Source organism: Dermacentor variabilis, chromosome 11, assembly GCF_050947875.1.
Source record: "Dermacentor variabilis isolate Ectoservices chromosome 11, ASM5094787v1, whole genome shotgun sequence".
NCBI classification, from domain to species: domain Eukaryota; kingdom Metazoa; phylum Arthropoda; class Arachnida; order Ixodida; family Ixodidae; genus Dermacentor; species Dermacentor variabilis.
In genome coordinates, this window is record NC_134578.1 from 117088107 (window position 1) to 117160195 (window position 72089).

The following is a 72089-nucleotide window of genomic DNA, read 5'->3' on the forward strand; positions in this document are numbered from 1 at the left end:
TCCAGAAGTCGTTCAGACGCGCTCGAACGGGCCCCGAATTCGACCCTTACAAAAATTTTTAATGTGTTTTTTTAGAAAGTCTTTTGAATGTTCTCTATAGAACTCTATTGTGTTTATTTTGATTGCCTATAGAATTTTCCTATAGAGTTTCAAAAGTTATTTGGCCACCGCATTCTTATAGGAACTCTAAAGACGCATTTCTATAGAACACTTCTATCGAGTTGCTTTAAAGATGCTAAAGACAAATTTCTATAGAATATTTCTATCGAGTTTTTTTAGAGATGCTAAAGACAAATTTCTATAGAATATTTCTATCGAGTTTCTTTAAAGATGCTAAAGACAAATTTCTATAGAATATTTCTATCGAGTTTTTTAGAGATGCTAAAGGCAAATTTCTATAGGATATTTCTATCGAGTTGCGTTAGAGATGCTAAAGGCAAATTTCTATAGAATATTTCTATCGAGTTGCTTTAGAGACGCTAAAGACAAAATTCTATAGAATATTTCTATGCAGTTGCTTTCGAGTACCTACAAGCAAATGCCTATAAAAGCTAGGCCGATACGTGTAAAGAACTTGCAATTTACCAAAGTTCTACTGTAGGCAATAAGGACTACAGTAAATGCAGTGGCAAAATAGTTGGTGCTACAACCACAAAGTATTCAGTTTGAAATGTTTATTGCACTTCAGACTAGATACATACTTCATATATGTGACATACACGCTTCAGACTAGAACTTGCAACACACAAACTGTAGCTGCCAACATGCTTCTCAGGTCAAGCTGGTGGTGCAAACACGCGAAACATGAGGTAAAAGAATCAGTGGCAGACTTGATTACAGTTGACACCTGGCAATAACAGGCTTGACTAGGACAAGAAACCATACCATTAAAACTGCAAAAGGAGTGCCTGTTCCAGCAGTGCACATTGAACGGTTGGATACTAAAGCCTGAAAATAGACTGATATGAATGTGCACTGCAATGTTGTGTCAGCCTGACGAAGCGCCACAGCATTTTAGTTTGTTTAAGTGCAAAAATAACACTGGCAGTCGCTGCGAAAATGTGGCAAATAATGGCTTTCACAGATAAGTACACCATATACCGAAACCATACAGCATATTAGTCTATGTTTATGTGTAAAATTAGCACTAGCAGGCCCTGCAAAAATGTGGCAAACAGTGGTTTTCATAGAGCAGTACAGCATATATCGTACAAAGTTTAAAAGCTTGTATTTCGTTGTAAGGGAAACAATTTTGAGATCAGAGCCAATATTCTAATTAGGGTGAGAAATACAAACCAGACCGACACACGCAATGACTAAAAAAGATTTAGCTCAGGAGCTCCTATGTAATGCACATAAACAGTAAGAGAGTTTTTCTCGGCAACTATGGAATCAAATTTGATGAGGTTTGATACATTTAAAAATGTTTAAATCATAGTTTTAGATTAAAACCATCAGTATTTATTAAAATTTGCTGAAAATAGCAACACTTCAAGGAAAAGGACTGAGTTTGCAACGGTAAAAAAATAAAGAACAACTAGCACAAGTTCGTTATTTCTGTAAATTTTCCTACTCAAATACATCCAAAATACAGAAATACTTTTGAGACAACCACAGCACTAATTTGAAGTTTGTGGCATTTGAGAATTCAACTTGTTGCAGGAAGAACTATTTGGCAGGTTTAAGAAAAATAACACCACGAAGCTTACTAATCCCCGTCTCTGTGCCAGAAAGAGATATCACAGTTCTGCAGACTCCATCTGCTATGTCTAAAGTCAACAAACTTTATATATGAATTTACAGCTTACATGAAATTGTTGCAATGTTTGAGAGTTTCGCACATCTAATCATAAATTAGTGATTGTATATTAGAGCAGCATATGGTATCTCTAATTTGCCAGATTAAATTATGGTATTAGGTCCAACAGAAATGTGATCTCATTTTTTAGTTATGAGTAAGATTTCTTAACCTTACTGCTCTGTTTCTTCAAAATTTGCAGTTTTCATGAATTCATATCAAAAGCAGACTAGTTGTCTGAAAATGTTTTATCATGGTACTGTGCTACGTGAATTATGCTTTTTCAAATAACATGTTTACTTTGACGCAATGATATTTCTTAATTTTATCTGATTCCTTGCTGAAAAACTGCACAGTATTCACGAGATATGAATAAATAAATATTAAGTGAATAACTAAACAAATAAATATTGCGGTTTGTCTTATCATTCCACCACCACCATGACCTGTATGGAGCTTTGGCTACTGCTCACATGTTGCAAGTTCATTCTTACATGATCACCTGCTATTTCACTTCCCAGGAAAGGAGCGTGGAAAGGCTAGTTTTTGGCCTAATTTGGTCCGTCTAGTAACGGCGACGCTGGAGCCTGGAAAATACAATTGAAATTAATTTTCAAAAGGTGTAATGAACATTCAGCCATAATGTATTAGCAGGCACAAACATGCCACAAGTATCTATATAGTTGTAGCATTATGCTAAGTTTCATTTCAGTATTTCAGAAAAAAATTATAACAGAAAAGTGGCAGAACACCCCACCTCCCCACCACTCTGCCAAACAGTGGCAGTTCTTTTGAGAATCATTTTTGACAATATCTTTACTTTCCCAAGATACTGTGACACCAGCACTGGGCCAATGTGCCTGGCAGTAGAATATCATTGCTGATGACAAAAAGCATCTCCAAACGACAACAGCCTAGTCACACATTAATCTCATCTTGCAATGACAACACATTGCCCATTTATAAGATAAGCAAGCAGTAACACCCATGAGCTAAGAGTCCTATACAGACGTCACACTGTGCATAGGAAACAATTTTTTTGAAAAGAAGGGAATGACCTACTGGCTTCTATTGCTGAGCGGTAGACAAAATTAATATTCCATCCGCTGTTAGCCATAGTTGGTATGTACTATGCTTAATATGCCAATAATAAATTTCTCACATGGAGCTTGAGCAATCATGATGATGCATGTAAGTATCCATTGTATGCGGAACAATAATGTTTTAAGTTGTTTTCGCAAATTATGATGGATAACTGCGAATTAGTGGTATTTGGAACACAGTCGCAGTGTCACTGTCAGATACAATGGACACAGTATATTCGTGCTTTTTGAGTTATTGAAACAATTAGTTTCTAATCTAGTACAGGTATGTACACTGATATGTATCCTAAACGCAATGATAAGACTTCCCAATTGCAATTGAAAAGTTAATTCAGTTTTAATTAAAAAGGGTCCTTCTCGCAACATGGCATGTGAAAAACAGAAAACAAAAATTATACTAATCATGTCTCTTTGAAAATTGATTGCATAACTGTTCTGTAGGTCAAGCAGAAAATTTAACAAGAAATAACGTGCCTAAAACTAGTTGCAACAAACAAATTTGTTCCTACGAAGGTTGCAGACAATTCAGTAAACAGATTGTGACCCAGTCTTTTTATGTGGCATTCCTCAGCGAATTTGTTGGTCAATTGGTTGCCGCAGCTGAACAAAACAGATGAACAGTCTAAATCTGGCGTGCAGCCACAGTCCCATCGGTGCATGGTCAACTGGGATGAACATACTGATCCGGGGAGTGAATTATGGTGCTGTCTTAGGCACATGTTGAGGCACCAGCCAATCTGCTGCATGTACATTTGACCAAATATACACATGATCACAAGAATAGACTACACTACCTCTGACAGACACAAGACAAATTTAGTGGTATCTAAGCAAGCCTTTCTTGTCGGGGTGCCTATATGCACAGCAGTGTGCAAGAGAATTGAGAAAGGCAAGCAGGCACGGGAGGCTTGCTCGGTGAAAGATACCACCAAAATTGGCGTGTGTGTCACAGGCAGCGTACTGTGTCCCTTTCACATGTGGTCAAGTGTACATAGGGCAAACTGGCCGGTATCGTATGTGTATAAGAGACCACCATATTTCATTCAAAAGACCAGTATGGTCATCCAACTTGGCCGTACATTTCCACAACGGGGCTTCATGTTGGATTACAATCGTTCATCTGTTTTCATCCACTGTAAAAATTGACAAGTGAAATCGATGAGGCATACCACATATATAGTAAGACATGTGGGTGAGCCGCCATTTTTAATGCAACAAACAAAAAAGGCATCCTGTGTAGGTCACAAGGTATCCATATCAGTCTGTGCCTATGTACTACTGAAGTAAATGCAGCATAGTAAATACTGACCATCATATTAATTTTCAAGAAATTAAAGCTCACCAAATGTGTATTTCGAGGTGGCTGTTACTAAGGGAACAGAGAAGTAACTGTAAAGATATCAATGATAAACAAAGGTGTGCACACTACGTGCTTAGACCTGTCACATATTTAGTCCAGTACACTTCGAATTCCTACATGCACAGAAAACTGCACGAGATTGTAGCACAAACAGAAAAAAAATTTTGCAAATAAGGGGTACAGCATAGGAAATAGTTTTCAAAGAATAAAACCACAATAAAAAGTCAAATACACTACTTACAAAGCAAAAATTATATTTAACTTGCAGGTAAGCAACTTACGCAAAAGAAATACTAAACATCAGGAAAGGTTAGGTATAGTTTTATACAGAACAGAATAATGTGGGCATAATGGCTATGCACACAAATAGGTAGCAAGTTCAATAAGGTTGCATAAATATTTAGTCTCTTTAGTAAGCTGCAGTATGGAATGTGTTGACAAAATTCACCATGAATGACACCAAGCCCCCTTTTTGGAACACATACATTTCATACAGACCTGGCATGACCTTCCAGATGACACGCCATGCTGCTGCAGCCATATATCCACAGGGTCTGCATTTCTGGGGGCTCCTCGATCTTGTAGTTTATGTTGTGGGTCACGGCCTCGCCACTACAAAATGAGGTCTATGTAGCTTATAGCAGTGGCACAATAAAGCTGTGATATCGTGAAAACATGCAATCAGCACCTAAAAGGGTCATGAAAACAATGTCTGGACTAATGTGGAAAGAGAGCAAATGCTTGAAATCATCGAATGTCACGACAATAGGGACCTCTACATCAAATAATGTTTTGGACGCGCCGCAGCAGCAGATTACAATCTAATCTTAATGTTTTTTCCATTACTTAGTATAGGCAACGTTCCCCTGTCATGTTTAGTTAAGTCAGTTATGTCAACACATTTTGTCTTGGAAATAAAGCTGTACTAGTAGCAAGCTGTGACTGGCTTACATTTTTTCCCTAGAACTGTTCGTTAGCCAAAAACCTCGTAAGCAGAGATTGTGCACAACGTCGAAGCATTTATAAGTGAGGAAACGTCATTGAAGAAAGAATCGATGAAGAGGTAGACGGGTCGTTACTGTGCAACTTTAGCAGACAGGCGGGAGCTCACGCACAGCTGCACAAGGTGAACACGATTTCCGAAACTTTTCTCAGCGGAAGCAAACGCTTATCAGGATTATCAATTCCGCACTGTGGCAATAGAGTTGCGTACACAATTTTTACAACCAGCGCGTAGCAAGTATCAGCACAGCGTTCACTGTTGACGTGGGTGTTCCGCTTGCTACGTTCGCAAGGCACTTTATACACACACGGGAAGCACACACAACACGGATGAACGCACGTGTAGTTGGCGAGCACGATTGCTTACCGTTTCAACAGTACGACGAGGTCGAAAGGCGCTCTCCAAGTTTCCAGTGATGCGTCTGCGATGTTACTTGCAGCAAACAAGCCGCTGGGTAGTGGACGAGCTGAGGCACGCTAATAATACGCATTACTTCTTTGCGCCGTCCACCAAGCTTTCCACGACAACCAGCGGAGACAAAGGGAACGCACTCCACGGCATGAAAATCGTTGGTCCACATTTAGCTGGCGCGCCACGCATACGGCGTGCTTACAGCGAGACTCAAGCCATCTTCTGGCACTTTCGTGCTCGCGAACTACGTCTCATTTCATTACAGCAAACCTAATAACACACGATCAAACAAACACATCGATGCAGCTCGCACAACAACCGTTGAAGACGGAGCAATTACAACACGCCGTATCTTCGTATTCTACCTGTCGCGTTGAATACGAAAATACCGGCGCTGCCAGCGCCGTCTGTATAATAGTGCGGCTGTTGTGGCCTCCGTGATTCCTACAATAATACCCACTACAGCAGGTTTTGTGCCGTTTTGGGCCGAACTACATACATATGTTGCTAGACAAGAAGAAACATTGACATGGTCATATTATGTGTTATAGTTTAGGACAGAAATAAATTACATGCAGTATTCTTGCTTTTGAATCGCTTATGCCACATGTAGTCAGCAAAAAGCATGGCCTTCAAGATCCGGACAATTTACCCGGCGTAAGCTATTGCTGGGGTGTGATTTCAACGATTTCAACCTCGGTCACTGGCCTTAAAACCCTAACTGACTTTATGCGCAGCCGTTACCTGCACTACATGCGCCCTCACTTCGTTTCTCATTGAAGTAACTTCCTGCTGTCGTTAAAATGTAGCCCAGAAATTGTCCACACAACCTCGGAGGTACACATGTGCAGTGTGTGATGTTTCCGTGCGCTTGTGTCCGTCGCACAGCAACATAATTTATATACGATGATTTTTAATTTTACCCGTGAGGCACAGGTTACGCTTATGTGTTCCCTATCTTGCTTTCGTGGCGATGTGCTTATCATGCGCGGATCGCGCTCATGTGGTCCGTGACTTTTCAAGATTCCTTGAAAAAAAAAATCGTTTCTGCAGCGTGCATTTGCCGCATTTGAGTGGTGTGTGCCAGAAATGTGCGGCGGCGTTCGATGTGTTTCCGCCCCAAGTGCTGCAGTCACTGCATGCCAGCAAATAGATATGACGCGATTGCTAAGGCGCAGTTTTGCTTAGTGTTTCTTGGTATACATCTTTGTGATTTACCTGCATATGCGATATAAACCACAATGCGCGCTTCCGTTATATTTCTTTGGTTTTCCTAATTTCGATTAGTGTGATGTTTGCCTTCGTCAATGAGTGTCTTTTTAACGATGCTCTTACTTCATAGTAAAAAACCTCGGAAATGCCGATTGCAAGAACCAGCGTCTTCCAGTGCCTTCCAGTGTGAAATCAGCGCGTTGTTATTTTTTTTAAGCACTGGATCGCACTGGGTACGCTGGCGCTCGCTGGGACTCACTCGAGAACAGTGAGAACGCTGGAGAAGAGCTGGGCAATGCTGGGTCACACTGGAAGAGACGGTCGCATTGGAAACTGCGCTGGTTGTGTTTGTGCCGCGCTGGCTCCGGTACGCAAGGACAAGCGCTGCTGAATATTAAATGCTTTATACAATTTCATCACTTCATACTAGTCTCTTGTCCTAAATAACGCTATATCTTAGGGTCATAGAACTATTTCGTGTCGCAGCATGGAATAAAGGTGCGTGAGCTGCCTTGTTTAATCCTGCACATGTGACAATGAAAATCACTTTCGTTTTTTGCATTTTGCCTTTTGACAAGGCGGATAGCTAAATTCTTGAACGAAACCATGCAAACGCAGAGGACGCCGCTTTTTTAGTAGTTCGCACGTAACGTATGATAGGGAGTTATCGCCATTGTCGCAGTGTTGTGGAGTGGACATGAAATCCAGAAGTCGTTCAGACGCGCTCGAACGGGCCCCGAATTCGACCCTTACAAAAATTTTTAATGTGTTTTTTTAGAAAGTCTTTTGAATGTTCTCTATAGAACTCTATTGTGTTTATTTTGATTGCCTATAGAATTTTCCTATAGAGTTTCAAAAGTTATTTGGCCACCGCATTCTTATAGGAACTCTAAAGACGCATTTCTATAGAACACTTCTATCGAGTTGCTTTAAAGATGCTAAAGACAAATTTCTATAGAATATTTCTATCGAGTTTTTTTAGAGATGCTAAAGACAAATTTCTATAGAATATTTCTATCGAGTTTCTTTAAAGATGCTAAAGACAAATTTCTATAGAATATTTCTATCGAGTTTTTAGAGATGCTAAAGGCAAATTTCTATAGAATATTTCTATCGAGTTGCGTTAGAGATGCTAAAGGCAAATTTCTATAGAATATTTCTATCGAGTTGCTTTAGAGACGCTAAAGACAAAATTCTATAGAATATTTCTATGCAGTTGCTTTCGAGTACCTACAAGCAAATGCCTATAAAAGCTAGGCCGATACGTGTAAAGAACTTGCAATTTACCAAAGTTCTACTGTAGGCAATAAGGACTACAGTAAATGCAGTGGCAAAATAGTTGGTGCTACAACCACAAAGTATTCAGTTTGAAATGTTTATTGCACTTCAGACTAGATACATACTTCATATATGTGACATACACGCTTCAGACTAGAACTTGCAACACACAAACTGTAGCTGCCAACATGCTTCTCAGGTCAAGCTGGTGGTGCAAACACGCGAAACATGAGGTAAAAGAATCAGTGGCAGACTTGATTACAGTTGACACCTGGCAATAACAGGCTTGACTAGGACAAGAAACCATACCATTAAAACTGCAAAAGGAGTGCCTGTTCCAGCAGTGCACATTGAACGGTTGGATACTAAAGCCTGAAAATAGACTGATATGAATGTGCACTGCAATGTTGTGTCAGCCTGACGAAACGCCACAGCATTTTAGTTTGTTTAAGTGCAAAAATAACACTGGCAGTCGCTGCGAAAATGTGGCAAATAATGGCTTTCACAGATAAGTACACCATATACCGAAACCATACAGCATATTAGTCTATGTTTATGTGTAAAATTAGCACTAGCAGGCCCTGCAAAAATGTGGCAAACAGTGGTTTTCATAGAGCAGTACAGCATATATCGTACAAAGTTTAAAAGCTTGTATTTCGTTGTAAGGGAAACAATTTTGAGATCAGAGCCAATATTCTAATTAGGGTGAGAAATACAAACCAGACCGACACACGCAATGACTAAAAAAGATTTAGCTCAGGAGCTCCTATGTAATGCACATAAACAGTAAAAGAGTTTTTCTCGGCAACTATGGAATCAAATTTGATGAGGTTTGATACATTTAAAAATGTTTAAATCAAAGTTTTAGATTAAAACCATCAGTATTTATTAAAATTTGCTGAAAATAGCAACACTTCAAGGAAAAGGACTGAGTTTGCAACGGTAAAAAAATAAAGAACAACTAGCACAAGTTTGTTATTTCTGTAAATTTTCCTACTCAAATACATCCAAAATACAGAAATACTTTTGAGACAACCACAGCTCTAATTTGAAGTTTGTGGCATTTGAGAATTCAACTTGTTGCAGGAAGAACTATTTGGCAGGTTTAAGAAAAATAACACCAGGAAGCTTACTAATCCCCGTCTCTGTGCCAGAAAGAGATATCACAGTTCTGCAGACTCCATCTGCTATGTCTAAAGTCAACAAACTTTATATATGAATTTACAGCTTACATGAAATTGTTGCAATGTTTGAGAGTTTCGCACATCTAATCATAAATTAGTGATTGTATATTAGAGCAGCATATGGTATCTCTAATTTGCCAGATTAAATTATGGTATTAGGTCCAACAGAAATGTGATCTCATTTTTTAGTTATGAGTAAGATTTCTTAACCTTACGGCTCTGTTTCTTCAAAATTTGCAGTTTTCATGAATTCATATCAAAAGCAGACTAGTTGTCTGAAAATGTTTTATCATGGTACTGTGCTACGTGAATTATGCTTTTTCAAATAACATGTTTACTTTGACGCAATGATATTTCTTAATTTTATCTGATTCCTTGCTGAAAAACTACACAGTATTCACGAGATATGAATAAATAAATATTAAGTGAATAACTAAACAAATAAATATTGCGGTTTGTCTTATCATTCCACCACCACCATGACCTGTATGGAGCTTTGGCTACTGCTCACATGTTGCAAGTTCATTCTTACATGATCACCTGCTATTTCACTTCCCAGGAAAGGAGCGAGGAAAGGCTAGTTTTTGGCCTAATTTGGTCCGTCTAGTAACGGCGACGCTGGAGCCTGGAAAATACAATTGAAATTAATTTTCAAAAGGTGTAATGAACATTCAGCCATAATGTATTAGCAGGCACAAACATGCCACAAGTATCTATATAGTTGTAGCATTATGCTAAGTTTCATTTCAGTATTTCAGAAAAAAATTATAACAGAAAAGTGGCAGAACACCCCACCTCCCCACCACTCTGCCAAACAGTGGCAGTTCTTTTGAGAATCATTTTTGACAATATCTTTACTTTCCCAAGATACTGTGACATCAGCACTGGGCCAATGTGCCTGGCAGTAGAATATCATTGCTGATGACAAAAAGCATCTCCAAACGACAACAGCCTAGTCACACATTAATCTCATCTTGCAATGACAACACATTGCCCATTTATAAGATAAGCAAGCAGTAACACCCATGAGCTAAGAGTCCTATACAGACGTCACACTGTGCATAGGAAACAATTTTTTTGAAAAGAAGGGAATGACCTACTGGCTTCTATTGCTGAGCGGTAGACAAAATTAATATTCCATCCGCTGTTAGCCATAGTTGGTATGTACTATGCTTAATATGCCAATAATAAATTTCTCACATGGAGCTTGAGCAATCATGATGATGCATGTAAGTATCCATTGTATGGGGAACAATAATGTTTTAAGTTGTTTTCGCAAATTATGATGGATAACTGCGAATTAGTGGTATTTGGAACACAGTCGCAGTGTCACTGTCAGATACAATGGACAAAGTATATTCGTGCTTTTTGAGTTATTGAAACAATTAGTTTCTAATCTAGTACAGGTATGTACACTGATATGTATCCTAAACGCAATGATAAGACTTCCCAATTGCAATTGAAAAGTTAATTCAGTTTTAATTAAAAAGGGTCCTTCTCGCAACATGGCATGTGAAAAACAGAAAACAAAAATTATACTAATCATGTCTCTTTGAAAATTGATTGCATAACTGTTCTGTAGGTCAAGCAGAAAATTTAACAAGAAATAACGTGCCTAAAACTAGTTGCAACAAACAAATTTGTTCCTACGAAGGTTGCAGACAATTCAGTAAACAGATTGTGACCCAGTCTTTTTATGTGGCATTCCTCAGCGAATTTGTTGGTCAATTGGTTGCCGCAGCTGAACAAAACAGATGAACAGTCTAAATCTGGCGTGCAGCCACAGTCCCATCGGTGCATGGTCAACTGGGATGAACATACTGATCCGGGGAGTGAATTATGGTGCTGTCTTAGGCACATGTTGAGGCACCAGCCAATCTGCTGCATGTACATTTGACCAAATATACACATGATCACAAGAATAGACTACACTACCTCTGACAGACACAAGACAAATTTAGTGGTATCTAAGCAAGCCTTTCTTGTCGGGGTGCCTATATGCACAGCAGTGTGCAAGAGAATTGAGAAAGGCAAGCAGGCAAGGGAGGCTTGCTCGGTGAAAGATACCACCAAAATTGGCGTGTGTGTCACAGGCAGCGTACTGTGTCCCTTTCACATGTGGTCAAGTGTACATAGGGCAAACTGGCCGGTATCGTATGTGTATAAGAGACCACCATATTTCATTCAAAAGACCAGTATGGTCATCCAACTTGGCCGTACATTTCCACAACGGGGCTTCATGTTGGATTACAATCGTTCATCTGTTTTCATCCACTGTAAAAATTGACAAGTGAAATCGATGAGGCATACCACATATATAGTAAGACATGTGGGTGAGCCGCCATTTTTAATGCAACAAACAAAAAAGGCATCCTGTGTAGGTCACAAGGTATCCATATCAGTCTGTGCCTATGTACTACTGAAGTAAATGCAGCATAGTAAATACTGACCATCATATTAATTTTCAAGAAATTAAAGCTCACCAAATGTGTATTTCGAGGTGGCTGTTACTAAGGGAACAGAGAAGTAACTGTAAAGATATCAATGATAAACAAAGGTGTGCACACTACGTGCTTAGACCTGTCACATATTTAGTCCAGTACACTTCGAATTCCTACATGCACAGAAAACTGCACGAGATTGTAGCACAAACAGAAAAAAATTTTGCAAATAAGGGGTACAGCATAGGAAATAGTTTTCAAAGAATAAAACCACAATAAAAAGTCAAATACACTACGTACAAAGCAAAAATTATATTTAACTTGCAGGTAAGCAACTTACGCAAAAGAAATACTAAACATCAGGAAAGGTTAGGTATAGTTTTATACAGAACAGAATAATGTGGGCATAATGGCTATGCACACAAATAGGTAGCAAGTTCAATAAGGTTGCATAAATATTTAGTCTCTTTAGTAAGCTGCAGTATGGAATGTGTTGACAAAATTCACCATGACTGACACCAAGCCCCCTTTTTGGAACACATACATTTCATACACACCTGGCATGACCATCCAGATGACACGCCATGCTGCTGCAGCCATATATCCACAGGGTCTGCATTTCTGGGGGCTCCTCGATCTTGTAGTTTATGTTGTGGGTCACGGCCTCGCCACTACAAAATGAGGTCTATGTAGCTTATAGCAGTGGCACAATAAAGCTGTGATATCGTGAAAACATGCAATCAGCACCTAAAAGGGTCATGAAAACAATGTCTGGACTAATGTGGAAAGAGAGCAAATGCTTGAAATCATCGAATGTCACGACAATAGGGACCTCTACATCAAATAATGTTTTGGACGCGCCGCAGCAGCAGATTACAATCTAATCTTAATGTTTTTTCCATTACTTAGTATAGGCAACGTTCCCCTGTCATGTTTAGTTAAGTCAGTTATGTCAACACATCTTGTGTTGGAAATAAAGCTGTACTAGTAGCAAGCTGTGACTGGCTTACATTTTTTCCCTAGAACTGTTCGTTAGCCAAAAACCTCGTAAGCAGAGATTGTGCACAACGTCGAAGCATTTATAAGTGAGGAAACGTCATTGAAGAAAGAATCGATGAAGAGGTAGACGGGTCGTTACTGTGCAACTTTAGCAGACAGGCGGGAGCTCACGCACAGCTGCACAAGGTGAACACGATTTCCGAAACTTTTCTCAGCGGAAGCAAACGCTTATCAGGATTATCAATTCCGCACTGTGGCAATAGAGTTGCGTACACAATTTTTACAACCAGCGCGTAGCAAGTATCAGCACAGCGTTCACTGTTGACGTGGGTGTTCCGCTTGCTACGTTCGCAAGGCACTTTATACACACACGGGAAGCACACACAACACGGATGAACGCACGTGTAGTTGGCGAGCACGATTGCTTACCGTTTCAACAGTACGACGAGGTCGAAAGGCGCTCTCCAAGTTTCCAGTGATGCGTCTGCGATGTTACTTGCAGCAAACAAGCCGCTGGGTAGTGGACGAGCTGAGGCACGCTAATAATACGCATTACTTCTTTGCGCCGTCCACCAAGCTTTTCACGACAACCAGCGGAGACAAAGGGAACGCACTCCACGGCATGAAAATCGTTGGTCCACATTTAGCTGGCGCGCCACGCATACGGCGTGCTTACAGCGAGACTCAAGCCATCTTCTGGCACTTTCGTGCTCGCGAACTACGTCTCATTTCATTACAGCAAACCTAATAACACACGATCAAACAAACACATCGATGCAGCTCGCACAACAACCGTTGAAGACGGAGCAATTACAACACGCCGTATCTTCGTATTCTACCTGTCGCGTTGAATACGAAAATACCGGCGCTGCCAGCGCCGTCTGTATAATAGTGCGGCTGTTGTGGCCTCCGTGATTCCTACAATAATACCCACTACAGCAGGTTTTGTGCCGTTTTGGGCCGAACTACATACATATGTTGCTAGACAAGAAGAAACATTGACATGGTCATATTATGTGTTATAGTTTAGGACAGAAATAAATTACATGCAGTATTCTTGCTTTTGAATCGCTTATGCCACATGTAGTCAGCAAAAAGCATGGCCTTCAAGATCCGGACAATTTACCCGGCGTAAGCTATTGCTGGGGTGTGATTTCAACGATTTCAACCTCGGTCACTGGCCTTAAAACCCTAACTGACTTTATGCGCAGCCGTTACCTGCACTACATGCGCCCTCACTTCGGTTCTCATTGAAGTAACTTCCTGCTGTCGTTTAAATGTAGCCCAGAAATTGTCCACACAACCTCGGAGGTACACATGTGCAGTGTGTGATGTTTCCGTGCGCTTGTGTCCGTCGCACAGCAACATAATTTATATACGATGATTTTTAATTTTACCCGTGAGGCACAGGTTACGCTTATGTGTTCCCTATCTTGCTTTCGTGGCGATGTGCTTATCATGCGCGGATCGCGCTCATGTGGTCCGTGACTTTTCAAGATTCCTTGAAAAAAAAAATCGTTTCTGCAGGGTGCATTTGTCGCATTTGAGTGGTGTGTGCCAGAAATGTGCGGCGGCGTTCGATGTGTTTCCGCCCCAAGTGCTGCAGTCACTGCATGCCAGCAAATAGATATGACGCGATTGCTAAGGCGCAGTTTTGCTTAGTGTTTCTTGGTATACATCTTTGTGATTTACCTGCATATGCGATATAAACCACAATGCGCGCTTCCGTTATATTTCTTTGGTTTTCCTAATTTACATTAGTGTGATGTTTGCCTTCGTCAATGAGTGTCTTTTTAACGATGCTCTTCATAGTAAAAAACCTCGGAAATGCCGATTGCAAGAACCAGCGTCTTCCAGTGCCTTCCAGTGTGAAATCAGCGCGTTGTTATTTTTTTTTTTAAGCACTGAATCGCACTGGGTACGCTGGCGCTCGCTGGGACTCACTCCAGACCAGTGAGAACGCTGGATAAGAGCTGGGCAATGCTGGGTCACACTGGAAGAGACGGTCGCATTGGAAACTGCGCTGGTTGTGTTTGTGCCGCGCTGGCTCCGGTACGCAAGGACAAGCGCTGCTGAATATTAAATGCTTTATACAATTTCATCACTTCATACTAGTCTCTTGTCCTAAATAACGCTATATCTTAGGGTCATAGAACTATTTCGTGTCGCAGCATGGAATAAAGGTGCGTGAGCTGCCTTGTTTATTCCTGCACATGTGACAATGAAAATCTCTTTCGTTTTTTGCATTTTGCCTTTTGACAAGGCGGATAGCTAAATTCTTGAACGAAACCATGCAAACGCAGAGGACGCCGCTTTTTTAGTAGTTCGCACGTAACGTATGATAGGGAGTTATCGCCATTGTCGCAGTGTTGTGGAGTGGACATGAAATCCAGAAGTCGTTCAGACGCGCTCGAACGGGCCCCGAATTCGACCCTTACAAAAATTTTTAATGTGTTTTTTTAGAAAGTCTTTTGAATGTTCTCTATAGAACTCTATTGTGTTTATTTTGATTGCCTATAGAATTTTCCTATAGAGTTTCAAAAGTTATTTGGCCACCGCATTCTTATAGGAACTCTAAAGACGCATTTCTATAGAACACTTCTATCGAGTTGCTTTAAAGATGCTAAAGACAAATTTCTATAGAATATTTCTATCGAGTTTTTTTAGAGATGCTAAAGACAAATTTCTATAGAATATTTCTATCGAGTTTCTTTAAAGATGCTAAAGACAAATTTCTATAGAATATTTCTATCGAGTTTTTTAGAGATGCTAAAGGCAAATTTCTATAGAATATTTCTATCGAGTTGCGTTAGAGATGCTAAAGGCAAATTTCTATAGAATATTTCTATCGAGTTGCTTTAGAGACGCTAAAGACAAAATTCTATAGAATATTTCTATGCAGTTGCTTTCGAGTACCTACAAGCAAATGCCTATAAAAGCTAGGCCGATACGTGTAAAGAACTTGCAATTTACCAAAGTTCTACTGTAGGCAATAAGGACTACAGTAAATGCAGTGGCAAAATAGTTGGTGCTACAACCACAAAGTATTCAGTTTGAAATGTTTATTGCACTTCAGACTAGATACATACTTCATATATGTGACATACACGCTTCAGACTAGAACTTGCAACACACAAACTGTAGCTGCCAACATGCTTCTCAGGTCAAGCTGGTGGTGCAAACACGCGAAACATGAGGTAAAAGAATCAGTGGCAGACTTGATTACAGTTGACACCTGGCAATAACAGGCTTGACTAGGACAAGAAACCATACCATTAAAACTGCAAAAGGAGTGCCTGTTCCAGCAGTGCACATTGAACGGTTGGATACTAAAGCCTGAAAATAGACTGATATGAATGTGCACTGCAATGTTGTGTCAGCCTGACGAAACGCCACAGCATTTTAGTTTGTTTAAGTGCAAAAATAACACTGGCAGTCGCTGCGAAAATGTGGCAAATAATGGCTTTCACAGATAAGTACACCATATACCGAAACCATACAGCATATTAGTCTATGTTTATGTGTAAAATTAGCACTAGCAGGCCCTGCAAAAATGTGGCAAACAGTGGTTTTCATAGAGCAGTACAGCATATATCGTACAAAGTTTAAAAGCTTGTATTTCGTTGTAAGGGAAACAATTTTGAGATCAGAGCCAATATTCTAATTAGGGTGAGAAATACAAACCAGACCGACACACGCAATGACTAAAAAAGATTTAGCTCAGGAGCTCCTATGTAATGCACATAAACAGTAAAAGAGTTTTTCTCGGCAACTATGGAATCAAATTTGATGAGGTTTGATACATTTAAAAATGTTTAAATCATAGTTTTAGATTAAAACCATCAGTATTTATTAAAATTTGCTGAAAATAGCAACACTTCAAGGAAAAGGACTGAGTTTGCAACGGTAAAAAAATAAAGAACAACTAGCACAAGTTCGTTATTTCTGTAAATTTTCCTACTCAAATACATCCAAAATACAGAAATACTTTTGAGACAACCACAGCACTAATTTGAAGTTTGTGGCATTTGAGAATTCAACTTGTTGCAGGAAGAACTATTTGGCAGGTTTAAGAAAAATAACACCACGAAGCTTACTAATCCCCGTCTCTGTGCCAGAAAGAGATATCACAGTTCTGCAGACTCCATCTGCTATGTCTAAAGTCAACAAACTTTATATATGAATTTACAGCTTACATGAAATTGTTGCAATGTTTGAGAGTTTCGCACATCTAATCATAAATTAGTGATTGTATATTAGAGCAGCATATGGTATCTCTAATTTGCCAGATTAAATTATGGTATTAGGTCCAACAGAAATGTGATCTCATTTTTTAGTTATGAGTAAGATTTCTTAACCTTACTGCTCTGTTTCTTCAAAATTTGCAGTTTTCATGAATTCATATCAAAAGCAGACTAGTTGTCTGAAAATGTTTTATCATGGTACTGTGCTACGTGAATTATGCTTTTTCAAATAACATGTTTACTTTGACGCAATGATATTTCTTAATTTTATCTGATTCCTTGCTGAAAAACTGCACAGTATTCACGAGATATGAATAAATAAATATTAAGTGAATAACTAAACAAATAAATATTGCGGTTTGTCTTATCATTCCACCACCACCATGACCTGTATGGAGCTTTGGCTACTGCTCACATGTTGCAAGTTCATTCTTACATGATCACCTGCTATTTCACTTCCCAGGAAAGGAGCGAGGAAAGACTAGTTTTTGGCCTAATTTGGTCCGTCTAGTAACGGCGACGCTGGAGCCTGGAAAATACAATTGAAATTAATTTTCAAAAGGTGTAATGAACATTCAGCCATAATGTATTAGCAGGCACAAACATGCCACAAGTATCTATATAGTTGTAGCATTATGCTAAGTTTCATTTCAGTATTTCAGAAAAAAATTATAACAGAAAAGTGGCAGAACACCCCACCTCCCCACCACTCTGCCAAACAGTGGCAGTTCTTTTGAGAATCATTTTTGACAATATCTTTACTTTCCCAAGATACTGTGACATCAGCACTGGGCCAATGTGCCTGGCAGTAGAATATCATTGCTGATGACAAAAAGCATCTCCAAACGACAACAGCCTAGTCACACATTAATCTCATCTTGCAATGACAACACATTGCCCATTTATAAGATAAGCAAGCAGTAACACCCATGAGCTAAGAGTCCTATACAGACGTCACACTGTGCATAGGAAACAAATTTTTTGAAAAGAAGGGAATGACCTACTGGCTTCTATTGCTGAGCGGTAGACAAAATTAATATTCCATCCGCTGTTAGCCATAGTTGGTATGTACTATGCTTAATATGCCAATAATAAATTTCTCACATGGAGCTTGAGCAATCATGATGATGCATGTAAGTATCCATTGTATGGGGAACAATAATGTTTTAAGTTGTTTTCGCAAATTATGATGGATAACTGCGAATTAGTGGTATTTGGAACACAGTCGCAGTGTCACTGTCAGATACAATGGACACAGTATATTCGTGCTTTTTGAGTTATTGAAACAATTAGTTTCTAATCTAGTACAGGTATGTACACTGATATGTATCCTAAACGCAATGATAAGACTTCCCAATTGCAATTGAAAAGTTAATTCAGTTTTAATTAAAAAGGGTCCTTCTCGCAACATGGCATGTGAAAAACAGAAAACAAAAATTATACTAATCATGTCTCTTTGAAAATTGATTGCATAACTGTTCTGTAGGTCAAGCAGAAAATTTAACAAGAAATAACGTGCCTAAAACTAGTTGGAACAAACAAATTTGTTCCTACGAAGGTTGCAGACAATTCAGTAAACAGATTGTGACCCAGTCTTTTTATGTGGCATTCCTCAGCGAATTTGTTGGTCAATTGGTTGCCGCAGCTGAACAAAACAGATGAACAGTCTAAATCTGGCGTGCAGCCACAGTCCCATCGGTGCATGGTCAACTGGGATGAACATACTGATCCGGGGAGTGAATTATGGTGCTGTCTTAGGCACATGTTGAGGCACCAGCCAATCTGCTGCATGTACATTTGACCAAATATACACATGATCACAAGAATAGACTACACTACCTCTGACAGACACAAGATAAATTTAGTGGTATCTAAGCAAGCCTTTCTTGTCGGGGTGCCTATATGCACAGCAGTGTGCAAGAGAATTGAGAAAGGCAAGCAGGCAAGGTAGGCTTGCTCGGTGAAAGATACCACCAAAATTGGCGTGTGTGTCACAGGCAGCGTACTGTGTCCCTTTCACATGTGGTCAAGTGTACATAGGGCTAACTGGCCGGTATCGTATGTGTATAAGAGACCACCATATTTCATTCAAAAGACCAGTATGGTCATCCAACTTGGCCGTACATTTCCACAACGGGGCTTCATGTTGGATTACAATCGTTCATCTGTTTTCATCCACTGTAAAAATTGACAAGTGAAATCGATGAGGCATACCACATATATAGTAAGACATGTGGGTGAGCCGCCATTTTTAATGCAACAAACAAAAAAGGCATCCTGTGTAGGTCACAAGGTATCCATATCAGTCTGTGCCTATGTACTACTGAAGTAAATGCAGCATAGTAAATACTGACCATCATATTAATTTTCAAGAAATTAAAGCTCACCAAATGTGTATTTCGCAGTGGCTGTTACTAAGGGAACAGAGAAGTAACTGTAAAGATATCAATGATAAACAAAGGTGTGCACACTACGTGCTTAGACCTGTGACATATTTAGTCCACTACACTTCGAATTCCTACATGCACAGAAAACTGCACGAGATTGTAGCACAAACAGAAAAAAAATTGTGCAAATAAGGGGTACAGCATAGGAAATAGTTTTCAAAGAATAAAACCACAATAAAAAGTCAAATACACTACGTACAAAGCAAAAATTATATTTAACTTGCAGGTAAGCAACTTACGCAAAAGAAATACTAAACATCAGGAAAGGTTAGGTATAGTTTTATACAGAACAGAATAATGTGGGCATAATGGCTATGCACACAAATAGGTAGCAAGTTCAATAAGGTTGCATAAATATTTAGTCTCTTTAGTAAGCTGCAGTATGGAATGTGTTGACAAAATTCACCATGAATGACACCAAGCCCCCTTTTTGGAACACATACATTTCATACACACCTGGCATGACCATCCAGATGACACGCCATGCTGCTGCAGCCATATATCCACAGGGTCTGCATTTCTGGGGGCTCCTCGATCTTGTAGTTTATGTTGTGGGTCACGGCCTCGCCACTACAAAATGAGGTCTATGTAGCTTATAGCAGTGGCACAATAAAGCTGTGATATCGTGAAAACATGCAATCAGCACCTAAAAGGGTCATGAAAACAATGTCTGGACTAATGTGGAAAGAGAGCAAATGCTTGAAATCATGGAATGTCACGACAATAGGGACCTCTACATCAAATAATGTTTTGGACGCGCCGCAGCAGCAGATTACAATCTAATCTTAATGTTTTTTCCATTACTTAGTATAGGCAACGTTCCCCTGTCATGTTTAGTTAAGTCAGTTATGTCAACACATCTTGTCTTGGAAATAAAGCTGTACTATTAGCAAGCTGTGACTGGCTTACATTTTTTCCCTAGAACTGTTCGTTAGCCAAAAACCTCGTAAGCAGAGATTGTGCACAACGTCGAAGCATTTATAAGTGAGGAAACGTCATTGAAGAAAGAATCGATGAAGAGGTAGACGGGTCGTTACTGTGCAACTTTAGCAGACAGGCGGGAGCTCACGCACAGCTGCACAAGGTGAACACGATTTCCGAAACTTTTCTCAGCGGAAGCAAACGCTTATCAGGATTATCAATTCCGCACTGTGGCAATAGAGTTGCGTACACAATTTTTACAACCAGCGCGTAGCAAGTATCAGCACAGCGTTCACTGTTGACGTGGGTGTTCCGCTTGCTACGTTCGCAAGGCACTCTATACACACACGGGAAGCACACACAACACGGATGAACGCACGTGTAGTTGGCGAGCACGATTGCTTACCGTTTCAACAGTACGACGAGGTCGAAAGGCGCTCTCCAAGTTTCCAGTGATGCGTCAGCGATGTTACTTGCAGCAAACAAGCCGCTGGGTAGTGGACGAGCTGAGGCACGCTAATAATACGCATTACTTCTTTGCGCCGTCCACCAAGCTTTCCACGACAACCAGCGGAGACAAAGGGAACGCACTCCACGGCATGAAAATCGTTGGTCCACATTTAGCTGGCGCGCCACGCATACGGCGTGCTTACAGCGAGACTCAAGCCATCTTCTGGCACTTTCGTGCTCGCGAACTACGTCTCATTTCATTACAGCAAACCTAATAACACACGATCAAACAAACACATCGATGTTGCTCGCACAACAACCGTTGAAGACGGAGCAATTACAACACGCCGTATCTTCGTATTCTACCTGTCGCGTTGGATACGAAAATACCGGCGCTGCCAGCGCCGTCTGTATAATAGTGCGGCTGTTGTGGCCTCCGTGATTCCTACAATAATACCCACTACAGCAGGTTTTGTGCCGTTTTGGGCCGAACTACATACATATGTTGCTAGACAAGAAGAAACATTGACATGGTCATATTATGTGTTATAGTTTAGGACAGAAATAAATTACATGCAGTATTCTTGCTTTTGAATCGCTTATGCCACATGTAGTCAGCAAAAAGCATGGCCTTCAAGATCCGGACAATTTACCCGGCGTAAGCTATTGCTGGGGTGTGATTTCAACGCTTTCAACCTCGGTCACTGGCCTTAAAACCCTAACTGACTTTATGCGCAGCCGTTACCTGCACTACATGCGCCCTCACTTCGTTTCTCATTGAAGTAACTTCCTGCTGTCGTTTAAATGTAGCCCAGAAATTGTCCACACAACCTCGGAGGTACACATGTGCAGTGTGTGATGTTTCCGTGCGCTTGTGTCCGTCGCACAGCAACATAATTTATATACGATGATTTTTAATTTTACCCGTGAGGCACAGGTTACGCTTATGTGTTCCCTATCTTGCTTTCGTGGCGATGTGCTTATCATGCGCGGATCGCGCTCATGTGGTCCGTGACTTTTCAAGATTCCTTGAAAAAAAAAATCGTTTCTGCAGGGTGCATTTGTCGCATTTGAGTGGTGTGTGCCAGAAATGTGCGGCGGCGTTCGATGTGTTTCCGCCCCAAGTGCTGCAGTCACTGCATGCCAGCAAATAGATATGACGCGATTGCTAAGGCGCAGTTTTGCTTAGTGTTTCTTGGTATACATCTTTGTGATTTACCTGCATATGCGATATAAACCACAATGCGCGCTTCCGTTATATTTCTTTGGTTTTCCTAATTTACATTAGTGTGATGTTTGCCTTCGTCAATGAGTGTCTTTTTAACGATGCTCTTCATAGTAAAAAACCTCGGAAATGCCGATTGCAAGAACCAGCGTCTTCCAGTGCCTTCCAGTGTGAAATCAGCGCGTTGTTATTTTTTTTTTTAAGCACTGAATCGCACTGGGTACGCTGGCGCTCGCTGGGACTCACTCCAGACCAGTGAGAACGCTGGATAAGAGCTGGGCAATGCTGGGTCACACTGGAAGAGACGGTCGCATTGGAAACTGCGCTGGTTGTGTTTGTGCCGCGCTGGCTCCGGTACGCAAGGACAAGCGCTGCTGAATATTAAATGCTTTATACAATTTCATCACTTCATACTAGTCTCTTGTCCTAAATAACGCTATATCTTAGGGTCATAGAACTATTTCGTGTCGCAGCATGGAATAAAGGTGCGTGAGCTGCCTTGTTTATTCCTGCACATGTGACAATGAAAATCTCTTTCGTTTTTTGCATTTTGCCTTTTGACAAGGCGGATAGCTAAATTCTTGAACGAAACCATGCAAACGCAGAGGACGCCGCTTTTTTAGTAGTTCGCACGTAACGTATGATAGGGAGTTATCGCCATTGTCGCAGTGTTGTGGAGTGGACATGAAATCCAGAAGTCGTTCAGACGCGCTCGAACGGGCCCCGAATTCGACCCTTACAAAAATTTTTAATGTGTTTTTTTAGAAAGTCTTTTGAATGTTCTCTATAGAACTCTATTGTGTTTATTTTGATTGCCTATAGAATTTTCCTATAGAGTTTCAAAAGTTATTTGGCCACCGCATTCTTATAGGAACTCTAAAGACGCATTTCTATAGAACACTTCTATCGAGTTGCTTTAAAGATGCTAAAGACAAATTTCTATAGAATATTTCTATCGAGTTTTTTTAGAGATGCTAAAGACAAATTTCTATAGAATATTTCTATCGAGTTTCTTTAAAGATGCTAAAGACAAATTTCTATAGAATATTTCTATCGAGTTTTTTAGAGATGCTAAAGGCAAATTTCTATAGAATATTTCTATCGAGTTGCGTTAGAGATGCTAAAGGCAAATTTCTATAGAATATTTCTATCGAGTTGCTTTAGAGACGCTAAAGACAAAATTCTATAGAATATTTCTATGCAGTTGCTTTCGAGTACCTACAAGCAAATGCCTATAAAAGCTAGGCCGATACGTGTAAAGAACTTGCAATTTACCAAAGTTCTACTGTAGGCAATAAGGACTACAGTAAATGCAGTGGCAAAATAGTTGGTGCTACAACCACAAAGTATTCAGTTTGAAATGTTTATTGCACTTCAGACTAGATACATACTTCATATATGTGACATACACGCTTCAGACTAGAACTTGCAACACACAAACTGTAGCTGCCAACATGCTTCTCAGGTCAAGCTGGTGGTGCAAACACGCGAAACATGAGGTAAAAGAATCAGTGGCAGACTTGATTACAGTTGACACCTGGCAATAACAGGCTTGACTAGGACAAGAAACCATACCATTAAAACTGCAAAAGGAGTGCCTGTTCCAGCAGTGCACATTGAACGGTTGGATACTAAAGCCTGAAAATAGACTGATATGAATGTGCACTGCAATGTTGTGTCAGCCTGACGAAACGCCACAGCATTTTAGTTTGTTTAAGTGCAAAAATAACACTGGCAGTCGCTGCGAAAATGTGGCAAATAATGGCTTTCACAGATAAGTACACCATATACCGAAACCATACAGCATATTAGTCTATGTTTATGTGTAAAATTAGCACTAGCAGGCCCTGCAAAAATGTGGCAAACAGTGGTTTTCATAGAGCAGTACAGCATATATCGTACAAAGTTTAAAAGCTTGTATTTCGTTGTAAGGGAAACAATTTTGAGATCAGAGCCAATATTCTAATTAGGGTGAGAAATACAAACCAGACCGACACACGCAATGACTAAAAAAGATTTAGCTCAGGAGCTCCTATGTAATGCACATAAACAGTAAAAGAGTTTTTCTCGGCAACTATGGAATCAAATTTGATGAGGTTTGATACATTTAAAAATGTTTAAATCATAGTTTTAGATTAAAACCATCAGTATTTATTAAAATTTGCTGAAAATAGCAACACTTCAAGGAAAAGGACTGAGTTTGCAACGGTAAAAAAATAAAGAACAACTAGCACAAGTTCGTTATTTCTGTAAATTTTCCTACTCAAATACATCCAAAATACAGAAATACTTTTGAGACAACCACAGCACTAATTTGAAGTTTGTGGCATTTGAGAATTCAACTTGTTGCAGGAAGAACTATTTGGCAGGTTTAAGAAAAATAACACCACGAAGCTTACTAATCCCCGTCTCTGTGCCAGAAAGAGATATCACAGTTCTGCAGACTCCATCTGCTATGTCTAAAGTCAACAAACTTTATATATGAATTTACAGCTTACATGAAATTGTTGCAATGTTTGAGAGTTTCGCACATCTAATCATAAATTAGTGATTGTATATTAGAGCAGCATATGGTATCTCTAATTTGCCAGATTAAATTATGGTATTAGGTCCAACAGAAATGTGATCTCATTTTTTAGTTATGAGTAAGATTTCTTAACCTTACTGCTCTGTTTCTTCAAAATTTGCAGTTTTCATGAATTCATATCAAAAGCAGACTAGTTGTCTGAAAATGTTTTATCATGGTACTGTGCTACGTGAATTATGCTTTTTCAAATAACATGTTTACTTTGACGCAATGATATTTCTTAATTTTATCTGATTCCTTGCTGAAAAACTGCACAGTATTCACGAGATATGAATAAATAAATATTAAGTGAATAACTAAACAAATAAATATTGCGGTTTGTCTTATCATTCCACCACCACCATGACCTGTATGGAGCTTTGGCTACTGCTCACATGTTGCAAGTTCATTCTTACATGATCACCTGCTATTTCACTTCCCAGGAAAGGAGCGAGGAAAGACTAGTTTTTGGCCTAATTTGGTCCGTCTAGTAACGGCGACGCTGGAGCCTGGAAAATACAATTGAAATTAATTTTCAAAAGGTGTAATGAACATTCAGCCATAATGTATTAGCAGGCACAAACATGCCACAAGTATCTATATAGTTGTAGCATTATGCTAAGTTTCATTTCAGTATTTCAGAAAAAAATTATAACAGAAAAGTGGCAGAACACCCCACCTCCCCACCACTCTGCCAAACAGTGGCAGTTCTTTTGAGAATCATTTTTGACAATATCTTTACTTTCCCAAGATACTGTGACATCAGCACTGGGCCAATGTGCCTGGCAGTAGAATATCATTGCTGATGACAAAAAGCATCTCCAAACGACAACAGCCTAGTCACACATTAATCTCATCTTGCAATGACAACACATTGCCCATTTATAAGATAAGCAAGCAGTAACACCCATGAGCTAAGAGTCCTATACAGACGTCACACTGTGCATAGGAAACAAATTTTTTGAAAAGAAGGGAATGACCTACTGGCTTCTATTGCTGAGCGGTAGACAAAATTAATATTCCATCCGCTGTTAGCCATAGTTGGTATGTACTATGCTTAATATGCCAATAATAAATTTCTCACATGGAGCTTGAGCAATCATGATGATGCATGTAAGTATCCATTGTATGGGGAACAATAATGTTTTAAGTTGTTTTCGCAAATTATGATGGATAACTGCGAATTAGTGGTATTTGGAACACAGTCGCAGTGTCACTGTCAGATACAATGGACACAGTATATTCGTGCTTTTTGAGTTATTGAAACAATTAGTTTCTAATCTAGTACAGGTATGTACACTGATATGTATCCTAAACGCAATGATAAGACTTCCCAATTGCAATTGAAAAGTTAATTCAGTTTTAATTAAAAAGGGTCCTTCTCGCAACATGGCATGTGAAAAACAGAAAACAAAAATTATACTAATCATGTCTCTTTGAAAATTGATTGCATAACTGTTCTGTAGGTCAAGCAGAAAATTTAACAAGAAATAACGTGCCTAAAACTAGTTGGAACAAACAAATTTGTTCCTACGAAGGTTGCAGACAATTCAGTAAACAGATTGTGACCCAGTCTTTTTATGTGGCATTCCTCAGCGAATTTGTTGGTCAATTGGTTGCCGCAGCTGAACAAAACAGATGAACAGTCTAAATCTGGCGTGCAGCCACAGTCCCATCGGTGCATGGTCAACTGGGATGAACATACTGATCCGGGGAGTGAATTATGGTGCTGTCTTAGGCACATGTTGAGGCACCAGCCAATCTGCTGCATGTACATTTGACCAAATATACACATGATCACAAGAATAGACTACACTACCTCTGACAGACACAAGATAAATTTAGTGGTATCTAAGCAAGCCTTTCTTGTCGGGGTGCCTATATGCACAGCAGTGTGCAAGAGAATTGAGAAAGGCAAGCAGGCAAGGTAGGCTTGCTCGGTGAAAGATACCACCAAAATTGGCGTGTGTGTCACAGGCAGCGTACTGTGTCCCTTTCACATGTGGTCAAGTGTACATAGGGCTAACTGGCCGGTATCGTATGTGTATAAGAGACCACCATATTTCATTCAAAAGACCAGTATGGTCATCCAACTTGGCCGTACATTTCCACAACGGGGCTTCATGTTGGATTACAATCGTTCATCTGTTTTCATCCACTGTAAAAATTGACAAGTGAAATCGATGAGGCATACCACATATATAGTAAGACATGTGGGTGAGCCGCCATTTTTAATGCAACAAACAAAAAAGGCATCCTGTGTAGGTCACAAGGTATCCATATCAGTCTGTGCCTATGTACTACTGAAGTAAATGCAGCATAGTAAATACTGACCATCATATTAATTTTCAAGAAATTAAAGCTCACCAAATGTGTATTTCGCAGTGGCTGTTACTAAGGGAACAGAGAAGTAACTGTAAAGATATCAATGATAAACAAAGGTGTGCACACTACGTGCTTAGACCTGTGACATATTTAGTCCACTACACTTCGAATTCCTACATGCACAGAAAACTGCACGAGATTGTAGCACAAACAGAAAAAAAATTGTGCAAATAAGGGGTACAGCATAGGAAATAGTTTTCAAAGAATAAAACCACAATAAAAAGTCAAATACACTACGTACAAAGCAAAAATTATATTTAACTTGCAGGTAAGCAACTTACGCAAAAGAAATACTAAACATCAGGAAAGGTTAGGTATAGTTTTATACAGAACAGAATAATGTGGGCATAATGGCTATGCACACAAATAGGTAGCAAGTTCAATAAGGTTGCATAAATATTTAGTCTCTTTAGTAAGCTGCAGTATGGAATGTGTTGACAAAATTCACCATGAATGACACCAAGCCCCCTTTTTGGAACACATACATTTCATACACACCTGGCATGACCATCCAGATGACACGCCATGCTGCTGCAGCCATATATCCACAGGGTCTGCATTTCTGGGGGCTCCTCGATCTTGTAGTTTATGTTGTGGGTCACGGCCTCGCCACTACAAAATGAGGTCTATGTAGCTTATAGCAGTGGCACAATAAAGCTGTGATATCGTGAAAACATGCAATCAGCACCTAAAAGGGTCATGAAAACAATGTCTGGACTAATGTGGAAAGAGAGCAAATGCTTGAAATCATGGAATGTCACGACAATAGGGACCTCTACATCAAATAATGTTTTGGACGCGCCGCAGCAGCAGATTACAATCTAATCTTAATGTTTTTTCCATTACTTAGTATAGGCAACGTTCCCCTGTCATGTTTAGTTAAGTCAGTTATGTCAACACATCTTGTCTTGGAAATAAAGCTGTACTATTAGCAAGCTGTGACTGGCTTACATTTTTTCCCTAGAACTGTTCGTTAGCCAAAAACCTCGTAAGCAGAGATTGTGCACAACGTCGAAGCATTTATAAGTGAGGAAACGTCATTGAAGAAAGAATCGATGAAGAGGTAGACGGGTCGTTACTGTGCAACTTTAGCAGACAGGCGGGAGCTCACGCACAGCTGCACAAGGTGAACACGATTTCCGAAACTTTTCTCAGCGGAAGCAAACGCTTATCAGGATTATCAATTCCGCACTGTGGCAATAGAGTTGCGTACACAATTTTTACAACCAGCGCGTAGCAAGTATCAGCACAGCGTTCACTGTTGACGTGGGTGTTCCGCTTGCTACGTTCGCAAGGCACTCTATACACACACGGGAAGCACACACAACACGGATGAACGCACGTGTAGTTGGCGAGCACGATTGCTTACCGTTTCAACAGTACGACGAGGTCGAAAGGCGCTCTCCAAGTTTCCAGTGATGCGTCAGCGATGTTACTTGCAGCAAACAAGCCGCTGGGTAGTGGACGAGCTGAGGCACGCTAATAATACGCATTACTTCTTTGCGCCGTCCACCAAGCTTTCCACGACAACCAGCGGAGACAAAGGGAACGCACTCCACGGCATGAAAATCGTTGGTCCACATTTAGCTGGCGCGCCACGCATACGGCGTGCTTACAGCGAGACTCAAGCCATCTTCTGGCACTTTCGTGCTCGCGAACTACGTCTCATTTCATTACAGCAAACCTAATAACACACGATCAAACAAACACATCGATGTTGCTCGCACAACAACCGTTGAAGACGGAGCAATTACAACACGCCGTATCTTCGTATTCTACCTGTCGCGTTGGATACGAAAATACCGGCGCTGCCAGCGCCGTCTGTATAATAGTGCGGCTGTTGTGGCCTCCGTGATTCCTACAATAATACCCACTACAGCAGGTTTTGTGCCGTTTTGGGCCGAACTACATACATATGTTGCTAGACAAGAAGAAACATTGACATGGTCATATTATGTGTTATAGTTTAGGACAGAAATAAATTACATGCAGTATTCTTGCTTTTGAATCGCTTATGCCACATGTAGTCAGCAAAAAGCATGGCCTTCAAGATCCGGACAATTTACCCGGCGTAAGCTATTGCTGGGGTGTGATTTCAACGCTTTCAACCTCGGTCACTGGCCTTAAAACCCTAACTGACTTTATGCGCAGCCGTTACCTGCACTACATGCGCCCTCACTTCGTTTCTCATTGAAGTAACTTCCTGCTGTCGTTTAAATGTAGCCCAGAAATTGTCCACACAACCTCGGAGGTACACATGTGCAGTGTGTGATGTTTCCGTGCGCTTGTGTCCGTCGCACAGCAACATAATTTATATACGATGATTTTTAATTTTACCCGTGAGGCACAGGTTACGCTTATGTGTTCCCTATCTTGCTTTCGTGGCGATGTGCTTATCATGCGCGGATCGCGCTCATGTGGTCCGTGACTTTTCAAGATTCCTTGAAAAAAAAAATCGTTTCTGCAGGGTGCATTTGTCGCATTTGAGTGGTGTGTGCCAGAAATGTGCGGCGGCGTTCGATGTGTTTCCGCCCCAAGTGCTGCAGTCACTGCATGCCAGCAAATAGATATGACGCGATTGCTAAGGCGCAGTTTTGCTTAGTGTTTCTTGGTATAGATCTTTGTGATTTACCTGCATATGCGATATAAACCACAATGCGCGCTTCCGTTATATTTCTTTGGTTTTCCTAATTTACATTAGTGTGATGTTTGCCTTCGTCAATGAGTGTCTTTTTAACGATGCTCTTCATAGTAAAAAACCTCGGAAATGCCGATTGCAAGAACCAGCGTCTTCCAGTGCCTTCCAGTGTGAAATCAGCGCGTTGTTATTTTTTTTTTTAAGCACTGAATCGCACTGGGTACGCTGGCGCTCGCTGGGACTCACTCCAGACCAGTGAGAACGCTGGATAAGAGCTGGGCAATGCTGGGTCACACTGGAAGAGACGGTCGCATTGGAAACTGCGCTGGTTGTGTTTGTGCCGCGCTGGCTCCGGTACGCAAGGACAAGCGCTGCTGAATATTAAATGCTTTATACAATTTCATCACTTCATACTAGTCTCTTGTCCTAAATAACGCTATATCTTAGGGTCATAGAACTATTTCGTGTCGCAGCATGGAATAAAGGTGCGTGAGCTGCCTTGTTTATTCCTGCACATGTGACAATGAAAATCACTTTCGTTTTTTGCATTTTGCCTTTTGACAAGGCGGATAGCTAAATTCTTGAACGAAACCATGCAAACGCAGAGGACGCCGCTTTTTTAGTAGTTCGCACGTAACGTATGATAGGGAGTTATCGCCATTGTCGCATTGTTGTGGAGTGGACATGAAATCCAGCAGTCGTTCAGACGCGCTCGAACAGACCCCGAGTTCGAAGCCTACCGCTGCCTGATATTATCGCACCGATAACAAGGATGAGGCGATTCGTGCGCTTCCACTTTCCCTATTGTACTAAAAAGAGTTCTGAGGCTCAAATACACACATCTTAGCTTTCGCCAGCTGCCCGCGCCGAGATCAGTCCCACCGAAGCTTAGGCATAGCGTATCCGCCGAGTCCGTCTGCACGCTATCGGCGCGTCTAACCTCAAGAATCAAGGAGTCTAACAAGGATAAATTACTTTATATTTCAGATTTCGCATCGGTGCTTTTAAATAAACAATTTTTTCATGTCTACAGTGCCAGCACAAGAAGTGAGGAGCGCCGATGTGACGCGTCATAAACGCAGGTATATGTGCTGTCGCCGAAGGCTCCCAGCACTAGCCTGCGCTTCTCTGACGAATATATGTGACTAGACAGACGTGTAGACTGAAAGACATCACTGAACTAAGAAAACATAGCATACCCCTCGCGTGAAGAAGAAGAAACGGCTATCGAAATCGGCAGTAACAGCCCATTCATGCAGCGTCCCGGGTCGGTGGTTCATTTAGGACTTTTTTCGAAGTTAAAATATCAATCGCAAGTGAAAGTCGATGTTATGGCACTTCCGAGCACACTATTGAATACGGAAAGCAAATTTTTCTTTGTGGTACAGGCGTGAGTTTTAGTTGCTGGGCGATAGCGCATCTACCACGTCTGTGCAAGACTTCTCTCTGTGAAACTAAAAGTGCTTCTCGATTTTGGTATGCTAAATTATCCGCCTGTGGTCGTATGCTGGCGTGGCGTAGCGGTTATCCCTTACAAAAATTTTTAATGTGTTTTTTTAGAAAGTCTTTTGAATGTTCTCTATAGAACTCTATTGTGTTTATTTTGATTGCCTATAGAATTTTCCTATAGAGTTTCAAAAGTTATTTGGCCACCGCATTCTTATAGGAACTCTAAAGACGCATTTCTATAGAACATTTCTATCGAGTTGCTTTAAAGATGCTAAAGACAAATTTCTATAGAATATTTCTATCGAGTTTCTTTAGAGATGCTAAAGACAAATTTCTATAGAATATTTCTATCGAGTTTCTTTAGAGATGCTAAAGACAAATTTCTATAGAATACTTCTATCGAGTTTTTTTAGAGATGCTAAAGGCAAATTTCTATAGAATATTTCTATCGAGTTGCTTTAGAGATGCTATAGGCAAATTTCTATAGAATATTTCTATCGAGTTGCTTTAGAGACGCTAAAGACAAAATTCTATAGAATATTTCTATGCAGTTGCTTTCGAGTACCTACAAGCAAATGCCTATAAAAGCTAGGCCGATATGTGTAAAGAACTTGCAATTTACCAAAGTTCTACTGTAGGCAATAAGGACTACAGTAAATGCAGTGGCAAAATAATTGGTGCTACAACCACAAAGTATTCAGTTTGAAATGTTTATTGCACTTCAGACTAGATACATACTTCATATATGTGACATACACGCTTCAGACTCGAACTTGCAACACACAAACTGTAGCTGCCAACATGCTTCTCAGGTCAAGCTGGTGGTGCAAACACGCGAAACATGAGGTAAAAGAATCAGTGGCAGACTTGATTACAGTTGACACCTGGCAATAACAGGCTTGACTAGGACAAGAAACCATACCACTAAAACTGCAAAAGGAGTGCCTGTTCCAGCAGTGCACATTGAACGGTTGGATACTAAAGCCTGAAAATAGACTGATATGAATGTGCACTGCAATGTTGTGTCAGCCTGACGAAACGACACAGCATTTTAGTTTGTTTAAGTGCAAAAATAACACTGGCAGTCGCTGCGAAAATGTGGCAAATAATGGCTTTCACAGATAAGTACACCATATACCGAAACCACACAGCATATTAGTCTATGTTTATGTGTAAAATTAGCACTGGCAGGCCCTGCAAAAATGTGGCAAACAGTGGTTTTCATAGAGCAGTACAGCATATATTGTACAAAGTTTAAAAGCTTGTATTTCGTTGTAAGGGAAACAATTTTGAGATCAGAGCCAATATTCTAATTAGGGTGAGAAATACAAACCAGACCGACACACGCAATGACTAAAAAGATTTAGCTCAGGAGCTCCTATGCAATGCACATAAACAGTAAAATAGTTTTTCTCGGCAACTATGGAATCAAATTTGATGAGGTTTGATACATTTAAAAATGTTTAAATCATAGTTTTACATTAAAACCATCAATATTTGTTAAAATTTGCTGAAAATAGCAAAACTTGAAGGAAAAGGACTTAGTTTGCAAGTGTAAAAAAATAAAGAACTAGCACAAGTTCGTTAATTCTGTAAATTTTCCTACTCAAATACATCCAAAATACAGAAATACTTTTGAGACAACCACAGCACTAATTTGAAGTTTGTGGCATTTGAGAATTCAACTTGTTACAGGAACAACTATTTGGCAGGTTTAAGAAAAATAACACCACGAAGCTTACTAATCCCCGTCACTGTGCCAGAAAGAGATATCACAGTTCTGCAGACTCCATCTGCTATGTCTAAAGTCAACAAACTTTATATATGAATTTACAGCTTACATGAAATTGTTGCAATGTTTGAGAGTTTCGCACATCTACTCATAAATTAGTGATTGTATATTAGAGCAGCATATGGTATCTCTAATTTGCCAGATTAAATTATGGTATTAGGTCCAACAGAAATGTGATCTAATTTTTTAGTTATGAGTAAGATTTGTTAACCTTACTGCTCTGTTTCTTCAAAATTTGCAGTTTTCATGAATTCGTATCAAAAGCAGACTAGTTGTCTGAGAATGTTTTATCATGGTACTGTGCTACGTGAATTATGCTTTTTGAAATAACATGTTTACTTTGATGCAATGATATTTCTTTATTTTATCTGATTCCTTGCTGAAGAACTGCACAGTATTCACGAGATATGAATAAATAAATATTAAGTGAATAAGTACACAAATAAATATTGCGGTTTGTCTTATCATTCCACCACCAGCATGACCTGTATGGAGCTTTGGCTACTGCTCACATGTTGCAAGTTCATTCTTACATGATCACCTGCTATTTCACTTCCCAGGAAAGGAGCGAGGAAAGGCTAGTTTTTGGCCTCATTTGGTCCGTCTAGTAACGGCGACGCTGGAGCCTGGAAAATACAATTGAAATTAATTTTCAAAAGGTGTAATGAACATTCAGCCATAATGTATTAGCAGGCACAAATATGCCACAAATATCTATATAGTTGTAGCATTATGCTAAGTTTCATTTCAGTATTTCAGAAAAAAATTTTAACAGAAAAGTGGCAGAACACCCCACCTCCCCACCACTCTGCCAAACAGCGGCAGTTCTTTTGAGAATCACTTTTGACAATATCTTTACTTTCCCAAGATACTGTGACATCAGCACTGGGCCAATGTGCCTGGCAGTAGAATATCATTGCTGATGACGAAAAGCATCTCCAAACGACAACAGCCTAGTCACACCTTAATCTCATCTTGCAATGACAACACATTCCCAATTTATAAGATAAGCAAGCAGGAACACCCATGAGCTAAGAGTCCTATACAGACGTCACACTGTGCATAGGAAACAAATTTTTTGAAAAGAAGGGAATGACCTGCTGGCTTCTATTGCTGAGCGGTAGACAAAATTAATATTCCATCCGCTGCTAGCCATAGTTGGTATGTACTATGCTTAATATGCCAATAATAAATTTCTCACATGGAGCTTGAGCAATCATGATGATGCATGTAAGTATCCATTGTATGGGGAACAATAATGTTTTAAGTTGTTTTCGCAAATTATGATGGATAACTGCCAATTAGTGGTATTTGGAACACAGTCGCAGTGTCACTGTCAGATACAATGGACACAGTATATTCGTGCTTTTTGAGTTATTGAAACAATTAGTTTCTAATCTAGTACAGGTATGTACACTGATATGTATCCTAAACGCAATGATAAGACTTCCCAATTGCAACTGAAAAGTTAATTCAGTTTTAATTAGAAAGGGTCCTTCTTGCAACATGGCATGTGAAAAACAGAAAACAAAAATTATACTAATCATGTCTCTTTGAAAATTGATTGCATAACTGCTCTGTAGGTCAAGCAGAAAATTTAACAAGAAATAACGTGCCTAAAACTAGTTGCAACAAACAAATTTGTTCCTACGAAGGTTGCAGACAATTCAGTAAACAGATTGTGACCCAGTCTTTTTATGTGGCATTCCTCAGCGAATTTGTTGGTCAATTGGTTGTTGCAGCTGAACAAAACAGATGAACAGTCTAATCTGGCGTGCAGCCCCAGTCCCATCGGTGCATGGTCAAGTGGGACGAACAACTGATCCGGGGAGTGAATTATGGTGCTGTCTGAGGCACGTGTTGAGGCACCGGCCAATCTGCTGCATGTACATTTGACCAAATATACACATGATCACAAGAATAGACTACACTACCTCTGACAGACACAAGACAAATTTAGTGGTATCTAAGCAAGCCTTTCTTGTCGGGGTGCCTATATGCACAGCAGTGTGCAAGAGAATTGAGAAAGGCAAGCAGGCAAGGGAGGCTTGCTCGGTGAAAGATACCACCAAAATTGGCGTGTGTGTCACAGGCAGCGTACTGTATCCCTTTCACATGTGGTCAAGTGTACATAGGGCAAACTGGCCGGTATCGTATGTGTATAAGAGACCACCATATTTCATTCAAAAGACCAGTATGGTCATCCAACTTGGCCGTACATTTCCACAACGGGGCTTCATGTTGGATTACAATCGTTCATCTGTTTTCATCCACTGTAAAAATTGACAAGTGAAATCGATGAGGCATACCACATATATAGTAGGACGTGGGTGAGCCGCCATTTTTAATGCAACAAACAAAAAAGGCATCCTGTGTAGGTCACAAGGTATCCATATCAGTCTGTGCCTATGTACTACTGAAGTAAATGCAGCATAGGAAATACTGACCATTATATTAATTTTCAAGAAATCAAAGCTCACCAAATGTGTATTTCGCAGTGGCTGTTACTAAGGGAACAGAGAAGTAACTGTAAAGATATCAATAATAAACAAAGGTGTGCACACTACGTGCTTAGACCTGTGACATATTTAGTCCACTACACTTCGAATTCCTACATGCACAGAAAACTGCACGAGATTGTAGCACAAACAGAAAAAAAATTATGCAAATAAGGGGTACAGCATAGGAAATAGCTTTCAAAGAATAAAACCACAATAAAAAGTCATAAATACACTACGTACAAAGCAAAAATTATATTTAACTTGCAGGTAAGCAACTTACGCAAAAGAAATACTAAACATCAGGAAAGGTTAGGTATAGTTTTATACAGAACACAATAATGTGGGCATAATGGCTATGCACACAAATAGGTAGCAAGTTCAATAAGGTTGCATAAATATTTAGTCTCTTTAGTAAGCTGCAGTATGGAATGTGTTGACAAAATTCACCATGAATGACACCAAGCCCCCTTTTTGGAACACATACATTTCATACACACCTGACATGACCATCCAGATCACACGCCATGCTGCTGCAGCCATATATCCACAGGGTCTGCATTTCTGGGGGCTCCTCGATCTTGTAGTTTATGTTGTGGGTCACGGCCTCGCCACTACAAAATGAGGTCTATGTTAGCTTATAGCAGTGGCACAATAAAGCTGTGATATCGTGAAAACATGCAATCAGCACCTAAAAGGGTCATGAAAACAATGTCTGCACTAATGTGGAAAGAGAGCAAATGCTTGAAATTATCGAATGTCATGACAATAGGGACCTCTACATCAAATAAAGTTTTGGACGCGCCGCAGCAGCAGATTACAATCTAATCTTAATGTTTTTTCCATTACTTAGTATAGGCAACGTTCCCCTGTCATGTTTAGTTAAGTCAGTTATGTCAATACATCTTGTCTTGGAAATAAAGCTGTTCTAGTAGCAAGCTGTGATTGGCTTACATTTTTTCCCTAGAACTGTTCGTTAGCCAAAAACCTCGTAAGCAGAGATTGTGCACAACGTCGAAGCATTTATAAGTGAGGAAACGTCATTGAAGAAAGAATCGATGAAAAGGTAGACGGGTCGTTACTATGCAACTTTAGCAGACAGGCGGGAGCTCACGCACAGCTGCACAAGGTGAACACGATTTCCGAAACTTTTCTCAGCGGAAGCAAACGCTTATCAGGATTATCAATTCCGCACTGTAGCAATAGAGTTGCGTACACAATTTTTACAACCAGCGCGTAGCAAGTATCAGCACAGGGTTCACTGTTGACGTGGGTGTTCCACTTGCTACGTTCGCAAGGCACTCTATACACACACGGGAAGCACACACAACACGGATGAACGCACGTGTAGTTGGCGAGCACGATTGCTTACCGTTTCAACAGTACGGCGAGGTCGAAAGGCGCTCTCCAAGTTTCCAGTGATGCGTCTGCGATGTTACTTGCAGCAAACAAGCCGCTGGGTGGTGGACGAGCTGAGGCACGCTAATAATACGCATTACTTCTTTGCGCCGTCCACCAAGCTTTCCACGACAACCAGCGGAGACAAAGGGAACGCACTCCACGGCATCAAAATCGTTGGTCCACATTTAGCTGGCGCGCCACGCATACGGCGTGCTTACAGCGAGACTCAAGCCATCTTCTGGCACTTTCGTGCTCGCGAACTACGTCTCATTTCATTACAGCAAACCTAATAACACACGATCAAACAAACACATCGATGCAGCTCGCACAACAACCGTTGAAGACGGAGCAATTACAACACGCCGTATCTTCGTATTCTACCTGACGCGTTGAATACGAAAATACCGGCGCTGCCAGCGCCGTCTGTATAATAGTGCGGCTGTTGTGGCCTCCGTGATTCCTACAATAATACCCACTACAGCAGGTTTTGTGCCGTTTTGGGCCGAACTACATACATATGTTGCTAGACAAGAAGAAACATTGACATGCTCATATTGTGTGCTATAGTTTAGGCCAGAAATAAATTACATGCAGTATTCTTGCTTTTGAATCGCTTATGCCACATGTAGTCAGCAAAAAGCATGGCCTTCAAGATCCGCGCAATTTACCCTGCGTAAGCTATTGCTGGGGTGTGATTTTAACGATTTCAACCTCGGTCACTGGCCTTAAAACCCTAACTGACTTTATGCGCAGCCGTTACCTGCACTACATGCGCCCTCACTTCGTTTCTCATTGAAGTAACCTCCTGCTGTCGTTTAAATGTAGCCCAGAAATTGTCCACACAACCTCGGAGGTACACATGTGCAGTGTGTGATGTTTCCGTGCGCTTGTGTCCGTCGCACAGCAACATAATTTATATACGATGATTTTTAATTTTACCCGTGAGGCACAGGTTACGCTTATGTGTTCCCTATCTTGCTTTCGTGGCGATGTGCTTATCATGCGCGGATCGCACTCATGTGGTTCGTGACTTTTCAAGATTCCTTAAAAAAAAAAAAAATCGTTTCTGCAGCGTGCATTTGTCGCATTTGAGTGGTGTGTGCCAGAAATGTGCGGCGGCGTTCGATGTGTTTCCGCCCCAAGTGCTGCAGTCACTGCATGCCAGCAAATAGATATGACGCGATTGCTAAGGCGCAGTTTTGCTTAGTGTTTCTTGGTATACATCTTTGTGATTTACCTGCATATGCGATATAAACCACAATGCGCGCTTCCGTTATATTTCTTTGGTTTTCCTAATTTCGATTAGTGTGATGTTTGCCTTCGTCAATGAGTGTCTTTTTAACGATGCTCTTACTTCATAGTAAAAAACCTCGGAAATGCCGATTGCAAGAACCAGCGTCTTCCAGTGCCTTCCAGTGTGAAATCAGCGCGTTGTTATTGTTTTTTTTTTTAAGCACTGGATCGCACTGGGTACGCTGGCGCTCGCTGGGACTCACTCGAGACCAGTGAGAACGCTGGATAAGAGCTGGGCAATGCTGGGTCACACTGGAAGAGACGGTCGCATTGGAAACTGCGCTGGTTGTGTTTGTGCCGCGCTGGCTCCAGTACGCAAGGACGAGCGCTGCTGAATATTAAATGCTTTATACAATTTCATCACTTCATACTAGTCTCTTGTCCTAAATAACGCTATATCTTAGGGTCATAGAACTATTTCGTGTCGCAGCATGGAATAAAGGTGCGTGAGCTGCCTTGTTTATTCCTGCACATGTGACAATGAAAATCACTTTCGTTTTTTGCATTTTGCCTTTTGACAAGGCGGATAGCTAAATTCTTGAACGAAACCATGCAAACGCAGAGGACGCCGCTTTTTTAGTAGTTCGCACGTAACATATGATTGGGAGTTATCGCCATTGTCGCAGTGTTGTGGAGTGGACATGAAATCCAGAAGTCGTTCAGACGCGCTCGAACAGACCCCGAGTTCGAAGCCTACCGCTGCTTGATATTATCGCACCGATAACAAGGCTGAGGCGATTCGTGCGCTTCCACTTTCCCTATTGTACTAAAAAGAGTTCTGAGGCTCAAATAAACACATTTTAGCTTTCGCCAGCTACCCGCGCCGAGATCAGTCCCCACCGAAGCTTAGGCATAGCGTATCCGCCGAGTCCGTCTGCACGCTATCGGCGCGTCTAACCTCAAGAATCAAGGAGTCTAATAAGGATAAATTACTTTATATTTCAGATTTCGCATCGGTGCTTTTAAATAAACAATTTTTTCATGTCTACAGTGCCAGCACAAGAAGTGAGGAGCGCCGATGTGACGCGTCATAAACGCAGGTATATGTGCTGTCGCCGAAGGCTCCCAGCACTAGCCTGCGCTTCTCTGACGAATATATATGACTAGACAGACGTGTAGACTGAAAGACATCACTAAACTAAGAAAACATAGCATACCCCTCGCGTGAAGAACAAGAAACGGCTATCGAAATCGGCAGTAACAGCCCATTCATGCAGCGTCCTTGGTCGGTGGTTCATTTAGGACTTTTTTCGAAGTTAAAATACCAATCGCAAGTGAAAGTCGATGTTATGGCACTTCCGAGCACACTATTGAATACGGAAAGCAAATTTTTCTTTGTGGTACAGGCGTGAGTTTTAGTTGCTGGGCGATAACGCATCTACCACGTCTGTGCAAGACTTCTCTCTGTGAAACTAAAAGTGCTTCTCGATTTTGGTATGCTAAATTATCCGCCTGTGTTCGTATGCTGGCGTGGCGTAGCGGTAGTGATCCGGGCTGGGGATCTGCAGGTGCGACGATCGAATCCTGGTCAGAGCACTTCAGTTTTTACATGTTCTTTTTTTCGTTTTTCATTGCACTAAAACGCTCTCTGTTGCTTTCTCTATTCAAAAAATACATACGGTGTCTAGGCACCGCGTATTTAACGCGCTAGAGCTGTTTTTCGCACCAGTAACCAGCGCCTCCCAGTACGCCGCGCTTGCCCAGCGCCCAATGCATCCAGCGCGCGGCACTGGACCCATAATCCGGCGATGCACTGGATACTGGGTACTGTTTATAGAGTGAAAATATAGAGCCGTTCTTAGACAGGCCGCACTTTAGCTTCTTTAATGTCCTATAAACGTTCCTTTATAGAACTCAGTACATATGCCATATGATGGCACATTTTTAGAACGGGAATGGAGAGCCAGTCTAGAGACAGGCCGCACTAGAAGTTCCGAAAACGTTCTATAAATTTTTCTATAGAATTTGGTGCATAAGATGTCAACACGACCTCTATAGAATTATTATGGTGGATGTAGAGCCATTCTATAGACAGGCCGCATTAGAAGTTCTGAAAAGGTTCTATAAACATTTTTTCTGTAGAATTTGGCACATAAGATGTTAATACGACCTCTATAGAACGTTTCTGAAAACGTTCAATAAAAATTTTTCTATAGAATTTGGTACATAAAATGTCAATACGACCTCTATAGAACATTTATGGAGGGTGAATGGAGAGTCGGTCTATAGACAAGCCGCATTAGAAGTGTTAAAAACTTTCTATAGACATTATTTTATAGAATATTGTACATACGATGACAATAAACCCTCTATAGACTGCTTATAGAGCGTGAATGGAGAGTCAGTCTATAGAAAAGCCGCATTAGAAGTGTTAAAAACTTTCTATAGACATTATTTTATAGAATTTAGTACATATGACATCAATACACTCTCTATAGAACATTTATAGAGAACGAATGGAGAGCCATTCTATAGACAGGTCGCGTTAGAAGTTTTAAAGACATTCTATAAAAATTACTTTATAGAATTCAGTACATAGGACGTCAATACACCCTCTATTGCACATCTATTGTGTGTGAAATGACTTGTTTCTATAGAAAGGTTTCTATAGACTTCTTATAGAGATTCTATGCAGACGACTCTATATATCGCGAGTTCCTATAGAGTCCCTTTTGACTCCATAGGAACTCATTAGGAGTTCTAAAGGAACTCTAAATCCATTTTCATAAGGGATGAGCCGGGCTGGGGATCTGCATGTGCGACGATCGATTCCTGGTCACAGGACTTCTGTTTTTACATGTTCTTTTTTTTTCGTTTCTTATTGCACTAAAACGCTCTCTGTTTCTTTCTCTATTCAAAAAATACATACGGTGTCTAGGCACCGCGTATTTAACGCGCTAGAGCTGTTTTTCGCACCAGTAACCAGCGCTTCCCAGTAAGCCGCGCTTGCCCAGCGCCTCATGCATCCAGCGCGCGGCACTGGACCCATCTGGCGATGCACTGGATACTGGGTATACTGTTTATAGAGTGAAAATATAGAGCCGTTCTTAGACAGGCCGCACTTTAGCTTCTTTAATGTCCTATAAACGTTCCTTTATAGAACTCAGTACATATGCCATATGATGGCACATTTTTAGAACGGGAAAGGAGAGCCAGTCTAGAGACAGGCCGCATTAGAAGTTCCGAAAACGTTCTATAAATTTTTCTATAGAATTTGGTGCATAAGATGTCAACACGACCTCTATAGAATTATTATGGTGAATGTAGAGCCATTCTATAGACAGGCCGCATTAGAAGTTCTGAAAAGGTTCTATAAACATTTTTTCTGTAGAATTTGGCACATAAGATGTTAATACGACCTCTATAGAACGTTTCTGAAAACGTTCAATAAAAATTTTTCTATAGAATTTGGTACATAAAATGTCAATACGACCTCTATAGAACATTTATGGAGGGTGAATGGAGAGTCGGTCTATAGACAAGCCGCATTAGAAGTGTTAAAAACTTTCTATAGACATTATTTTATAGAATATTGTACATATGATGACAATAAACCCTCTATAGACTGCTTATAGAGCGTGAATGGAGAGTCAGTCTATAGAAAAGCCGCATTAGAAGTGTTAAAAACTTTCTATAGACATTATTTTATAGAATTTAGTACATATGATATCAATACACTCTCTATAGAACATTTATAGAGAACGAATGGAGAGCCATTCTATAGACAGGTCGCGTTAGAAGTTTTAAAGACATTCTATAAAAATTACTTTATAGAATTCAGTACATAGGACGTCAATACACCCTCTATTGCACATCTATTGTGTGTGAAATGACTTGTTTCTATAGAAAGGTTTCTATAGACTTCTTATAGAGATTCTATGTAGACGACTCTATAGATCGCGAGTTCCTATAGAGTCCCTTTTGACTCCATAGGAACTCATTAGGAGTTCTAAAGGAACTCTAAATCCATTTTCATAAGGGGAAGCCTACCGCTGCTTTATATTATCGCACCGATAACAAGGATGAGGCGATTCGTGCGCTTCCACTTTCCCTATTGTACTAAAAAGAGTTCTGAGGCTCAAATACACACATTTTAGCTTTCGCCAGCTACCCGCGCCGAGATCAGTCCCCACCGAAGCTTAGGCATAGCGTATCCGCCGAGTCCGTCTGCACGCTATCGGCGCGTCTAACCTCAAGAATCAAGGAGTCTAACAAGGATAAATTACTTTATATTTCAGATTTCGCATCGGTGCTTTTAAATAAACAATTTTTTCATGTCTACAGTGCCAGCAAAAGAAGTGAGGAGCGCCGATGTGACGCGTCATAAACGCAGGTATATGTGCTGTCGCCGAAGGCTCCCAGCACTAGCCTGCGCTTCTCTGACGAATATATATGACTAGACAGACGTGTAGACTGAAAGACATCACTGAACTAAGAAAACATAGCATACCCCTCGCGTGAAGAACAAGAAACGGCTATCGAAATCGGCAGGAACAGCCCATTCATGCAGCGTCCCGGGTCGGTGGTTCATTTAGGACTTTTTTCGAAGTTAAAATATCAATCGCAAGTGAAAGTCGATGTTATGGCACTTCCGAGCACACTATTGAATACGGAAAGCAAATTTTTTCTTTGTGGTACAGGCGTGAGTTTTAGTTGCTGGGCGATAGCGCATCTACCAGATCTGTGCAAGACCTCTCTGTGAAACTAAAAGTGCTTCTCGATTCTGGTATGCTAAATTATCCGCCTATGTTCGTATGCTGGCGTGGCGTAGTGGTAGTGATCCTGGCTGGGGATCTGCAGGTGCGACGATCGAATCCTGGTCAGAGCACTTCTGTTTTTACATGTTCTTTTTTCGTTTTTCATTTCACTAAAACGCTCTCTGTTGCTTTCTCTATTCAAAAAATACATACGGTGTCTAGGCACCGCGTATTTAACGCGCTAGAGCTGTTTTTCGCACCAGTAACCAGCGCCTCCCAGTACGCCGCGCATGCCCAGCGCCCCATGCATCCAGCGCGCGGCACTGGACCCATAATCCGGCGATGCACTGGATACTGGGTACTGTTTATAGAGTGAATATATAGAGCCGTTCTTAGACAGGCCGCACTTTAGCTTCTTTAATGTCCTATAAACGTTCCTTTATAGAACTCAGTACATATGCCATATGATGGCACATTTTTAGAACGGGAATGGAGAGCCAGTCTAGAGACAGGCCGCATTAGAAGTTCCGAAAACGTTCTATAAATTTTTCTATAGAATTTGGTGCATAAGATGTCAACACGACCTCTATAGAATTATTATGGTGAATGTAGAGTCATTCTATAGACAGGCCGCATTAGAAGTTCTGAAAAGGCTCTATAAACATTTTTTTCTGTAGAATTTGGCACATAAGATGTTAATACGACCTCTATAGAACGTTTCTGAAAACGTTCAATAAAAATTTTTCTATAGAATTTGGTACATAAAATGTCAATACGACCTCTATAGAACATTTATGGAGGGTGAATGGAGAGTCGGTCTATAGACAAGCCGCATTAGAAGTGTTAAAAACTTTCTATAGACATTATCTTATAGAATATTGTACATATGATGACAATAAACCCTCTATAGACTGCTTATAGAGCGTGAATGGAGAGTCAGTCTATAGAAAAGCCGCATTAGAAGTGTTAAGAACTTTCTATAGACATTATTTTATAGAATTTAGTACATATGATATCAATACACTCTCTATAGAACATTTATAGAGAACGAATGGAGAGCCATTCTATAGACAGGCCGCGTTAGAAGTTTTAAAGACATTCTATAAAAATTACTTTATAGAATTCAGTACATAGGACGTCAATACACCCTCTATTGCACATCTATTGTGTGTGAAATGACTTGTTTCTATAGAAAGGTTTCTATAGACTTCTTATAGAGATTCTATGCAGACGACTCTATAGATCGCGAGTTCCTATAGAGTCCCTTTTGACTCCATAGGAACTCATTAGGGGTTCTAAAGGAACTCTAAATCCATTTTCATAAGGGTGGTCCCTACACGTTCAAAAATAACCCCAACTACAATTTAGACATGGCCAATCGAAAATACCTTGTTTTCGATGAAAAACGCAGGAGCCCGAAGCAGCCGGCCAGCCATACAAACGCCATACAAAAATCCTTTTTGCAACCCGTCCTCGCGCTTATTTCTGCCGATTCAAAGAGGAAAAATATCCAGGACTGAAGTTTCCGCCTTGTTTATTGCGCTGAGCTAGCCCTGGCGCTATCGAGTTGTAGCGGGTGTACCGCCCCAGTAAACTTTATTTCGGTTGCCCTCTAGTGAGCCATATACGCTGAACTGGACGTGGCAACGCTCTTCACACCTTCGTCCGCCAACGCACTCTAATAAAACGCCATACGAAAGTTTTTTGGAACCCGTCCTCGCGTTTACCTCAGCCCATTCAAGCAAAAAAATATCCAGGACTAAAGTTTCCGCATTGTTAGTTGCGCTGAGCTTGCCCTTGCGCTATCGAGTTATGTGGCGGGTGTACCGCCCCGGCCGACTACTTCCCCGTCATTCCTGAAATCAAAGGCAAAAAGAAAGGGTGGGGAGAACCTGTCCCTGCAAAAATGCATACCAGGTTTAAAGCCAATTAAAAATAAATGAAGAGGGGTTTTGAATTAATACCCAAAGCGCATGTGTTTGTGGAGGAAAGCCAATTGGAAAAATAAAATTTTGGGCTAACGGTAACGCGTATGTGTCCCGAGGTGTCTCAGCGAGGGCAGAAGCCCCCGCGCCGGGCATTTAATGAACGTGAATGATGAGGCGGAGTCGTGGTGGCATGGGCATGCCATAAATGAGGTAAAGATAAAAGAAAGTAAAAGAAAATAAAGTTAAAAAGTTGAATATAACGACAGTCCAGGTACAAATGTTCGTCGAGGCCGGCGATCGCCTCTGGCCGCTGTCGGGCACGCCATCGCGCCCCCGAGAGGCGCGCATCACGCGGCTGCTCGGCACTTTCGATGCCGGGTGCCAGGAACACCCCCGGCATCGTTGTGCCTCGTCCATGCGGCGGTTCACCGCACCTACAGGAGGGTCCGGTCCGCCGTTCGGTGGGGGCCGCCGCGGACTTCGGGGGTCTTCGGGGACTTCGGGACTCCGCGGATTTCAGGACTTCGGGACTTCGGCGCGGACTTCGGGCCGGCGCGACACCGCCCACCCCCGCCGCGGGCGACGCCCTCAGCGCCGCGGCGTAGCTGACGGCGCCCGCCGCCGCGGCCGGAACTCCAGGGCCCGAGCCGGCAGCCGCCGAGGACGCGCCGGGATCGCGTCCCGCACCCCCGGGACCGGGTGCCAGGACGATAGAGCCCTCGAGGAGCCCCTCGGCGACTATGGCTCGCCGGTGCAGTCCCGCGGCCTCCCGGCGCGCCTCGACCAGCTCGCCACGCAGGGCGACGGCCGCGCCCCGCTCCATCGACGCGTCCGACCGCAGGTCCTAGAACAGGTGGACCATTTCGTAGAGCCGGGTCGTGATGAAGCTGCGTGCAGCGACGGGCACCTTGTTCGCCGCGTTCGAACAGTACAGGTGGATTTCCTGCTCGATCTCACGCAGGCGGGCCTGCCCCCGCCCGCCGGGGTCCCCCGCGAGCGCGGGAGACGCCACCGCGGTCGCCTGTGAGACCAAGGACATCTGGTCGTACTCGTCGCCCGCCGCAGCCGGCACGGTCCCAAGTCCACGGTCTCTTCCTGCAAGGCGATCACCGCGAGGATGTCGTCGCCGGCATCGGAAATATCCGATTTCGGCGACGCACCCGCGCTGGCCGTTTCAGGCGGAGACGGCGAGACCTTATGGTCTCTGTCAGTATTGGGCATGGCCGGGCTCAGGCTCAAAGGGTATGAGCCATGGCCATCTTGTGCCCGATGGCTGTCCGAACAAGAAAGCACCCAAAAATCGAAAATAAAACCCTTCCCCGCCCGATTTTCACAACGAATGAGGTCCCTACACGTTTAAAAGTAACCCCAGCTAAAATTTGGAAGAGCCAAATGCGAAATACCCTATTTTTGAGGAAAAAAGCAAGAGCCCGATGCAGCCGGCCAGCCAAGCACTTGCACGAGCGCGCGTGCAAGTGCTCGGCTGGCCGGTTTCATCGGGCTCCTGCAATTCTCCTCAAAAACACGGTATTTCCGATTCGACTCTTCCAAATTTTAAATGGGGTTGCTTTTCAACGTGTAGGGACTCCATTCGTTGCGAAAACCGTGCGGGAAAAGGTTTATTTCTTGTGTTTATTCGCGATTTCCTCGCAGCCGGGTATTGGGCCCAAGATGGCGTGGGCTCATACCCTCTGAGCCCCGGCCATGCCGAGTACGCGCAGGGGGAAGAACGCGTCGCCGTCCCGCTCCCCCCCGCGGCCCCCGGCCGCCGGGGAGTCGCCCCGCTCGCGTGGTTCCGATTTTTCGGAGGACGGCGACGCGGCTATTGCGCGTTTTTGTGATCTAGTCGATCAGCTCCCGGTTGCAGGGGACGAGAGCCGCCCACGGGCTGGCGGTGGCGAGGAGGAGGACGCCCTCACCTCCGTTTCGGAGGGCACGGCCGTGGCGGCGGCGCTTCCCGGCGGCCTCGGTACCAAGACGCAGGGTCGGCTGCAGGAGCTCGTGAGTGAGGCCTTCGCCTACTGTAACCTGCCTGCCAACCGCGTCTCCATGGAAGCGCGCGCCTTCTTCATGACGCGACTCTTCGAGATGGCCGGCCTATGCGGCGAATTGCGAACGGAGGCGGCCACGGAGCGCGGCGCGGCCCTCGCGTTGCGGGGCCAGCTCATCGAGGCGCGTCGCGAGGCCGCCGAGCTGCAGCGACGCCTGGCCGTCATCGAGGCTGGCCTGGGCGATCCTGCGGTCGTGCCGACTGGCCCGGGGCCCGCCGGTCGTGGTCCTGCCGCGCCTGCGCGCGCGGTCGCCGCGCCCTCGGGCGCCGGCGGCCCGGCGGGCACGCCCATGGGCCGCATGAATTACGCGGCCGCGTTGAGGGCGGGCCTTGCGCCCCCTGCCGGCGCGGCTGACGGCGGACCCGGTGTTGCTGCGACGGTGGGCACCGAGGCAGGGAGACCCGGTGCCCCACACAAACACGTCGCCTTCCTCACGCCGGTGGGGGCGACCGCGACGCCGGCGCCAGACGTTCTCCGGATACTGAAAACCAACGTGGACCCGCTCGCCAAAGGCATCACGGACGTGACGCTCCACCACACCAGGTACGGGCTGACCGTATTTACGGACAACCCCAAATCGCTACACAACCTAGAGCAGGCGATAGCTGCGAACTCAGTCACGCGCGCGGCTATCATAATGCGCGTCGCCCAACAGCGCAACCCCTGTATCAAGTTCACAGGGGTAGATCCCGATATCGGCCCCGATGAATTCTTGCGCACGCTCAACGAACGTAATCGCGGTCTCGACCTCGACCTTGGCAAGTGTAAGGTCCGCGTCACGTTCGGGGAGAGGGCGGGCTCGCGCTCGTACGTAGCGGAAGTAGACCCGGAAGGGTTCCAGAAGATCCTATCGCGTCCGAAGCTCACGGTGGGGTGGACTTCGGTTCGCGCACGAGAAGTCTTGCACGTGCCCACGTCCACTTTTTGCGCGTCTTATGGACACGGGCGCATGACATGCCCCCACAAGGCGGATCCGTGAAAGGCGCGCTGCATGAAGTGCGGCGGTCACCACTTGGCCCTGACTTGTAAGGTCAAGATGGGAGACGCCGAGGTGCGTTGTTCGGAGTGTGATAAGGCGGGACTCGGGGGAAAGAACCACCCCACCGGTTTCCCCGAGTGTCCGGTACTCCTAGAAAAGGTGGCGCGTCTCAGAGCGCGCACCCACTATGGCGACCCGAAGTAGAGGGAGCGCCGCGGGGCCGGGGGATGCGGGGATAGGGACGCGTTTGACAACTGGCGAGCGTTGCGGGAGCGCCCGCTCGATCGTTGGTGCGCGGCTGCCGCTGGAAACCAGCGTCATGCACCTGAATCTCGACCACGCCAGGCGGGCGCTGGCGGCCGCGACGCGACGGATGGTCGAGGTCGGCATACCCATCGCGGCGATCAACGATCCGCCATGCACGAAGAGGGTGAGGCCGCAGCTACCACCGGACTTTTCGTATTTCGGGGAAGAGGAGGAACCCCTGAGCGCCATCTTTGCCCGTCGGCCTGAATTCGACGTGTTCCCCGTGTACGTGTCTCGGCGAGTGGTTGCGGTGAGGTGCTCCACAAGGGACCGCGAGTGGATGCTGCTCGCCGCGTATGCGCCGCCGCACGTCTCCATTGAGCCCACGTTGGACGAGATCTCTGACTGTCTCGACGAAGGGAAGACAACTGAGGTCTTGGTTATGGGCGATTTTAATGCGGAACACGCCATGTGGGGTCCGAGGGCCAACGATAACCGCGGCTCTCGCCTGATTGAATTTGCGGCGGCGCACGGATTGGTGGTCCTGAATGACGCGGCGTCCCCACCCACCTACTCAACCCTCTACACCGACAGCTGGATTGATGTGACGCTCGCGACTCCCGCGCTCGTCCGACGCGGCTACAGGTGGTGTGTGTCGCCGGATGAAACGTTCTCGGAACACAGGGCCATCGACCTGGTGCTGCATAGCGACACCGTTCGCGGCAAACGCCTCACGAAGTGCGGCCCTCTGAACTTTGTTGCGGAATTGCGAGAAATTAGTTGGTTCCGGCGGGTGGCCGGCGCGGACATCCGTTCGCCGCGGGCGCTCGACGCGCTGTTGGAGAAAATGTATGTCATCATTGATCGAACTCGCACCAAACATCTTCGGCCGGTCGTCCCGCATAAACCGGGCAAGAGCTGGTGGACCCCGGAGCTACAGCTCGAGAAGCGTCGAACACAGGCCCACCGGCGCCGATTCCAGCGTTGCCGGGACGACGCCCTTCGACCACTCCATCGGCAGCTGTACAGCGAGGCGCTGGCGAAGTTCCGCCGCCGAATAGAACGCGCGAAAGCGCACGACGCGGGCGAGCGATGCGCCGACTGTAGCTGCAAGTCGCTTTTCTCTGCACCTTTCCGGGCGGCGTTTGGCAGAGCTCACGGGCGGGCGTCTTTGCCGGCGCTGAAGCGACCGGAGGGCGGCTGCACGGACAGTGTTCTGCATTCCGCGGAACTTCTGTTAAGCACGTTGATTGCCAAGGACGACGACGCCACGGACCTGCCCGTGCACAGGGCGATTCGCGCCCTGAACGCGCGGCCATACGTGTCGCAAGTGCAGGACTGCAGTTTCTCTGCGGATGACGTCGAAGCGACGTTGGAAAAAATTGCCGACGATTACGTTACTTCCTAATGCGAAATTTGAGCGCAGCAAATAAGCTGTTTCACCTTTTCGATAGATTGAGGCAAAGAAATCGAGCAACACATGTATGCGCTATCACAGAATTTCTTTTTTTATTTTACACACGTATTCCTTTAACAAAGACTCCACTAACAGTTCTTGACAGTCATGAAGGAAGCTTTGTGGTCGGAGAAATAGACTGATATATGTTCGACTTGGTACACCAATGCTTGATTCTCAAAGACGAGATCTATACAAGTGCCTCGCGAGGTTGTCACAGCCGTGGGATGCGTTACGAGCGAGAGGAACGGGATGTTCTCCCGCATAAGTGTTAGGAAATTGCTGTTTGTCTTTATGTCAAGCCGCCACCGATCTGGCTCTCTGATTGCCACCGCACAGGGCGAACGGCAGCGGCAATTTCGGCTCGGGCGGTGCACATATACAGATCCGCCGCCACCGATCTGGCTCTCTGATTGCCACCGCACAGGGGTTGCATTGGAGGAGGAGCGAAGAAAGGAATTAAGTTCGAGCCGGCGCTTTGACAACCGGAGACTCGCAGGAAGAGGGGGGAGGGGGGCGGCGTGTACACCCAGCGGCAAACGATGGGGGCAGAAGCGCGCGCAGCAAGCGGACAACACGATAAAGGGAGGAGGGAAGAGATAGCAGCGACTGACTGATGCCACTGACGCCGATAGTGAGTCAACCCCAGCTGCGGAGTTGGTTTCAGGGACAACGAATAACCGGCGCGTCGGCAACTGAAGAGCACCCTATCCGCCACACAAGAACAGGGGGGGGGGACCCCTTCCTCCTCTTTCTGCATGGCGGCGACGGTGTTCTATGCAGTCACGTTATCTTGACTCTCTAGCGGCGTCAGCGGCATCCAGCGGTATCAGTCGGTCGCTGCTAGCGCTGGGGGGATGAAAGGGGGGCGGAGCTGGTTACGAGGCCGACGACGACGCCGACGCGAAACCCAGGAACGGACGCCAAAGAGCTGCGCTCCAAAATTGGTTCTCGGATCGGCGCTGGGCCCGGACGATCTGTCGGCGGACCACATGGAGGATGCGAGTTACATCCGGCACCCACTTGTACAACTCGGTGTCGGAGTGCTCCCCGCGCCACTCCATGGCCCAGCGTGCTCGCACTGCGGCCGAGAACGCGGCCCTCACGACCCGGAAGGACCGGTGCGACCTTCGGTCCACTCCTGACAGCGCCGCAGAGCCCGCCGCCATGTCCGCAAGCTCGTTTCCAAAGATGCCCCGGTGGGCGGGCACGTGGAACAAAGACAAGGCGCCCCGTCTTTGTAGACGGTAAAGCGCGCCCTTAATGCTCGCGTTGCGCGCGTCCCTGCTGACCACGTGGCACAGCGAGGCGAGCAGCGACAAGTTGTCCACGTAAATATGCGCCGGAGGCTCCCACGCGTGTGTATCAAGGTAGTTCAAGGCCTCGGTTAGCGCTACCACCACGGCGCAATAGGCGCTCGAGGCGACCGTAAGGCGATATTTGCGCACGGCGACGATCGGGCCCCGCGGCTTCAAGACCACCACCGCCGCGCCCGCGGACCTCGACGTGTGGGAACCGTCAGTATACACGTGCGTGCCTGGCATGGACGACCATGCCCGAGCCGCCGTGACGTCAAGTCGCGCGAAGGGAAACCCTCGCGCCTCCGAGCTCCGTTTAGGAGGGCACGGCCGTGGCGGCGGCGCTTCCCGGCGACCTCGGGACCAAGACGCAGGGGCGGCTGCAGGAGATTGTCAGCGAGGCCCTAGCGTACAGCAACCAGCCGGCCAACCGCGTCTCCGTCGAGGCGCGCACCTTCTTCATGACGCGGCTCTTTGAAATGGCAGGCCTATGCGTCGAGGAGCGCACGGAGGCGGCCACGGAGCGCGGCGCGGCCCTCGCGTTGCGGGGCCAGCTCATCGAGGCGCGTCAGGAGGCCGCCGAGCTGCGGCGGCGCCTGGCCGTCTTCGAGGCTGGCCTGGGCGATCCTGTGTTGGTGCCGGCTGGCCCGGGGCCCGCCGGTCGTGGTGCCGCCGCGCCTGCGCGCGCGGTCGCCGCGCCCTCGGGCGCAGGCGGCCCGGTGGGCGCGCCCGCGGGCCGCATGAACTACGCGGCCGCGCTGAGGGCGGGCCTAGCGCCCTCTGTCGGCGCGGTCCGCGCCGGACCCGGTGGTTTTGCGGCGGCGGGCGCCGAGGTGACGGCGACCGACACGCGCCACAAGCACGTCGCCTTTCTGACGCCGGTGGCGCCGACGCAGACGCCGGCTCGGGACGTGCTCCGCCTTCTCAAAGCGAACGTGGACCCGACGGACAAGGACATCAGGGACGCCACCTTGCGCCACACACGGTACGGGCTGACCGTCTTCTCTGATAACGAGCAGTCAATTAAGAACTTAGAAAAGGCCATAGGCGGTAATGAGATCACGCGCGCAGCAATCATCATGCGTTTCGCAGAGAGGCGCAAACCGCACGTGAAGTTTTCGGGAGTCGATCGCGACGTCTGCCCCGACGAGTTTATCCAGTTACTCAACGAACGAAATAAGGGGCTTGAGCTCAATCTTGAGCAATGTAAGGTCCGCGTGGCGTTTCGCGAACGGGCGGGCACGCGCGCGTAGGTGGCGGAGGTGGACCCGGAGGGCTTCCGAAGGATCACGTCGCGACCGCGCCTGTCGGTCGGCTGGACGTCGGTTGGCGTGAGCGAGGACCTGCACGTCCCGACGTGCACCTACTGCGCGTCATACGGCCACGGGCGCATGACGTGCCCGCACCAGATGGACCCGGCCAAAGCGACATGCATGAAGTGCGGTGGAAACCATCTGGCCGTCACCTGCAAGGTGAAGATGGGCGACGTCGCCGTATGCTGTTCGGAGTGCGGCAGGGCGGGCCGCAGTGACGGGAACCACCCACCGGTTTTCCTGGCTGCCCGCTCCTCGCGGAAAGGGTGGCCCGTCTGCGAGCGCGCACAAATTACGGCGCACCCCAGTAACGAGAGCGCTGCGGGTTGGGGGGGGGGGGGGGGTGTGCGCGGGGCGACGCGGCGGCGGACTGGCGAGCGTCGCGGACGCACCCGCTCGAGTGTCGACTCGTCATCGCGGGAAACGACGGTTTTCATGCAACTGAACTTAGACCATGCGAAGCGAGCGCTGGCGGCTGCGACGCGTCGAATGCAAGAACACGGCATATCAATCGCCGCTATTAACGACCCGCCTTGTACCAGGAAAATGAGGCCGCAACTGCCGCCGGACTTCACCTACTTCGGGGTTGAAGAGGAGCCGCTGAGTGCAGTCTTCGTCCGTCGTCCGCGCTTCGACGTCTTCCCGGCGTACGTCTCCCGGCGGGTGGTCGCGGTGCGCTGTACCACAGCACAGCGCGAGTGGTTGCTCGTCGCGGCGTACGCACCGCCGCATTGCTCCATCGAGCCAACCCTCGACGAAATTTCGGCGTGTCTGGACAACCACAACACGCCAGAGATCCTGATCATGGGCGACCTCAACGCAAAGCACGCCATGTGGGGCCCGCGCGCCAATGACAACCGCGGTTCTCGCGTGATTGAGTTCGCAGCGGCGCGAGAGTTGATCATATTGAATGACGCGGCGTCCCCCCCCCCACCTACTGCAACATCTACACGGCGAGCTGGATCGACTTGACGCTGGCGACCCCCGCGCTCGTCCGTCGAGGGTACCGGTGGAGCGTGTCGTCGGACGACACCTTTTCCGAGCACCGCGCCATCGATCTCGTGCTGCACAGCGCCAGCGAGCGAGGGAGACGCTTGACAAAGTGCGGCCGGATCAACTTCGTTGCCGAACTGCGCGACCTCCGCTGGTTCGCGCGGGATAGCGGGGCAAACATCGGCTCGCCGCAGGCGCTCGACGCGACGATTAATCAGATGTATGCGGTCATCGATAACACGCGTCGCAAGCATCTCAGACCGGTCCTCCCGCACAGGCCGGGCAAGAGTTGGTGGACGCCGGACCTGCAGATTGAAAAGACACGAACGCGGGCCTTGCGACGCCGTTTCCAAAGGTGCCAGGACGTCGCGTTGCGTCCGTTCCATCGCCAACGTTACTGCGAGGCGCTTGCCAAGTTCCGTCGGAGGATTGAACACGCGAAGGCGTCGGAGGCGCGCGAGCGGTGTGATGAGTGCAGCCGCAAGTCGCTGTTTTCGGCGCCATTTCGGGCGGCCTTCGGCAGGGAAAAAGGACGACCGCCTTTGCCACCGTTGACAACACCGGACGGCGGCCGGACGGAAAGCGTCCTACAGTCGGCCGCACTGCTCCTAAATGCCCTAATAGCCAAAGATGACGCCCGCACGGACCTGCCAGAACACAAAGAGTTACGGGAGCAGAGCGCGCGGCCCTGCGTATCACGTGTGCGAGACCGTTCATTCACCGCCGGCGAGCTGGCGGCGACGCTCGCCAAGCTTGTAAACAGCTCGGCCCCCGGTCCAGACGGACTGACGACTGACGTTATGGTCGCTCTCTGCACATACCACCAGCGCTTCGTATTAAACATTTTTAATACAGCACTCACCCTGGGTTACTTCCCCAAGGCGTGGCGGAAAGGCAGGGGCATTTTCATTGCAAAACCCGGCAAACCCCTAGACTCGCCGCAGGCTTACCGGCCCATCTGCATGACCTCAATCCTTGGAAAGGTGCTGGAGCGCTTGTTGTATGTCCGACTGTATTATTTCCTACTCACGGGGAATTACGTCCACCAAAACCAATTCGGCTTCGTGCACGGTAAGAGTGCAGTCCAGGCACTCACATCTCTATGCCACTACCAGTGGCGTAGCAACAGGGGGGGCCGGGGGGCCGTGGGCCCCGGGTGCACGGGGCCAGTACGGGGGGGGATGTCATATACGTCTGAAGACACCCGAAAATTGTCGATATCCTCGCCTTCCTCGACTACACCCGGGGGGGGGGGGTGACAGAAGAGCTAAGGGCCCCGGGTGCCAGACGACCTAGCTACGCCACTGGCCACTACATCAACGATTACAGAGCGCGGGGCACGCCGGTCACGCTGATCTCCCTGGATTTCCAGGGTGCCTTCGACAGCGTTTGGCACCCCCTTGTTTTAAATGATTTTAAGGAGCGCCAATGCCCCTGCAACCTGGTAGACCTCCTGCGGACTTTCCTCGACGACCGCACGGTCGAATTCCATTGCCACTCGGGCGTCGTTATGACGGAAGCGACATTAGGCAGCCCCCAGGGGTCGCCTCTGTCCCCCCTGCTTTGGAATGTTGTCATTGACGGCCTGCTGCGCTTGCAAATGCCGGAGCGAGTCCGCATTCAGGCGTACGCCGACGACACGGTGGTTCTGATCCCAGGGAAAAATCGCCTCGACACCATGGCGAGAGCCACGGCCGCCCTGACTAAAATGCCCCAGTAAACATTATTTCTTTTGGTCTCTACTTAGCCGTATGTGGTGAACTGGACGTGTCAGCGCTTTCCACGCGCTAGTCCGGTCACGCTGTCTAATAAAACGCCATACAAAAATCCTTTTTACAACCCGTCCTCGCGTTTACCTTTACCCCTTCAAACAAGAAATATATCCAGGACTGAAGTTCCCGCCTTGTTTGTTGGGCCGAGCTTGCCCTGGCGCTATCGAATTATCATGGGGCGGGTGTACCGCCCCAGTAAACTTTATTTCTTTTGGTCTCTAGTTAGCCGTATACGGCGAACTGGACGTGGCAGCAGTTTCGGCGCCTGAGTCCGGATACGCACTCTAATAAAACGCCATACAAGAATCCTTTTTGGAACCCCTCCTCCCTTTTACCTCTCCCCCTTCAAACAAGAAAAATATCCAGGACTGAAGTTTCCGCCTTGTTTGTTGGCCTTTGCTTGCCCTGGCGCTATTCAATTATCATGTGGCGGTGGTACCGCCCTAGTAAACTTTATTTCTTTAGGTCTCTAGTTAGCCATATACGGTGAACAGCACGAGGCAGCGCTTTTGATACCTTCGTCCGATCACGCAGGCTAATGAAACGCAACACAACAATCCTTCTTGGAACCCGTCCTCGCGTTTACCTCTACACCTTCAAACAACAAAAATATCCAGGACTGAAGTTTCCGCTTTGTTTTTTGGGCTAAGCTTGCCCTGGCGCTATCGAATTACCATGTGGCGGTGGTACCGACTCAGTAAACTTTATTTCTTTTGGTCTCTAGTTAGCCGTATACGGCGAACTGGACGTGGCAGCAGTTTTGGCGCCTTAGTCCGGCCACGCACTCTAATAAAACGACATACAAAAATCCTTCTTGGAACCCATCCTCCCGTTTACCTCTACACCTTCAAACAACAAAAATATCCAGGACTGAAGTTTCCGCCTTGTTTTTTGGGCTGAGCTTGCCCTGGCGTTATCGAATTTTCATGTGACGGGTGTACCGCCCCTTTTCGAAGTCTGCTCCCTCAAAGGAAATAAAAGAAAATAAAAGAAAAGAGGGAAAAGCCCGTTCCTACTAACGCAATAACAGGCTTAAACCAATCAAAAATAAATTAAGAGGGGCAAAAGCCCAAAGCGGAAATTTGGATAGAAAAGCCAATTGGAAAAATAAAGAGAGGGCACGGTAACTGCTAGTATCCGAAGGCGAGGTCAGCGAGGGCACAAGGGCCTCGCGTAGAGTGTTTATTGATGTCGCCAAAGAGATGTAATGAGGATGATCGGCGTGCTGAGTGCCCAGGTAAAAATGAAGATCGCAAAGAGGATGAAGATCCCGGGCAAGTTCCCAGATCAGCCGGGGAGCACCAGAGCCGGGATGGGGAAACCTGAAAAGCTTAAAAATAGTGATTAGAAATGGTGACAGGGACTGCCCGGGCAGCATTCCCCGGGCAGCCACTGTCACTAAAACGCAATGAGCAGTCGCGAAGGGAAGAGTGATTAAAAGAGGTGACAGGGACTGCGCGGGCAACACAAGCCCCCGGGCAGTCATCGTCATCAAAACCCAAGAAGCAAGCGCTGAGGGCCACTGAGGCCTCCATCCGAGACACTAACATAGTGGCACCAGAAGATGGACATGGGAGGCACGTGAGAAAGAAAGGAAGGATAAGTAACAGGGAACTACCACGAAGGCGTCGTACAGAGGCCTGCGCCAGTGCCTAAGTACATCCGTTGTGAAGGTGAGGAACAGGGGGAATAGACAGGATAAAAGAGCAGAAAAGGAAAAGAAAGAAAGGAGCGGAGAGTGAGAAGAACATACACGGAAGGGGTAACAGATTGGGAATCCCTGCGCGCACCCTTGTCCGTACCGCCCGCGCAGGCAGCATGGCCTCTGCCAAAACCGCAAAATCGCGACAGCGGGACGTGAGGAAATAGAGCTCTGAACACAGCGTAAGAAACAAAAGACACCGTCAGTTCACGGAGACCATCCGGGTCCAGGCCACAGCATGGAGAGCAGGACACAGAGTAGTAATAGAGCCCGTAAGGTGCTTGGTGCCCGGACCACCCCACGGAGGCAGAGCTCCCGAACGCCTCCCCTTACGGCACTCTTCGGGAGGCGTGAATATCAACTGTATGTAGCCTGTGCCCGCGGAAGCGGCGCCAACGGCCGTGCAAAACAGGGCAGGCAAGAACGTCAATGAAAGTAGTGGATAAGAAGGGCGAGCATGCATCTCCTGGGCAATAGCCTGGAGCCACAGTATCCAGTATCCAGTATCCAGGATCCATAGGTAGCCGTAAACCAAACCGAGAACGCCGGGGTCCTAGTAGCTGGACAAGGTGAGCCAGCCACGGCTCGAATGCCGGTCGTTCTCATACTTTTAGTGAAGTGCCCTTTTGGTGAAGCTCCGTATAGGAGCTGAGGGCAAGGGCGCGGGGTCAGCCACGGACCCCCAACCGATGCTGCATAGGTAATCCCTCCAGAAAAGGGTCCGGGGAAGAGGGAGTGCCGGGGTCCAAGTCGCTGGATAAAAGGGGCCAGCCACAGCGCCCATACCGGCCACTCCGCAGCAAGCGGCTGTCCCAGTCGCTGGAACGCCCAGCTTTACAACAAGGTTTGGCGTGACAGAGAGCGCATGGCTACGCCACCGTGCCCATCACGTTCACCAGGCATCGACAGGAGGCACGTCCCGCGGGCTGTCCGGCACCACCGAGCTCACCAGGCGTTCTATTTGAGTAAGAATGGCGCGATTTCTGGCGCTGTGAAGCAGGAGCGGGTAATCCGCCACCCGAATGGTCTCGCGTGAGGCGATGTCGAGGTGGCTCGCCAGCTCCCTCGTCAGCGTACACTCGGTTAGATAGTGTTGGAATGTTTCGGCCAGCATGCCACACGGGCAGAGCGCGGTGCGCGCAAGGCCAAACCGGTACAAATAATAGGGGAAGCGACCGTGGTCTGTTAGAATGTGAACTAATGAGCGGGATGGTGGGAAGAACGCAGGGATCTGTACGACGCTGGGTACCCAGTGCATGAGAGCCGTATCGCCATGGGCAGACCGCCACCTGAGGCCCCACTCACGTTGCATCTGGTCGGAGAATTTGTTTTTAATCGCTCGGATGGAGGTGCGCAGTACGCGTGGGAGGCCGTAACGCGCAGCACTAGCGGCAGCGTCGTCCGCCAGCTCGTTCCCCAAAACGTTTTGGTGTCCAGGCACATGATGTAGAGCTACGGAGAAGCGGGCTGAGAGACTCCGGAGGGCACGCTTAATCTGCACGACGCGCATGTCAGTGGTGGTGTAGGCAGAAAGTGCTGACAATAGGGAGAGACAGTCAGAATATACGTTGACGGATGTAAATGATGTCGGCACGAATTGTAAGTAATGCAGGGCCTCCTGCAATGCTACTGCCTCTGCGCAGTAAGCACTGTTCGCTCCCTGTACTCTAAATTTGCCTATGTGAATAACTCGGTGGGGAGGGCGCATCACTACATATGCGGCGCCTGCAGAGATCTGTGTAAAGGAGCCATCCGTGAAGACGTGCAACGCATGTCTGAGGGACTTGTTGAAAGCTTGGTGTGGAGTGAGCTTGCTAAACGGAAATCTGAAGTGATCGGCGGGATGATCGATCCATCGATCATAGGGATATGCTATGTTATCCGGGTGAAAATACAACGGTCCGAAACACATCGGCTGTCGTAAAGTAAATAATCGAAATTCGGCCAGGGTTTTGTCCAATTCCAGAGTTAAAGGTGGGGCCCGTGCAAGGACCTGTAGTGCCGCCGTGCGCGTAGTACGATACGCTCCCGTGAGAGCCAGCAGCGGGACCCGATGTAACGATTCCACCTTGTCCCGCAGCTGGCTATCGGGGCAGTCTGACCACCAGACCGGAGCAGCATATGTTATGATGGGTAAAATGACCTGACGGTACAGCTTCTGAAGAGTCCCCGGTCGAAGGGAGTAATGAAGGTGAAGATAAGCTAAAATTTTGTGTGTGGTGCGCTCTAATTTTTGTCTGACGAAGTCTGCGTGCGGAATAAAGCCTAATCGGGAATCGAATACTACCCCAAGAATTTTCAAACTTTCCTGCTTTCGGAGGCGGCCCCCATTCATACATACCTTGAGCCCCTGCCCTGCAACTGAAGCTGTACCGTGAGGGAATGCCACAAAAAAGGATTTGTCTACATTAATTGCGACCCGGACCTCTTGTGACCAAGCGTGTACACGGTCTAAAATCCGGGCTGCCTTACGTTCAATCTCCGCTCGGTTCACTCCAGGTACGACGATGACGGTGTCGTCAGCGTACGCCTGAGCGAACGCATCCCCGGGTAGGTCTAACTCCAGGAGCCCGCGGACCACGACATTCCACAAAAGCGGGCTGATGGGGGACCCCTGTGGACTCCCCAACGTAGGAGTAGCTGACACCTCTCCCGAATGGGAACGGTACACAATCGTGCGATCGGTTAAGAAGGATCGGAGGAGGTTAAATAAGTTGCCCCAGTAAACTTTATTTCGTTTGGTCTCTAGTTAGCCGTATACGGTGAACTGTACGAGGCAGCACATTTGATACCTTCGTCCGATCACGCATTCCAATAAAACGCCACAGAACAATCCTTCTTGAAACCCGTCGTCGCGTTTACCTCTGCCCCTTGAAACAATATATCCAGGACTGAAGTTTCCGCCTTGTTTTTTGGGCTGAGCTTGCCCTGGCGCTATGGAATTATGTGGCGGGTGTAACGCGCCGGCCGACCACTTCCCCGCTTATTCCTGAAAGCAAAGGCAAAAATAAAGGGTGGGGAGAACCTGTCCCTGCAAAAGCATACCAGGTTTAAAGCCAATTAAAGATAAATGAAAAGGGGTTGTGAATTAATACCCAAAGCGCATGTTTTTGTGGAGAAAAGCCAATTGGAAAAATAATAAGTGGGCTAACGGTAACGCATATGTGTCCCAGGGTGTCTCAGCGAGGGCAGAAGCCCCCGCGCCGGGCGTTTAATAAACGTGAGTAATGAAGCGGAGTCGTGGTGGCATGGGCATGCCATAAATGAGGTGAAAAGGAGGGCAAAAAGGAAAGGAAAAGAAAATAAAGGTAAAAGGGATAAAAGCAAAAGTAGTCCATATACGGACAAGTGTTCGCGTCCGTCGGTCGCCTCCGGCCGGTGCCGGACACGCCTTCGCGGCCCCCGAGAGGGCGCGCGTCGCACGGCGGTCCGGCACTGTCGATGCCGAGTGCCGGAAACATCCCCGGCGGCGTTGCCTCACGTCGATGCGACGCGTCGCCGCACCTACGGGTGGGTTTGGTCCGCTGCTTGGAGGGGCCGCCGAGGACTTCGGGGGTCGGTCGGCCGTACGCCACGGCGGAGAGGGAGAGGTCGTTTTCGCAGGGCGAAATACAGGCGGTGTTGAGTGGAATGCCGCGCGGCTCGGCTCCCGGACCGGACGGTCTCACGACCGAGGTCGCTAGTGAATTATTCGCCGCGTACCCGAGTCCCGAGGACCACCAGTCGCGCAGCCGCAGCGAACTGAATCAGCCGGGTGCCCCTGGCGTCGGCCTGGCGGGGGCCCCACAGCACGCTGTGCGTGTTGAAGTCACCCATGTCGGTGACGTGAGCGAGGTGTTCGAAGACGTCGTCCATCGTCCTATGGGGCGGCGCGTAGGCGGCCACGATCGTGATCGCGAACTCCCGCGTCGGACACTCCACCGCGACCACCACTCTCGACACGTGTGTCGGGAACACGTCGAAGCCTGGCCGGCGCGTGACGATCGCACACAGCGGGCCGTCGGCCGCCGCGTACGCCCGGTAGTGCGGCGAAAGCTTCGGGAGCTGACCCTACTGCGTGTACGGGTCCATAAGCGCCGCCACCTCGCATCCCTCCCGTGCCATGTAATCTGTCAGCAGCGCCGTCGCTCGGCGGACGTGGTCTAACGTCAATTGAGCTATCTTGATTGCGCCGCCGGCCCCACCCGCTCCCCCAGGGCCCCGCAACCCCCCCTCCCGCAGCCGCCCGCGCCGCTCTATCGCGGGGGGCCGTAATTGGTGCGGGCCCTGGAGGTGACACCCGCTCCATGCGGATGGGGCACTCAGGAAAACCCGCGGGATGGAACGCCTCGCGGCCGGCCTTCCTGCACTCGTTGAAGCAGACCTCAGGCTACCCCACCTTCACGCGACACGTTACGGCCAGGTGGTTGGCGCAACACTTCATACACACGGCTTTCGACGCGTCCGCCTTGTGCTGGCACGTCGTCCTGCCGTGTCCGTAGGAGGCGCAGAACGTGCACGTGGGCACGTGCAGGTCCTCCGACGCTCGCACCGCCGTCCATCCCACCGAAAGTTGGGGCCGCTTCATAATGCGCGCGAACGCGGGCGGGTCGACCTCCGCGACGTACGCGCAGGTACCGGACCTCTCCCTGTACGTCACGCGCACCTTGCACGCGTCAACGCCCAGGTCGGGGCCCGGGTTCCTCTCGTTTAAGACTCTTATAAATTCGTCGGGCGCGACGTCCGGGTCGACCGTGCTGAATTTCACGTGCGGATTTCTCTGTTCTCCTACGCGGACTAACAGCGAGGATCGCGTGACCGAATTCTCCGCAATCGCCGCCTTCAGATTATCAATCGACTCGCGCGCGTGCGAGAAAACCGTCAGGCCGTACCGTGTGTGTCGCAGCGTGACCTCCTTGATGTTCTTGGCGGCCAGGTCGATGTTTGTCTTCAGCAGTCTCAGGACATCGCTCGCCGGTGTCGTCGTCGGTGCCGTGGGCGTCAAGAAGGCCACGTGTTCGAACATGGGCGCCGTCCGCGCGCCCCCACCGCCCGCCGCCACGGTCGGTCCGACGCCGCCCGCGGCGCGACGCCCTCAGCGCCGCGGCGTAACTCACGGCACCCACGGCCGCGGCCGGAACTGCCGGGCCCGAGCCGGGAGCTGCCAAGGTCGCGCCAGGATCGCGTCCCGTACTCGCGGGACCGGGCGCCAAGACGATAGAACCCTCCAGGCGTCCCTCGGCGACTGTGGCCCGCCGCTGCAGCGCCGCGGTCTCCCGGCGCGCCTCGACCAACTCGCCGCGCAGGGCGATGGCCGCGCCCCGCTCCGTCGCCGCGTCGGCCCGCAGGCCCGAGCACCGGGCCATGATCTCGTACATCCTTGTTCCTATAAAGTTCCTCGCGGCAACGGGCACCTTATTGGGCGCGTGGGAACAGAACTGGTAAATTTCGCCCTCGATCTCGCAGAGGCGCGCCTGGGCCCGCCCGCCGAGGTCCGCCGCGAGCGCGGGGACCGCCACCGCGGTCGCCTGCGCGACCGAGGACATCACGTCTTCGTCGTCGCCCGCCGCAGCCGGCTCGGTCCGGTCCGTTGCCTCCTCCTGCAACGCAATTGCCGCGAGGATGTCGTCGCCGGCATCGGAAAAATCCGACTTCGGCGACGCACCCGCGCTAGCAGTCTTTGTCGGGGACGGCGAGACCCTGAGGTCTCCGCGGGTGTTCGGCATGGCCGGCTCAGGGGGTATGAGCCATGGCCATCGTGGCCCAGCAGGCTTCTCGAGAAGGAAATGCTCAATAAATGAAAATAAAGCCATTGGGCGCCCTGTTTTCGCGTCGAATGAGTGCCCTGGACGTTTAAAAGCAACCCCCAACTAAAATTTGGAACGATCGAATAGAAATACCTGATTTTTCTTGAAAATCGAGGAGCCCGATGCAGCCGTCCAGCCAAGCACTTGCACGAGGGCTCGTACAATGTAAACTTTATTTCTGTTGGCCTCTAGTGAGCCATATACGGTGAGCTGGACGTGGTAGCGCGGTTGACAACTTAGTCCGGTCACGCACTCTAATAAAACGCCATACAAAAATCCTTTTTGGAACCCGTCCTCCCGTTTACCTCTGCCCCTTGAAAGAAAAATATCCAGGACTGAAGTTTCCGCCTTGTTTGTTGGGCTGAGCTTGCCCTGGCGCTATTGAATTATCATGTGGCTGGTGTACCGCCCCGGCCGACTACTTCCCCGTTTATTCCTGAAAGCAAAGGAAAAAATAAAGGTTGGGGAGAACCTGTCCCTGCAAAAGCATACCAGCTTAAAGCCGATCGAAAATAAATGAATAGGGGTTTTTAATTAATACCCAAAGCGCATGGTTTTTGGTAATGAAAAGCCAATTGGAAAAATAAGTGTGGGCAAAGGTAACGCGTGTGTGTCCTAAGGCGTCTCATCGAGCTCAGAAGCCCTTGCGTCGAGCTTTTTAATGATAATGAAATAATGAGGCAGAGACGGGGTGGCATGGTCGTGCCATAAATGAAGTAGGGTGAAGGGCAAAAACAGCAGAAAAAGCAAAAATAAAACAAAAAAGGAGAGGGAAAATTTGAAATGAGAAAAGAGATTGTCAGGCACTGCACACGACTTCTTGGTCGGCGATAGTTCCGGTCGCTGCCGGACTCGCCGTCGCGGCCCCCGAAAGGGCGCGCGTCTCACGGCGGCCCGGCACTGCCGATGCCGAGTGCCAGGAATACCTCCGGCGTCATTGTCGCTCGTCTATGCGACGCGTCGCCGCACCTGCGGGTAGAGCTGGTCCGCTGGTCGGCGGGGGCCGCCGCGGACTTCGGGGGTGTTTCCCGGCGTCACACGCGACTCGGGGAACATCGCTCCGGCGGCCAGGTTCGCCCCCCCCCCCCACGCATTCTGGCGCCTTCCGGACGTCTCCGTCGCCACGGTGAAGCGACGGTTCGGGTCCGCCGCAGTTCCCAGGGGACGCGTCCCGCACACGCGAGGATTGGTGTCGGGCGTCAGGGACGCCCCCGGCGTCGGTGCTCGCGGTCCCTGCACTTCCGGCGTCACACCTACTAGATGCGACTCGTCCGGCCGCGTCTCAGCAGTCTTCAGGCGCGCCTCCCGGCGCGAACAGTAAAAGAAAAGTAAAAGTAAGATAAAGAGAAAACAAAATAAATACAAAGAAAGATAGGCAGCCGCGCGACACGCGCCGATGAGCGCGCATTTCCCGCCGGGGCGGTCCAAGTGTCGGGAACGCCTCCACTGCATGCCAAATAGTACGCGTCTCTCGCAGAGGCCAGTCCGGTCGTCTGGAACGCCTCCCCGCGCTCCCACTCGCCTGGGCGACGGGCCGCGCCGCACGCAACGTCGCCCCAAGACACGCCCGGCACGCCGAGGGGTGCGCAGCCTTTTTCGAATCAGGTCCGGCCACAGCAGACGGTACACTGCCTCTTCGGTTGCCCTGCGTTCGCTACGGCACACCAGACACGACCCCACGGCTCGCAAATGCCGCCGTGCACGTTTCGCCCTCCCCGGCATAAGGACCGCCGCTCGTTGTCCCGCCCGCGCCGGCAGGGGCCAGAGCCGCGCCCTACTCGGCCACGGGCCGGCTCGTCCAGAGGACAGTATCGCGAGCGGTCCCCCGGCAGACGGCCACTCACACGCGCGCGAACAACCCGAAGGCGACTAAAACAGATGGGAAAGGGTAGCATGTCGCGAAGGTTTCACAGGCGGCCACAAGCCACCTCGTACGACGCACTCTGTCCCGCCCTGGCGCCCGGCGCGGCCTACCATGCGTCCGGCGCCGTCCCGACCCCGCCTTGGTCGGGCATGCGGTCGCTTATTACTGCAACCATCTCTTCGAGCAGCGAGCACGCCGTCCGGTCCCTGAGGAGGCGCGAGTAATCACGCGGCGCGATAGCGCTCCCGGACGCCTTAATCCTCTCTACGATAGGGGACGTTAGCGCGCAGCTGGTGAAAAAAATGCTGCGCGTCTCGGCAGGTCGCCCCGCAGGGGCAGCGCATGTCCTGCGATATGCGAAATCGATGAAAATAATACGGGAACCGGCCGTGGGCGGTAAGCAGGCACGCCAACCGTCGAGGTGGCGGGAAGCTACGGGGTATGGTCGCGATGTCCGGCACCCACTTGCATAGCTCCGTATCTGAATTTTCTTCGCGCCATTCGACGGCCCAGCGCGCCCGCACCGCAGCCGAGAACGCGGCCCGCACCACAGCGAACGACCGGTGCGACCTCCGGTCCGCGCCCGACGTCGCCGCAACGCCCGCCGCCATGTCAGCCAGTTCGTTGCCGAAAATGCCCCGATGAGCAGGCACGTGAAATAAAGCCACGGTGCCCCGGCTCTACATCAGTCTGCACAGCACTTCCTTGACGTGCGCGATTCGCGTGTCCCGCGTGACTACCTGTGATAGTGCGACTAGCAGGGAAAGGCTGTCCGCATATACAGACGCCGGCGGGGTCCACTCGTGCATATCGAGGTAATTCAGTGCCTCGGTCAGCGCAACCACCTCGGCGCAGTATGCGCTCGAGGCGACCGTGAGGCGATACTTCCGCACCGCGCCGATCGAGCCCCGCGGCTTCAAGACCACTACCGCCGCGCCCGCGGACCTCGACGTGCAGGAACCGTCTGTGTGCACGTGCGTACCTGATTCAGATGACCGCTCTCTGGCCGCAGAGACGTCGAGCCGCTCGAAGGGAAACGCTCTCGCCTCCGACGGGTGTGCGCTCCAGGAATCATGTGGGTATAACGTCTCGTCCGGCGCGAAGGTGTGTGCGCCGAACGTGACCGTTCGTCGCATGCGGAACAGTGCGAATTCCTCATTAAGTCTATCGAGCTCCAGCCCGATGGGCGGCTGGTTTGCGAGCACCTGCAGCGCGGCAGCCCGCGTCGTACGATATGCGCCCGTGACCGCCAGCAGCATGGTGCGCTGTACCGTAATCATGCGGGCCTTTAGCCTACAGCCGGGTTACTGCGACCACCATATGGGGGACGCGTACGCCACCGCCGGCAGGAGTACCTGTCGGTACAGGCGGCGCCGCATCGTGGAGTCTACGGTCGTGTGCATTCTCATGAACGTCAGTGACTTATTGGCCAGCGTCTCTGCCTTCCGCTGCAAATGCTCCGCGTGCTCGAAAAAGGACAGGCGCCTGTCGACCACCACTCCCTGCAGGAGCTTCACCGAGGAACGAAACGGGAGCCCCCTCGTGCTGCCCTTCAGCCGGATGGTTGGGTGACTCTTCTCCATTCCCCCCCTTCCGAAGGAAAAGAGGACGCAGAAGGTCTTGTCGTTGTTTAGGGCGAGTTTACAGTCAGCCGTCCAGGCCTCTATGCGACGCATCGCCTCCGCCACGGCCTCCATCACTTGCGCCCTATTCTTTCCCGGCACGAGAACTATCGTATCGTCGGCGTATGCCTGTACCCGCACCCCAGGCGGCATCGGCAGCCGCAACAGCCCGTCGAACACCACGTGCCACAGGAGCGGGGAGAGGGGCGACCCCTGCGGACTGCCGAGCGACGTCTCCGCCGAGACCGAACCGGCGTGTGACGCGTATTCGACCGTGCGGCCCTCGAGAAAGGAACCGAGCAGCCCGACCAAGTTGGCCGGGCAGCCGCGGTCCCTAAAATACTTTATGACCAGAGTGTGCCAGACACTGTCAAACGCGCCCCAGAATTCGAGTGATATTAACACCACGGGCGTGCGTTCCTCTTTGTGGCGCTTGATGAATTCGCACAGCGCGTGCAGCGCCATTACCGCGCAGCTGCCGTGGGTGAAACCGAACTAGTTGGGATGCGTGTGGCCGCGCCAGGATGCGAAATAATAGAGCCGGCCGTGTAACAGCCGCTCGAGTACCTTCCCCAGGATAGAGGTCATGCAGATCGGTCGGTGTGCGCTCGGTGAATCCACCGGCTTGCCGGGCTTTTGTATGAAGACCAACCTGCCCTTCCTCCAAGTCCTGGGGAAGTATCCCATCCGCAACGCCGCATTCATCAATATGCACGCGAATCTCGGGTGTGCGGCGAATAGTTGTTTAACAACCTCGGTCGTAAGACCGTCCGGCCCAGGAGCCGAGCCGAGCCGAGCGGCATTCTGTTCAACACTGCCTGTATTTCGCCCCGCGAAAGCGGCCTCTCCTTCTCCGCCGTGGCGCACGGCCGACCGACCGCCGCACGGATCTCGGCATGCTCGGGCTCGTCCGTTTCGGGCCTGTCGCGGGCGAAGAGATGTTGCAGCAGCAGCGAAGCCGACCCGAGGACGCTCTCCGTCTGGCCGCCGTCCGGCCTCGTCACCGGATGGAGCATGACATGCGAGCGGGCGGCCCCGAACGCCAGGCGGAAGGGGGCTTGAAACAGGGATCGCCGGCTGCACTGGTCGCAGACTTCCCTATCCGCCTTCTCTTTGACGCGCGCCACGTCTCGTCGGTATGCCGCTAGCGCCCGGCTATATTCGCTGCGAAATATGGCCCGCAGATCATCGCAGCGACACCTCTGAAAGTGGCGCCGCATCGCGTTTACCGCCCTGCGTCGGCCGTCTAACTCGGGCGTCCACCAAGAATTGCCGCCCGCGCCCCTCCTCTCGCGTGCCGGACGAAGCTGTTTGTCGCGCTCGCGATCAATAATCATATAGAATTTCGCGAAGACCGCGTCCAGGGCGGCCGGCGAGGCGATGTCCGCACCGCTCGCGCTCGCGAACCAGCGTGCGTCACGAACGGCCTCCAACCATTTTCGCCTACCGTAATTGGTAAGACGCTTGCCCGGCGTGCTCTCGCCGGTGTGGATGGTAATTTCTAAGCGTCGATGTTCCGACAGCGTCTCTTGTTCAGAAACCCGCCACGCGCAGCCGCGCCGCACGAGCGCCGGTGACGCGAGGGTAACGTCGATCCAACTATCGACGTATTTTGTGACATACGTCGGGGGCGAGGGCGTCGTTGAGGACCACCAGGCCCGCAGCCGCGGCGAACTCGATCAGCCGGGTGCCCCTGGCGTCTCCCTCGCGAGGGCCCCACAGGACGCTGTGCGCATTGAAGTCGCCCATGACGAGAACGTCTGGCGTGCGACTTCTGTCGATGGCGTGAACTAGATGTTCGAAGACGTCGTCCATCGTCCTGTGGGGCGGCGCGTATGCGGCCACGACCGTGATTGCGAACTCGCGCGTTGAGCACTCCACCGCGACCACCAGCCTCGACACGTGTGTTGGGAACACGTCGAAGCCGGGCCTAGCTGCGCGTGACGATCGCGCACAGCGGGCCGTCGGCTGCCGCGCACGCCCGGTAGTGCGGCGGAAACTTTGGGAGCTGACCCTGCTGTGTGTATGGGTCCATAACCGCCGCCACCTCGCATCCCTCCCGTGCCATGTAATCCGTCAGTAGCGCCGTCGCTCGGCGGACGTGGTCTAACGTCAACTGAGCGAACTTGATCGCGCCGCCGGCCCCACCCGCTCCCCCAGGGCCCCGGCACCCCCCTCCCGCGGCTGCCCGCGCCTCTCTATCGCGGGGGGCCGTAATTGGTGCGGGCCCTGAGGCGAGCCACCCTCTCCATGCGGATGGGGCACTCAGGGAAACCCGCGGGATGGGACTTCTCGCGGCCGGCCTTCCTGCACTCGTTGCAGCACACCTCAGGCTGCCCCATCTTCACGTGACACGTGGCGGCCAGGTGGTTGCCGCAACACTTCATACACACGGCTTTCGACGCGTCCGCCTTGTGCGGGCACGTCGTCCTGCCGTGTCCGTAGGAGGCGCAAAACGTGCACGTGGGCACGTGCAGGTCCTCCGACGCTCGCACCGCCGTCCACCCCACTGACAGTCGGGGCCGCTTCATAATACGCGCAAACGCGGTCGGGTCGACTTCTGCGACGTATGCACACGTACCGGACCTCTCCCTGTACGTCACGCGCACTTTGCACGTGTCAACGTCCAGGTCGAGGCCCGGATTCCTCTCGTTTAAGACGCGGATGAATTCGACGGGCGCGACGTCCGGGTCGACCCCACTGAAATTCACGTGCGGATTGCGTTGCTCGCCCACCCGCACTAGCAGCGAGGCCCGCGCAACGGAATTTTCTGCTATCGCCGCCTTCAAGTTATCGATGGAATCGCGCGCGTTGGAGAAAACCGTCAGGCCGTACCTGGTGTGTCGCAACGTGAACTCCTTGATGTTCTTGGCGGCCGGGTCGATGTTGGTTTTGAGAAGTCTCAGGACGTCCCTCGCCGGTGTCGTCGTCGGTACCATGGGCGTCAAGAAAGCCACGTGCTCGAACATGGGCGCCGTCCGCGCGCCCCCGCCGCAGGCGACGCCCTCAGCGCCGCGGCGTAGCTTCCGGCGCCCGCCGCCGCGGCCGGAACTCCGGGGCCCGAACCGGGAGCCGCCGCGGTCGCGCCGGGATCGCGTCCCGCACTCCCGGGACCGGGTGCCAAGACGATCGATCCCTCAAGGAGCCCCTCGGCGACTATGGCCCGCCTCTGCAACGCCGCGGCCTCCCGGCGCGCCTCGACCAGCTCGCCTCGCAGGGCGATAGCCGCGCCCCGCTCCTTCGCCGCGTCCGCCCGCAGGTCCGAGCACAGGGCGACGATTTCGTATATCCTGGTCGTGATGTAGTTCCTCGCGGCGACGGGCACCTTGTTCGCCGCGTTCGAACAGAACAGATAGATCCCGTTCTCGATCTCACAGAGGCGAGCCTGCGCCCGCCCGCCGAGGTCCCCGGCGAGCGCGGGAGACGCCACCGCGGTCGCCTGGGAGACCGAGGACATCACGTCTTCGTCGTCGCCCGCCGCAGCCGGCTCGGTCGGGTCCGTGGCCTCCTCCTGAAACGCAATTGCCGCGAGGATGTCGTCGCCGGCCTCGGAAAAATCCGACTTCGGCGAAGCACCCGCACTGGCAGTCTTAGTCGGGGACGACGAGACCCTGTGGTCTCTGCGGGATTTGGGCATGGCCGGCTCAGGGGGTATGAGCCATGGCCATCTTGGGCCCGCTGGCTGGTCAAACAAGGAAGCGCCCGAAAAATGAAAATAAAGCCCTTTCCCGCCCGGTTTTCGCGTCGAATGTGGTCCCTATACGTTTCAAAACAACCCCAGCTAAAATTTAGAAAAGCCGAATCAGAAATACCTGGTTTTTCAAGGGAATTCCAGGAGCACGAAAAGCAGGCCCAGCCCGTGAACTTTATTTCTGTTGGCCTCAAGTGAGCCATATACAGTGAACTCGACGTGACAGCGCTTTTGACTCTTTCGTACGTTCACGCACTCTAATAAAACGCCATACAAAAGTTCTTTTTGGAACCCGTCCTCGCATTTACCTCAGCCCATTCAAGCAAAAAAAATCACCAGGCTTAGCTTGGTTAAGCCAAGAATGCGTTGCATATTGCGCGGTCAGGTGGTGGATGCGGCCGCGCGCGACCGCGCCAGTTGGGGCCCAGCTTTTCCTCCATGACGTCACGCGCCGGCGCAGCGCTCCTAGCGGGAGGAGCGGGAGTCAGGTGGTGGCTGCGGTCGCGCGCGGCCGCAGCCACCACCTGAGTTGGGGTCCAGCTTTTCCTCCGGCTGTCGTGACGTCACGTCACGTGTTTGCGCTAAAGGTCAATGGTGGCTGCCCGGCCGCACCCAAGGGCTGAACTGAGTGATTGCAATATGCAACGCATAAAATATCCAGGACTAAAGTTTCCGCATTGTTCGTTGCGCTGAGCTTGCCCTGGCGCTATCGAGTTACGTGGCGGGTGTACCGCCCCGGCCGACTGCTTCCCCGCGTATTCCCAAAAGCAAAAGCAAAAATAAATGGTGGGGAAAACCTGTACCTGCAAAATGCATACCAGGTTTAAAGCCAATCGAAAATAAAATGAATAGGGGTTTGAATTAACACCCAAAGCGCATGTTTTTGTGTAAATAAAGCCAATTGGAAAAATAAAAGTGTGGGCAAAGGTAACGCGTGTATGTCCTGAGACGTCTCAGCGAGCTCAGAAGCCCTCGCGCCGGGCGTATTAATGATGATGAAGAAAGAGTCAGAGACGGGGTGGCATTGATATGCCGTAAAACAAAATGCGAAAACCCCCAGAAACCAGATATCATCGCTATCCAAGAAACTTATTACACCAATCTGCGCATACAGGGATATGATACACACACCGGATCTCACAGAACAGCCATCCTGACGAAGAAAAATCTGACCACGCAGGATCACACAATTCAGGGAACAACTGTGGAACACACCCTAGTGGAAGTGCTACCTGAGAAGAAGACACACCAAAGACTATACGTACTATGCTTATATAGCCCACCCAGGGATCCGTTATCCGACTTTGTAAACTTCATTACGCAAGCCAGAAAACTATCTAAAGGACATAAACTCGTAATAATGGGGGATTTTAATGCCCCCCACACAGCATGGGGTTACCAGCACACGACCAAGAAAGGAGCGCGAGTGCACGATTCGGCGCAACAAAATCACCTCACCCTCTGGAATGATCCTAAACTACCGACCCGAATAGGCAACAGTGTGTCCAGGGACACAAATCCCGACCTCACCTTTACAGTAGGAATATCCAAGGCGGAATGGACCCGACTGGAAGAAAATCTCGGCAGCGACCACCACATCCTTCAGCTTGAAATCCTGCACCATAAGAAGCCGAGTAGCACAGGAACGGCAAAGCTGACGGATTGGAAGGCCTTCCGAGAAGACGACATAGAGGAAAACATCGAAAACATTGAAGAGTGGCTCACCAAAGTGGTCAAGACGGCGGAGAAGCATACTAAAGTCATCCAACTCACGATGGACACGCCGGCCGTAGACTCTCACCTCCTACATCTTTGGGATGCCAGAAGAGGACTACTGAGGCGGTGGAAAAAGATGAAACTTAACCGCAAACTGCAGAGACGGATCGCTCACATAACAAAGCAAGCAGAAGAATACGGAGATCAGCTCACCAGGCAGAATTGGCATAAACTGTGCGACCAACTTCAAGGCACACTCAGCACGAAGAAGACCTGGCATATACTGCGAGCCCTTCTAGCTACCACCAGAACCAAGACCCAGCAAAGACATGACCTCAAGAAAATCATTAACTCCCATCCAGGAACAGACAAACAAATTCTGGAAGAAATCAAGCGTAAACTTGTCGGAGACAATGCCCCCAAGGTTACCGATCCCCTACCGTACAAAGGCGAACCAAACCTCACCCTCGATAGCCCTTTCACGCTTCCTGAACTCCATGCCGCCCTTGCCAAATTGACCCGTAACACATCGCCAGGAAATGACAAGGTGACCAACAAGATCCTACGAAACCTCCCAGACAAGGCCCTAAATGGACTCCTCGACTACATGAATAACTGCTGGGAAAAAGGTGTGCTCCCAGCAGAATGGAAGCACGCAAAAGTAATTATGATCCCAAAACACAACAAGCCACTGCAAATCAGCAACCTACGACCAATCTCCCTTACTTCCTGCGCTGGAAAGCTGCTCGAACACATGGTTCACGATCGCCTCACCACATACCTCGAAGACTCAGGACTCATGCCCGACACAATGTTTGGCTTCCGACAGCTCCTCTCAGCACAAGATATACTACTACAGCTCAAAGCAGACCTCTTG

The 72089-nt window shown here is 48.0% G+C and overlaps 4 long non-coding RNA genes across 4 annotated transcripts; all 4 read right to left on the reverse strand.

Annotated features, from left to right (window-relative positions):
• Positions 1-9573: 9573 nt before the first annotated feature.
• On the reverse strand, positions 9574-13698 carry LOC142563525 (uncharacterized). The gene is made up of 3 exons (XR_012824325.1): positions 13219-13698; positions 12348-12461; positions 9574-9974 (listed from the first exon to the last, which is right to left on the reverse strand). It is a non-coding gene; the product is annotated as an uncharacterized LOC142563525 (long non-coding RNA).
• Positions 13699-17517: 3819 nt separating this feature from the next.
• LOC142564118 (uncharacterized) lies at positions 17518-21149 on the reverse strand. Its single transcript, XR_012824497.1, has 3 exons — positions 20808-21149; positions 19937-20050; positions 17518-17562 (listed from the first exon to the last, which is right to left on the reverse strand). It is a non-coding gene; the product is annotated as an uncharacterized LOC142564118 (long non-coding RNA).
• A 3957-nt stretch (positions 21150-25106) lies between these two features.
• Positions 25107-28738, reverse strand: LOC142564119 (uncharacterized). The gene is made up of 3 exons (XR_012824498.1): positions 28397-28738; positions 27526-27639; positions 25107-25151 (listed from the first exon to the last, which is right to left on the reverse strand). It is a non-coding gene; the product is annotated as an uncharacterized LOC142564119 (long non-coding RNA).
• Positions 28739-31658: 2920 nt separating this feature from the next.
• Positions 31659-37171, reverse strand: LOC142564120 (uncharacterized). The gene is made up of 3 exons (XR_012824499.1): positions 36777-37171; positions 35905-36018; positions 31659-33532 (listed from the first exon to the last, which is right to left on the reverse strand). It is a non-coding gene; the product is annotated as an uncharacterized LOC142564120 (long non-coding RNA).
• Positions 37172-72089: the final 34918 nt, after the last annotated feature.